General features: G+C 42.2%; 1 protein-coding gene across 1 annotated transcript; it reads right to left on the bottom strand.

Moving 5' to 3' along the window:
- Nucleotides 1–5,399: 5,399 nt before the first annotated feature.
- TTL (tubulin tyrosine ligase) lies at nt 5,400–46,265 on the bottom strand. Its single transcript, XM_060754470.2, has 7 exons — nt 45,596–46,265; nt 24,728–24,806; nt 22,051–22,283; nt 20,952–21,087; nt 20,564–20,833; nt 18,928–19,071; nt 5,400–17,374 (listed from the first exon to the last, which is right to left on the bottom strand). Exons 1-7 carry the CDS (start codon nt 45,750–45,752, stop codon nt 17,260–17,262), a joined length of 1,134 nt encoding a protein of 377 aa, XP_060610453.2. The 5' UTR covers nt 45,753–46,265; the 3' UTR covers nt 5,400–17,259.
- Nucleotides 46,266–64,655: the final 18,390 nt, after the last annotated feature.

Raw genomic sequence — 64,655 nt, 5'->3', positions numbered from 1 at the left:
TTCAAAGCTTCCAAAGAAGGAGCCTCTACCACACTCTGAGGCAGAGAGTTCTACTGCTGAACGGCTCTCACAGTCAGGAAGTTCTTCCTAATGTTCAGATGGAATCTCCTTTCTTGATGTTTGAACTTATTTACTTAGGCGATCCCTCATAGCCCGAGGATGATGGCCCTCCAAGTGTAGTGTCTTGTTGGTGGTTCCATAGGTGACCATGGAGCCCTATTCCTGATCCACATGTTCTCCCACAGTGAGGACATCGGTTTCGAGGGAAGGCGTTGACTTGAAGCACCTTCCTCTTGGTACGTTTTTCCCTTTCGCCCTCCATTTGTGCCTCTTTGAATTCCGCATTACTGATGGTCACAGCTGACCTCCAGTTAGAGCGCTCAAGGGCCAGGGCTTCCCAGTTCTCTGTGTCTATGCCACAGTTTTTAAGGTTGGCTTTAAGCCCATCTTTAAATCTCTTTTCCTGTTCACCAACATTATGTTTCCCTTCTTGAGTTGGGAGTAGAGTAACTGCTTTAGGAGACAGTGATCATTGAACATCAAGAAAACCAACGTGCTCTTAATAATAATAATAATAATTACGATTGTGTTAAAACACAAAGTATGGATTGTTGATGTTGCAATCCCAGGTGACAGCCAGATTGAAGAGAAACAACTGGAAAAGCTGACACAATATGAGGATTTAAAAATCGAACTGCAAAGACTCTGGCACAAGGCAGCCAAGGTGGTCCCAGTGGTGATCGGCACACTGGGTGCAGTATCTAAAGACCTTGGCACACTGGGTGCAGTGCCTATTGGCCTGTACTTAAACACAATCAGCGCTGACAAAATTACCAGCTGCCAGCTGCAGAAGACCACCTTACTGGGATCTGTTTACAGAAATGCTGATTGTTTGAGAAATCAGTGCTGCAAAGAGGAAGTTACTTTTCAAGGATAACAGTACATCCGGACAAAACCGACTAGCTGGTGGCTAGTTTGAACCCCCAAGTTTCCCAGTCGCTCTGGAGCCATGTTTGCAACAGACTAACAGATAAGACTGATTTATTAAGACAGTCATGTTCTGAGAACAATAGACTATAGTTGGGCCATTGTTAGGATCCCACGTGTGCTATAATGTCAATCAAAATCATAAACCACCAATGAGCAACTGTACAGCTAGCTTAGACCCATGACATTATTTGTCTTTGGGAACCAATTAGAATATGTATGCTAAAAATGATAAAAGCTCTACAGCCCCATTGGGGGTTGCAACAAACCCTTTGATTGCATTCCTGAATGCATGTTTTGTCATTATTGCTATAGCCAAGCAATAAATAGTTTGTTTTTGTTTTTTGCAGTTTAAAGATTCAGCTTTTGTGAAGTCCTTCCTCGTCCTCCCCATATATATATTTTTTGCCCCTACAATTCGTGCAGTTGCTTCCAATTCTTCATGACCTCATGGACCAGGCCAGAGCTTAATAATAATAATAAAACTTTATTTATATACCGCTCTATCTCCCCAAGGGGACTCAATGGATGCTTAATGCACAATATTTCCAGAGTCTGCAGCCTGTGCCATTGTAAGGGTCCAAGAATTCAGCACCCTGGAGAGTTCTCCTCAATGGCCTCACTTAGGGTGCATCTGCACTATACATGGGCCAACTTGGGCCCTTCAGGTGTTTTTGGATTTCAACTCCCACAATTCCTAACAGCTGGCGGTGAGAGAACCAGATGAATGAGTGAGTAATAGTGAGAGGGCTACCCAGAACCATCTAAATGGCTACAAAGCTGTCACAGATAATATCTGGCCCCACTCATCAAGCTGGACACACTCTTGACCTTGTTTTTGTGGCGGACAACGAAATGATCAGAGTGGAAGATCAAAACATCCTTCCAGTGTCATGGTCTGACCATCACCTGATCACATTTAGACTTACTGCGACCCTAAACCTCCGCAGGGGTGGAGGACAAATTAAGATGGTCCGCCCTAGGAGACTGATGGATCCGGACGGATTCCTGAGGAATCTTAGGGTTCTTCCTGCCTTGGAGTCTGGCGATTCTATCGACGCCTTGGTAACTCTCTATAATGGGGAGATGGCCAGGGCGTTAGATACGATCGCACCTGAACGCCCCATCTCGTTGCGTCGTGACAGGCCATCTCCTTGGTTCACCGAGGAGCTGGCTGTGATGAAGCATACGAGAAGGGGGCTAGAGCGCAAATGGAGGAAATCTCGAGATGTGTCTGATCGAACACGGGCTAGAGCCTCTCTTAAGGCATACTCCGTGGCTATACGGGTGGCCAGGAAATCATTCACGACCGCTCGTATAGCATCTGCAGCAAATAGATCATCGGAGCTGTTTCGGGTCGTGGGAGAACTCCTCCACCCACCTGCGGTGGAGGAGGTCGCTGATGACCCTGCAGCTCGGTGTCGCGATTTCGCACACCATTTTGCAGGTAAAGTCGCCCAGATACGTCTTGAGCTCGACTCCAATTCCATCGCAGTGCCAGGAGAGGTGACGGAGGCACCTGCTTGTCCAACCTTGTGGGATTCTTTTAGGCTTGTTCTTCCTGAAACCGTGGAGGAGATTCTTGGGGCTGTGAGAGCGACCACCTCATCTCTTGACCCATGCCCATCTTGGCTCATTAAATCAGCCAGAGGGGGGTTGCTTGACTGGTTTGTACCGATTATCAATGCATCGTTGGAGCAAGGAATTTTTCCATCTAATTTGAAGCAGGCCGTGGTTCGCCCACTTATCAAAAAAGCTTCCCTTGACTCCACGGTGCTGAATAACTACAGGCCGATCTCCAACCTCCCCTTTTTGGGTAAAGTGCTGGAGAGGGTGGTCGCCTCTCAGCTCCAGGGTTTCCTAGTCGATACCAACTACCTAGATCAGTCACAGTCTGGTTTCAGGCCTGGTCATGGCACTGAGACAGCCTTGGTCGCCTTGGTGGATGACCTCCGCAGAGAGCTGGACAGGGGGAGTGTGACTCTGCTGGTTCTCTTGGACATCTCAGCGGCTTTCGATACCATCGATCATGGTATCCTTCTGGGTCGTCTCTCCAGGATGGGCCTTGGGGGCACGGTTCTGTCGTGGCTCCAGTCCTTCCTGGAGGGACGTACCCAGATGGTGAAGCTGGGAGACGCCTGCTCTGACCCCTGGCCTTTGTCCTGTGGGGTCCCGCAAGGCTCTATTTTGTCTCCCATGCTTTTTAACATCTACATGAAACCGCTGGGAGAGGTCATCCGGAGTTTTGGAGTTGGGTGCCATCTCTACGCAGATGACACACAACTCTACTACTCCTTTCCACCTAATTCCAAGGAGGCTTCTCAGGTGCTAGACGAGTGCCTGGCCGCTGTGTCGATCTGGATGAGGAAGAACAGGCTGAAGATCAATCCCGACAAGACAGAGGTCCTCCTGGTCGACCGTAAACCGGATCGGGGTATAGGGTGGTCACCTGTGTTGGACGGGGTTACACTCCCCCTAAAGCCACAGGTCCGCAGTTTGGGTGTCCTCTTGGATTCTTCGCTTACACTTGAGGCTCAGGTGTCGGCGGTATCCGGGAGGGCCTTTGCGCAACTGAGACTTGTGCGCCAACTGCGACCATACCTCGTGAAGGCTGATCTGGCCGGGGTGGTCCACGCCTTGGTCACCTCTAGAATGGACTACTGCAATGCGCTCTACGTGGGGCTGCCCTTGAAGACGGCTCGGAAACTTCAATTGGTCCAGCGGGCAGCAGCCAGGATGCTAACCGGGGCTCATTATCAAGAGAGGTCTACCCCTCTGTTTAAGGAGCTCCACTGGCTGCCATTTATTTTCCGAGCCCAATTCAAGGTGCAGGTGCTTACCTACAAAGCCCTAAACGGTTTGGGACCACCCTACCTGCGTGACCGCATCTCCATCTACGAACCCACACGCTCGCTCCGGTCATCTGGGGAGGCCCTGCTCGTGATCCCACCCACATCGCAAGCGCGCTTGGTGGGGACACGGGACAGGGCCTTCTCTGTGGCGGCCCCCCGACTTTGGAACGCCCTTCCAAAAGATCTCCGACAGGCCCCTACTCTAGCTGTTTTCAGAAGGAATTTAAAAACTTGGCTGTTCCGTTGTGCCTTCTCTGACTAGGAATCCCCACCCCAAGTCCTAGTAGCACCTTAGCATAACGATTCGTCGCTGCACACCGCACTTTTAATCCTACGTGCCTCCTGCCATTCAGCACTTTTAACCTTGTACCCCATTGTGCCGGCCGAACCAGTTTTAATAATGTCTTGATGTATTGCCATTGTCGTTATTTTGCTTATTGTTTTGATTTGCTTTGCTATTGTTGTGTTATGTTTTCTATTGTATTGTGTTTTGAGGCTTCGGCCTGTGTAAACCGCATCGAGTCCTCCGGGAGATGCTAGCGGGGTACAAATAAAGTTAATAATAATAATAATAATAATAATAATAATAATAATAATAATAAAGCAGTTCCCTAATGGGTGTGGGGGGCTGTTGGACTAATTGGCCTGATTGACTGGGAATGCACCCACTGACTGTGTGTTAAGTGTTGTTATATTAATCTTATAATTTGTCTTTCGTTTGTCCCTGTATTTTTGTTTTTAATTCAATGCGGCTGGAAACTGGGGCAGTGATAGAAGTTGTGCAGGGCAGAGGTTATGACAGGGTCACACGTCCTCATAGGGCAGTGGTTCCCAACTCTTGGGCTTCTAGGTGTTTTGAATTGTATCTTCCACAGTTCCTAACAGCTGGTAAACTGTCTGGAATTTCTGGGAGTTGAAGTCCAAAACACACGGAGGCCCAAAGGTTGGGAATCACTGTCATAGAGGAAGGAGAGAAATATGTTTAATACCTCTCCCACCTTCCAGTCACCTGCCAGCCTGGCAGAACTTAGAGAGTCAGCTAGCCAACCCACCAAACATCACCTTGTTCTTAAATAATGCCAGGTCAGTCAAGAATAAAAGACATATCATTTATGATCTCCTTGAGGATGAAGGGGCTGGCCTGGTATGCTTAATTTAAACTTGGCTGGGAGACGATAGTGCTCCAACCTGGGCTCAGGCCTTCCCAGCTGGGTACTGTATCTGTGAGCAGATGAGAGAAAGAGGGTGGGTGGGGGTAGCTGTGGTCTACAAAGACCATCTTAACCTGACCAGAATGCCTATTAGGGAGCTGAATCACATTGAGTGTGTGTACCTGAGTCGGAAAATCAGGGATAGGCTGTGGATTCTGTTTGTGTATCGGCCACCCTGCTGCCTAACAGACTCCCTGGCTGAGCTCACAGAACTGCTCTCGGAGGTTTTGTTTCTGGGTGACTTCAACAATACCACTGGAGGCCAGTTTGTCAAGTTCATTAACCATTAAAAACATATATTCACCAATGTCTTTCTGTTAGATGCATTCACGTACACACAGCCAACATATAAAAGCAGCTTTTGTATTTTTTTATTTGTTTAAGAGAGGTTGGAATACAAAGGTCAGCAAAAAACCATGCACAGCTTACAGCCACATATTCCATCGGACACAAACATACAGAATCACACTACAATTTTTCTGGAGACAAACCAAAGGTCGTATGACCCAATTGAGACATGTATAATGTTGTGATGGTTTCAGACTTTGCAGTCTACAGCCCACTTTAGCCAACAACAACAACAATGCAGTTTCTGAGGTATCGTATGCACTATTTTTATTTTAATAAAGAACACTCAGAGAAGGAAACATGTGTGAGCCATTTGTATGCACTCAGCTTTGACATCCCTCAAATATTGTGCAATATCCAAGACATAATTGACATGTTTTGACTGCCAGGAACAATATTTATGTATTTGTAATGGTTTGCAGGGCAGCTGCAAAAACTATAGATAGGATGACATTTTGCTGTTTTTAAGCACAGTGGTCATAAACTTGGAACAGGATATGAGTTCAAACATATCCTACGACTTGAAACACTAATCTACCTGAAAAAGATGCAATAAAGATAAAAAATGTGTCTCATCAACAGTTATCCCATTGCCCAATAACCACCAAACATGTATATTCACTTGTTCCTTTAACCTTCTAAATTCATGCCTGTCAGAAACACCAAAAAGCTCTACTGCATCTTCTGTGTCCCATTTTTAATATGAAGAAAAGACTTCATGGAAAGAGATGGTGTGAAAATTATGGAAGAGGAGTTTCTGCTTCACCCAATACCTTGTCTATATTTGACTACAGCCCCTATGATCCCCAACAGCTGGTTATTCTGGATTTTGTAGTGCAAAAGAGGCTATGATTTTTCATTAGTTCCACAATGGGCAGGAATTCAAACATTCTGGAAAAAGCAACACATTCTTGTTTTCCTATTATGGATCTCCTGAATGTGTAAAGTCGCTATATTATGCTTCTCAAGGACCAATTTTTGCTGGAGAGGCCATTGTGTGACAACAAAAGGACCATTTCCATTGCAGAAGGGATGACTGGATATACTGTTTTAATGCTTGTATTTAAATTATGCAAATGTTTATATGTTTTTAGAACATTTACATTATTTTAAATATATTTTTGTCTTATCTCTTGTTTTCTCCCCAAATGATTTTATTACAATCTGCCCAGAGATATTACGACATGATCTTATGACTGCAACATCAATGCTTTATTTTATTTATCTATTGCTAAGAATATTTTTAACCTACTGCCATACTTAATTTTGAACAGTGCTTCTGTTTAAAAAGAAGAGCCATTTCAGTGCCAATAGCTTCCAGATCTCACATTGCAGGGATGTGACTTCCTTGGGTGGTTTCCAATGATGTCACTCCATCAGCACAAAGAAGACTCTTTGTTGGTGGACTCGATCCCTCCACTGATCTACTTCAGAGCAGATAGGATGAGAGATCTCACTACCTCTGAGGATGCTTGCCATAGATGCAGGTGAAACATCAGGAGATAATACCTCTAGAACAGTGGTTCTCAACCTGTGGGTTCCCAGATGTTTTGGCCTACAACTCCCAAAAATCCTGACAAGTTCACCAGCTGTTAGGATTTCTGGGAGTTGAAGGCCAAAACACCCAGGGACCCACAGGTTGAGAACCACTGCTCTAGAACATGGCCATATAGCCCGAAAAAACCTACAACCTCCCAGAGAGAGATCTGTTCATGGAACAATGGATTGAGGCCCTTTCCTCCAAAATGGAAAATCACACAAAAACACACTATAGGATATTCCATTACACAACAGGACAACAGCTGGATTTTTTTCAAACTCAAAATTCAACTTCAAATGTTATTATGCTGCTAGATCAGTTTTTTTATAGGGAATCTAGGCATTAAGCATAACGTAGCCCAATAAAACAAATTCTTTGTGTCTTAGTTTTTAGGCATATTCCTGGGGTTATTTGGGTCACTGATTCAGAAAGAGTTCCCTGAGGTCAAAAAACATCACTGTGCTCAAACATCATTCAGTAAGGAGAACTGTATCTAGGCAATTACGCAGGACCTCTGGTTGGTCTCAGGTCAAAATAGTGTGTGCTCAATAAGAAAAGCATTGAACTGTGGTCAGATTCCACCTGAGTGAGTTTTAAAACTTTCAAAACAGGTCTCCTCTGGAAGGAACAATGAACTCCAGCCTAAAACTTGGCAAACCAAAGTTATATTGGGTTGCTGTGAGTTTTCCGTGCTGTATGGCCATGTTCCAGAAGCATTCTCTATTTTATTATTTATTATTTATGATATTTATATACCACCCTTTTCAACCTCGAAGGAGACTCAGGGTGGTTCACAGTGTTGGCAACAATTCAATGCCAATGCCTCTCCTGACGTTTCGCCCACAACTATGGCAGGCATCCTCAGAGGTTGTAAAGTCTGTTGGAAACTAAGACAAGTTTATATGTCTGTGGAATGTGAGAAAGAACTCTCGTCTGATTGAGGCAAGTGTGAATGTTGCAATTGGCCACCTTGATTAGCATTGAATGTCCGCCTTAAGCAGATAAGGGTTGTTTAAATTGTGTTAGTATGGATGCATTGTTGTTGTATTCAGGCATTGAATGTTTGCCTTTTATGTTTGGAATCTGCCCTGAGTCCCTTCAGGGAGATAAAGCGGAATATAAATATATTATTATTATTATTATTATTATTATTATTATTATTATTATACATTCCACAGACCCCACTTGCCTAGTTTCCAACAGACTTTACAACCTCTGAGGATGTCTGCCATAGATGTGGGCGAAACATCAAGAGAGAATGCTTCTGAAACATCACTATACAGCCCAGAAAACTCACAGCAACCCAGTAATTCTGGCCATGAAAGCCTTCGCCAACACAAAGTTACATCAGCCATATTGTACAAAACTTCCCCACCATTTACAAATGTTAATAATGTTAATGCATCATTACTGGCTGCTTCTTGAGATCGTTGGGATTTTCATTCATTTCTTTTAAACATGGATGGACGTCTTCACCAAGACATGGACATGGGAACATCACATTTTGACTTTCATGGGTGGAAACAATGCTATAATTTCACATTTATCCACTCCTTCATTCATTCTGTATTTAAGAACATCTTTCTTGTCAGTATCTGCCACTCAACACTTCAAACATTATATGGAACTTCCATTATATGGAAGTCTGAGCGAAACAGATGGGTATATTTACACCGTAGCACTCAAATCCATTCTACAGTTATTGCTTTGAAGGTTTGTCCAGTACATAAGCGATTCCTCAGTGTTGTTAGATAGATCTGCTAACCAGTTGATTTTGACATCACAATAATTCCCAGTATCTGTGATTCCATCACATTATAAAGATCACACAGTATAGAAAATATGTATTCCAATATCAGAAGAGGCCATACATTTGTTTCATAGTGGAATACAGCCCTTTTGACATCTTAAAAAAATGTGCATGTGCTATATTGCCTTAAATAACAGCTTTCTTGCAACAGTGAACGAAAAAGCATGAGCATTCCTTAAAAAAAAAAAAAAACCAATAAAGGAGAGAACGGACTTGTAAGGTAAAAGTAAAGCTTTCCCCTGACATTAAGTCTAGTTGTGTCTGACTCCAGGAGGTGGTGCTCATCTCCATTTCTAAGTCGAAGAGCCAGCGTTGTCACTTCCAAGGCGATGTGGCCAGCATGACTGCATGAAGTGCTGTTACCTTCCTGCCAGAGCAGTACCTATTGATCTATTCACATTTGCATGTTTTTGAACTGCTAGGTTGTAGAAGCTGGGACTAACAGCGGGAGCTCACCCCGCTCTCTGGATTCGAACCACCAACCTTTCGGTCAGCAAGTTCAGCAGCTCAGTGGTTTAAACCCACTGTGCCATGAGGGGGGCCCTGAAAATATTTGTAATAGAGACAAATTAAATTAAACAAAATTAACATTTACAAGGAATCTCTATTCTGCCCTTACAAAGTTCTTTCCTAAAGTTCACTCATGTTTTCCTAGTTTCTCTCATATAATGTATGAATGTCAAGGACATTTCAGAGAGCTATTCAAGGACTAGTCAATCTTCCATCATCTTAATCTTTAGTATCTACTTCTCTTACTTTCATACATACATATGCAAACATAGTGTAAATGCAATGATGTAACATCCACCCATCTAAGTCTTCCCAATGGCAGATTATTATAATGGACTGGGAGTTTTAAAATTACATTGAATAAATTAGCTTGTACAGTAGAGACTTGGTTTTCCGACAAACGAGCCAGCAGAACGTGGGTGCGGCTAATAGAAATAGTAGATTAAAATATTTGGACACCTAAATGTTCCCCAATCTTGTTCACGGCAACACTTTTCAAATAGTGTGCTTTCCTTGCATGGCAGGGGGTTGAACTAAATGGTCCATGTGGTCTTTTCCAACTCTATTATTAGATGATGCTATGAAAAGTTACTTTTTATCACTTCTAGAATTCCACAATCATTATAGCCCCAGTGGTCTCTGCTGCAGCAAAAACACAAACAAAAAAACAACTTTAGATGACCGAAAAGACTATAAAGCTGGCCCTTTAGTAGCACTAAGGCAGGTATGAGCAAACTTCAGCCATCCAGGTGGTTTGGACTTCAACTCCCACAATTCCAAACAGCATCAGACCTTTCACTTTTCCCCCTCAGCCCCTTAAGTGGCTGGGGGGGAAAAGGAAGGGCCCTGAGGCTGTTAAGAAGTGTGGGAGTTGAAGTCCAAAACACCTGGAGGGCTGAAGTTTGCTCATACCTATCTTAAATCGCTTCTGGTGTGAGAGAATTGGCCGTCTGCAAGGACGCTGCCCAGGGGACGCCCAGATGATTTGATGTTTTTATCATCCTAGTGGGAGGCTTCTCTCATGTCCCCGTATAAGGAGCTGGAGCTGATAGAGGGAGCTCATCCGCCTCTCCCGGGATTCGAACCTGTGACCTGTCGGTCTTCAGTCCTGCCGGCACAGGGGTTTAACCCACTGCGCCACCGGGGACTCCAGTTTCTCAAGTCACTCCTGACATGACAAAAAAAACCAAAACCTATCTTAAACTCTGTTTTAGTCCTTGGCCATTGGCCTGCGCGTTGCCTCAGGGATTGGATGCAAAATTGGGGTGGAAGTGGGAAAACCTTAAACCTATTTCTCTACCTTTAGCCATATGTTGACTTGCAGAAACCAGTCATTTGTAGTCTGAAGCTGGGACGCACGTGGCCGATCAACCTCAGAATACAGTCAAGATGGTGAAAGTTATTAATTGTTCGTTAACACAAGCTTTTCCCTTTTACTTGAACCTATTGGGGAGGACAAGAGTCGTCTTCTCCTGTCTGGTGAGTAGAGGGCAAACTCCTTTTTGTGCTTTGAAGCAGAAGTAAGATGAGGACATAGAGGGAGAGAAGGAGAGATTGGATCATCTTAAAGGCAGATGCAAAAGTGGGATGACGATGCATTAATCAGGACTGCAGCTGCCAAACTGGGTATGAGATAAATTTGATCAAGGAATGACTTAAGAATAATAGAATAATGGAAGAGGCCTTGTGGGCCATCCAATCCAACCCCCTGCCAAGAAGCAAGAAAATCTCATTCAAAGCACCCCCAACAGATGGCCATCCAGCCTCTGCTTCAAAGCCTCCAAAGGAGCCTCCACCACACTACAGGACAGAGAGTTCCACTGCTGAACAGCTGTCACAGTCATGAAGTTCTTCCTCATGTTCAAGTGGAATCTCCTTTCCTGTAGTTTGAAGCCATTGTTCTGGGTCTTAGTCTCCAGGGCAGCAGAAAAAAAGCTTGCTCCCTCCTCCCCATGACTTCCCCTCACAGCTGAGTAAGAGTTGGCAACCTTAATCCCAGTTAAGACAAAGCATTTGCACTGAATTCCAATCAGAAATGCCCCGTTAAACTGAACACCCTGGCTGCATCCTTTTGCCATTAGAGAACTCGCACCTGTTGCCCTCAATAAAGACTTTTACTGAAGCTCATCAGGCAACTGAATGCCTGTCATAAGATATCAAAGGCATGCTTTTGCACTTGTTTTTTTTTTATGGGAGCCAAGAGTTAAAAGTTAACATCGGCACTGAATACAGTCTGCCAAAGCAAGAACTAGTTAACATTTGCTCAAAGAGTAGCATCACTGCCAAATCCAAAGGTTAAAGGGCCCGGTGCCCAAATAGCCATCATCTGCAAACATGTCTGTCCAATTTCTATTAGGCCAATAGTAATGGAGGCATATTTAGTGCAAGCATTAAAACTTGGCAGCCAGAACCCAAGGAATGCATTTTATGTAATAAGTACTTAAAACAAATCATTGTATGCAAATTATTCCCCATTCTTATTGCGGATAATCACACTTTTATCATCATGAGGGGTCCTTTTTCTGAGTTCTGTGGGACTTTGTGTCATGCAAATATGGACAGGAGAGTAGCAGTAAGACATAACCAGATGCAAGTTTATTCAGAAGTCAGTCTGAGGACAACAGTGCTTAGTCCTGGGTGAATATATTTGGGATTACTCTCCTGGAGTCCCAGTAAAGGTAAAGGTTTTCCCTTGACATTAAGTCTAATCGTGTCCAATTCTGGGGGGTGGTGCTCATCTCCATTACTAAGTCAAAGAGCCGGCATTGTCCATAGATGCCTCCTAGGTCATGCGGCTGGCATGACTGCATGGAGCATCATTACCTTCCCACTGGAGCAGTACCTATTAATCTATTCACATTTGCATGTTTTCAAACTGCTAGGTTGGGAGAAGCTGGGGCTAACAGTGGGAGCTCACCCCGCTGCCCAGATTCAAACCACTGAGCTTTCAGCCAGCAAGTTCAGCAGCTCAGCGCTTTAATCCGCTGTGCCACCGGGGAGTCTCAGAGATTAGGCTAAATCCTACAGTAGACAGTTGCAATTAGAGCTCCTTCCATTGGTGGAATGAAAAGAGATAATCTGCAGCATGCACTACCTCAAAATTGCCTTAGAGGGCTGGGAACTCCTCCAGAGCTGTTTTGGGGTTGTGTAAAGAATGTGAGGGGTTGTGCAATTGGGCCAACACTAAAGCTGGATCCTGGTCAGCTGAACAACTGTTTTCTCTCTTCCCACCTCATATTTTACAGTAACAAACATAATCAAGAAACAATGAACATGCACCCCAATTTGAAGCAGATCACACATTTTTATCCAGAACTATCCAGTTGATAAAATTACCAATTAACACAAGATTAAGAACCATAAAGTATATTTCCAAAAATCAACATGGGCAAGAGAATGGATTGCCATATTCATTCGCAAATTAGTAACTTTGTACCATGTTGTGTTGAATTTAGAGTGCTCTTGGTCATCTCAGTTAATTCTTCTATCATTTGAGATTGCTAAATAATTTTTTCAGGCTGTAACTCAGAGCTTTTATTGGCCAGATTTCCTGTGATGCACAATCTCTAAGCCAGTGGTTCTCAACCTGGGATCCCCAGATGTTTTTGGCCTACAACTCCCAGAAATCCCAGCCAGTTTACCAGCTGTTAGGATTTCTGAGAGTTGAAGGCCAAAAACATCTGGGGACCCCAGGTTGAGAACCACTGCTCTAAGTAATGTCTTGTCTACTCAGGAGAGAATGCTTCTGGAACATGGCCATACAGCTCGGAAAACTCACAACAACCCGCTTTTGTCTACTCTTTTATTTGTAAGATCATTCCCTTTTCATAATTTGAATGATCATCCAATACCTTTGAATGAGCCCCCAGTGATGAAATGGATAAAACCTTTGTGCCAGCAGGACTGCTGACTGAAAGCGGTTTGAATCCGGGGAATGAAGTGAGCTCCCATCTGTCAGCTCCAGCTTCTCATGCGGGGGACATGAGAGAAGCCTCCCACAGGATAATAAAACATCCAAGCGTCCCCTGGGCAATGTCCTTGCAGATGGCCAATTCTCTCACAGCAGAAGTTACTTTTTCCTGACACGAAAAAAACCCTTTGAACTAAACTATTTGGACGTGCAGCATACAATTATCTAGAAATGACCATGTCTCCATAATGCAAAATTGATTCTAGAATGCCCACCAGTCCTTTTATGCTCATAACATGTTCTGTGTAATCAGCTGAATCTTTTTCTAAGTAAATACTTATAGGATCAATGTAGAAGTACCTAGTCAACTATCTAGCCATACCACAATTGCAACATAGACTACTCTTGAGTTCAAAATGATCTAGCCTACCACTTGGAGTACCAACATTCCTCCCTTTAACAACTTCTAATGATTTATTCTCCTATTGCACTCTGCCTTCCTTGCAAATAAATATAGTTATCATTTCATCTAGAGTTCATAAAGGGAGCACACCAAACTCTTTGTACTTTAAGTTGAATACTAAAATAAAATTAATTTTTGATGGGATTTTCCCATTTTATAGCCATTTATGAAAATATAAAAAAATGTTTGAAACACAAATGATTGACATCCTACTTATCTTACAAAAATGTCAAAAGTGGTATTATTACAATCCCAGACATTGTAGAGATGGGAGGATCTCAATTTTTAGGGTGAAATATTATCCTCTATTTTACAACATCATTAAAGGATGGATATAACATTGGGACAGACTCCACTCAATGTATTGTAGAAGACCTCACAACTTCTGAGGATGCTTGCCACAGATGCAGGCAAAATGTCAGGAGAGAATGCTTCTAGAACATGGCCATCCAGCCCGAAAAACCTACGACAACCCAGAGACTTCACTCACTCCCAAAGTAGATTGTCAGCAAGTCTCCTCAAAGTAACTTTCTGTATAAACATCTTGTATCTAGGTTAGTAACAAGGCGTGAGGAGTAACCTATATTCTCAAGTTGAGCTGGGATTTCTAGTAGGTGCCAACATTTATTCTCCCTTGGTATCAGTAAACAATGGAAGAGAAACACAGGCCTATATTTAATGTCATGGTCAGACCATGAATGAGTCATTATAAAGGATCTTAGTTTCCTCCAAAATTTACTCTAATGTTTACATTGCATAGACTATGGTTACCTCCCAACCATGATCTGAACTGAGAGACCAATGGTGACTTGGAATCCAACAATGGCCATCTGATCCATTTGTACATAATGGCAATCTGGACTTCTTAAAATTTAATAATTTTCATACTTTTATAATTTTATCAGTGAGATTTTTATGTGCTGTTGATTATACTTATGTCATTGTATTTATACTTATGTATTGTTGCATATGGCACTTGGAGTGCTTCTGTGAGCTGTCCTGAGTCCCTTTGGGGAGATGGTGGTGGGGTACAAATCAAGATTTATTATTATTATAAGTGTTTGAAAGAGAGGAATTGAGGTGAAAGAACTGTAACTTATTCACAATGGGAAAACCATAGTTTGGCTATGACATCTAAATCAAGCATAGCACTTGTCAAATGCAGAAAGGATCAGTCACCTCTTAAAAGCATTTATTGTAGCCTTTTCCTATGTACTGATGTGGGACCTAAGATCTGCCAAGGAGGACCTTCTCTTGGTCCCACCTCTATCTCACATGCGGTTGGTAAGGATGAGAGAGAGGGCCTTCTCGGTGGTGGCCCCCCAAATAGGGAGATTGGGGAGCCTAATCTCCTCAAGAGATTAGGGTAGCCCCAACTTTTGCTCATGTTTAGGGATATTTGCGGACTTAGTGAGGGGTCATTGTTGCACTCTTTGATATTGTATATAGCCACTATTTTACAGTTGATGGGTTTTTTAGAATCTGTAATTGTTAGGGGTTTTATCGCTTTTTATGTGTAATTGGGTTAATTTTATTATCATTAATTTTACCTTTTTATATTTTGCTGTACTTGTATTGTGTTGCACTATTGAGTGCGTCCTGTGAGCCACCCCGAGTCCTTCTGGGGATATTGTGGCGATACAAATAAAATTATTATTATTATTACTGTATTGTCGAAGGCTTTCATGGCCAGAATCACTGGGTTGTTGTCTGCTTTCCAGGTGTATGGCCATGTTCCAGAAGCATTCGCCCCAGGCTACACAGAGAACCCATGAAATCCACAAACATGTGGACAATTTCAACAGAAAGGAAGAAACCATGAAAATGAACTAAATCTGGATACCAGTATTAAAAAAAACTCTAACATCATAACAGTAGATAAAGAACAACACTCAAGAACAGGGGAATTCCAGACAAGAAACAATCATGGCCAGCTAATCACAAAGAATTCCCCCAGGCAGGAAGCAGCAAGACCTTGACAACTGCTAGGCCATTCAATGCTAATCAAGGTGGCCAATTGCTACATTCACACCTATCTCAAACAGACAAAAGTTCTTTCTCCCACCCTGGACATTCCACAGATATATAAACCCAATTTCCTAGTTTCCAACAGACCTCACAACCTCTGAGGATGCCTGTCATAGATGCAGGCGAAATGTCAGGAGAGAATGCCTCTGGAACATGGCCATACAGCCCGGAAAATGCACAAAAACCAATTGTTATTGTTGTTATTGTTATTATTATTATTATTATTGTTGTTGTTGTTGTTTTAGAAACAGTACAATTAAGAGATATGCCAAGGGAGAAATTGAGTTTTTTAAAATGTCAATTACATCTGTCAGTGATTTGTTTCACTTAACCTCCTGTTTTAAGAATTAAGAATAAAGAGCAAGGGAAAGAATTAAAACAAAGCAGAAAGCAAAATGCCCACATGCAAAACAAACAAACAAACAAAACCAGTGAAGTAAGATCCGTAGCTAACGACATACAAAGCTGTGAAGTCCAAATGATGTGAATGTTTGAACAGAAAGTTGCATTCAGTCCCAATGGATAGACATGCTTTTTCTGCAAAAGCAGATGCTGAAGGAGAATGAATGCAAATAGTATTAAAAATGAATTACTGGATTCAAGCTGAACTATTTAAGCCCATCAAATACTTACAGACCTGACTTACGCATGCTCACTCTGAAATTAGTCCCACTTATATTAAACCGGTCTTACTCAGAATTAAGTACCCAAAAAGTCTTCTGTTTTAAACAACTTGCTCAGGTGTGCGGATGCAGAGAGATTGTCAACTGTTTGCCAAGGCGGAAGATCACAAGTAGTTGCTTTGTGGACTACAGCTCCCAGTATCGCCCAGCAAATAGGGCCATTGACTTATACTGGTTGTGGGCATTCAACCCAAAAGTAGTATATCTAAGGTCTGCATAGGATATTGTGAGAGGTTATGTTTGAATTGTTACGTCATAAGCCATAGCAGCACGTATGAGAAGGTAAACGAAGACAGCGGTATTTCATCCTTCAAGTTAATCTTCTACATTTAGAACTGTTAGATACTGACTTTCAGAGAACAAACACACACACATATAAAAACAAAAGTTTTGCAAGGAACAGTTAATACCCCACAGGACTGTTTTTTTAACTCTCTAAAGAACCAACCAAGAACAGAATTAGGTTAGTCATTAGGAAAAAAGCTAAGGCACTAGAACTGCAGCGGATAAAGAAATGAAAACAACCTTGCACACCGAGTTGACAAAACCTTCAAGCTATTATGTCCATGGAAGGGCATTGGTACTACCACCCATTTGCTAGAATAAATTATTAGATGAGGGAGAGGGATGGTGGGGAAAAGTCATATCCTTTCTGTTCCTTCAATTAAAAAAAAAATTACGCTGTTCTCCCAGAGAGTGCTGCTTCGGTTACGGAAACTGTTTCTATAGTAAACATTTCTACAGAATTGAGGGGACAGCTTTGGCTCATCTTGGACTTCCCTCTTTCTCTTCTGAAATCCTAAGATGATGCTAGTCTTTATCTCTCTTTTCCAGGCATGATCTGCAGGTGAAGCAATCAAATCCATATCTCTTCGTTGTCTCTAGAATCAACAGGTGTCTCTTTTTTTCAAGTAGCATCACAATTTAATAAATATCGGTTGCTGGCTCTGCTTTTGCACAGTCTCGCTAAGGGGAAAGACACTAGAGATAGCTACATCCACTATGCCTTGGCAAAGCTCTGGATACAGTTTCCTAAAAATCAAAACCAAGAAGAGAAGGATTAAAATGATAAATAAAACACAGTTTGAAAAACATTTCATGCACAAGCATAATAACCGTATCAGTTGTACAAAAGACACATGCTCTAATTCCAGAACATGCAACGTTTTGCTGAAACCTATGTTTTATTTCAGAACAAGGTTGTTGGTACTTCCAGCTGCTCCAAGAGGAAATTATATGATAATAAACCAGGCATGGGCAAACTTCAGCCCTCCAGGTGTTTTGAACTTCAACTCCCACAATTCCTAACAGTTTCAGGCCCCTTCCTCCCCCCCCCCCCCCGCAGGACTTAGGTCCTAGAGGACCCAAACTAGCCCATGGCCATGATGGACTGTATCATCTTGTTTGAAGGGGATATGGTGTCCCACAATCTCAGCTCTTGGGCAGTGGTATAGAGAGACATGCCTTCTATTATTATTATTATTATTATTATTATTATCTGATACATAACAAGATTAGTAAACAGCAAAACAAGATCACTATGCTGGCTTTTGTATTGGATCATACATCAGACACTTCCCAAGTGTCTAGGACTGTGTGAAGTATTGGTGAATAATGCATACAGATCCAAGTAGGGTGGCCTTTTGCAGCTGACAGATGGTAATTTTGTCAGCGTTGATTGTTTTTAAGTGCAGGCCAAGGTCTTTAGGCACTGCACCCAGTGTGGTGATCACCACTGGAACCACCTTTACTGGCTTGTGCCAGAGTCTTTGCAGTTCTATCATTATAATAATAATAAAAAACAATAAAACTTTATTTATATACCGCTCTATCTCCCCGAGGGGACTCAGAGCGGTTCTCAGGTAAAAAACACAGAACATACAAAGTAAAAACAACATAACCACAAGATTAACAAAACAAAATATGCATAAAAATTGTCGCCATAACACACACATATTAAAAGTAATCCTGCCTGTTCAAGGCAATTAAATTTTTTAAAAAAGGCCAGGCCAGTATTCGTGCATTAAAATAATAATAATAATAATAATAATAATAATAATTATTATTATTATTATTATTATTATTATTATTATTATCTTCTGTTCTCTCTTGATTGAGACCCAAGTTGGCTAGTATTCAGGTCCCATGCTGGTTAGTGCTTTAAATGTCATTATTGCACTTTGAATTTAGATCAGAAGCATACTGGCATGCCAGCTGTTAGGAATTGTGGGAGTTGAAGTCCAAAACACCTGGAGGGCCAAAGTTTGCCCATGTCTGTGTTACGTGATTTTAGTGTGATATCCACAAGGCTAGCCCCAAGTAAAATGCATTGCAGTACACTAATATGGAAATGACCTTATTGTGGGTCTAACTTTTAATTTCATTTCTTGTTCCCCAGTGCAGGAGTAATGACCACAAACAGGGAGAAAAGTCACTTCTGCATGTATAAAGTCTCCTTTCGAATAACGCCAATGGCAACCTTCAGAATTACACATTTGCTGTCTGACATTTAAATAAATATATTGTGGCATCCCTACGAAATTTTATTAACATGCAACAATATACGACAAGAGAAGGGTGCTTACTGGGCACACGCAGGGGCACCATTGACTTCAATTAGCCAGACCTTCAAGTCTTCATCCACCATGAAATCAAAGCCAAAGAGCTGGAAACTCTGGTAATGGAGGTGTTTGGTGCTGATTGCAGGTTCTATACACATAAGGCAACTTCTGTGAAAAAGTATGGAACACGGGTGAATCGGGATGTGAAGTTTTGTGAGGGAGAGAGCTTTAATGCTGGAGTTCAGGAAGTATACAAAACGATTTACAGTCCCTCCCCAAACAACACACCTCAGAATTCTTTAGAGTATTATTATTATTATTATTATTATTATTATTATTATTATATTTATATGCCACTTTATCTCCCCAAAGGGCACTCAAAGCAGCTTCACATAAAAGCATTAATTTTTAGCCCACCTTTCTTTTGATACAGAAGTCAAGGCGACTAGCAGCAAACACCAATTGCTATAGTGATTATTTCCTGCAGCAATGTTATGTAACTACAACTTGACTTTTATAGTTATGGATTAATTCAAATAGACTCTAGAGTAGTGGTTCTCAACCTGGGGTCCCCAGATGTCCCAGAAATCCCAGCCAGTTTAGCAGCTTTCTGGAGACCCCAGGTTGAGAACCACTACTCTAAAGCTTTCAAGATTCCCTTAAGAATTCCAGTCCCCCCCCCCCCCCAAAATTATAAAAGTCTATACGACAAACTCCTTTCTCTCAGTCTCAAAGGGACTACAAGACCCCTTTGTGTACTGATACATACTAACACAGCTATGTTTGACAGCAACTTCAGATAGGAAACTTATATTAAGAATGAGAACTCAACAATTTTAGAGCAGAAAACTGCATTCATATGACTCTGACTCAGATTTTGAAGTGAATTGCTTTAGTGTATCAGGTTAACCACCAACTGCAGTAAATCTTGCCAATCGAAAGGTTGACAGTTTGAAGCACAGGTTGGGGTAAGCTCCTGATCTTTAGCCTAGCTTCTGCCTACCTAGCAGTTCGAAAGCAAATGTGAGTAGACAAATAGATACTGCTTTATAAGGGGAAGGTATTTAACCCATAAGGAAATGCAGTCTCCAGGACAGCAGAAAGCAAGCTTTCTCCCTCCTCCCTATGACTTCCCCTCACATCTTTATATATGACCCTCATCATGTCTCCTCTCGGCCTTCCCTTTTGCAGGCTATACATGCCGCTCCTCATAGGACTTGTTCTCCAGACCCTTGATCATTTTAGTCGCCCTCCTCTGGACACATTCCAGCTTGCCAACATCACTTTTCAATTGCGGTGCCCAGAACTGGACACAATGTGATTCCAGGTGTGGTCTGACCAAGGCAGAATAGAGGGGTAGCATGACTTCCCTGGATCTAGACACTAGACTCCTATTGATGCAGGCCAAATCCCATTGGCTTTTTTAGCCGGTGCATGACATTGTTGGCTCATTTTTAACTTCTTGTTAAACAAGATCTTTTTCACACGTACTGCTGTCGAGCCAGGTGTTCCCCATTCTGTATCTTTGCATTTCATTTTTTCTGCCTAAGTGGAGTATCTTGCAGTTTAATTAAAATTGGAATAAAAATGAATAGGGTGAAGTAAATATGAAACAAATAACAGCACGCTTTGCCTCACTGTAGTTCTCATGCTGCATTACCTTATTATGTTTTTGACTTGTAATAAGATTGCATTTTCCAGATTAGTGTTCAAAGCACTCATGAGATACTGATTAAACTCCTCAAAGAACATTTCATTCCCTTCTTCATATCTCCCATAGTTTTTAGAATATTCCTTCTGTATGCAGTGATTGGTCAAATGGCAGGTTTTGTCCAGGAAATTAGCACTATTGTAAGCTTCGGAAGAGGTCCGTAGAACGCCTTCTCGGTAGAGGTAGATATTATAAAGGTGATCCACTAGCACCCAGCTTCTAAAAGTCAAAACAAAATAGAGATTGTGTTGTTGTTTTTGAAAATACATATACCAATGAAGGAAAATCAAACTGAACTGTGATTCAACCTTTAAAGATATCGATGCAGTAAAGTTACCGAATATCAAATTTGCGATGACCTGGTTCTAAGAGCAAAGGCTTCTCAAGGTATTTCTGAATCACATGTACTTGTCCTTGATTATCTATAAACTCCAGAAGTTCAGAGGCCTCTGAAGAGATAAGAATTCCTTCACCTAAACAAACAAAAACAAAAGAGCAACGTATATATTTCTACAACCAAAGTAGACGTAAGAGTTCTCATATTAAAATACAGAGTTTATATATATGGTAGGCCTTCTTGTTATGCACTCTCATTGAATGTGGGAATCTGTTTATCTGTTTGTTTGTTTTGCTCTGTTAGAAATGTAATACAATGTTCTGGTTGCGGATGACATGATAAAAAAATAAATAAATTGAATGTGGGTTTGCAAAGAACTTTGAATACCATAGAATTGCATTGGAAGACTACAGATTTCTCGAATTATGCTTTCTCTAATCCTTCAGTGCAATTCTAAGTCTGGAAGTTGAAGGCCTATAGAGAACACTTCTCCAGGTATCTATAGATCCTGCAATGCAATTCTATAGTATACTTTGGCCATGGCTATGTTTTCTGGCTATGTTTTTCTATTTATATATAGATACACAAAACTATGTATGTATGTATGTTTGTACCTTAAAGGCTTCTACACAGCTTGATGGATCTGGACCAAACTTGGTACACTTAGCTTTCATTATCCAACTTAAAATGCTGGTGGAGTTTTTAAAATTTCACCCCTTTTGATTGTTGTCTTATTTTTAAAACAACTTCTATTGGCAGCCTCATGCTGCAGTACTCAGATGCACCAACAAGAGGGCAGAATATAGATAAATAGGCTGTATTAGAGGAAGAGATGACAAATAGAGGAGGGCTAGAGCATCAGTAGGGAGACACTCTCAGAGAGCCAGGCAAAGATGGAAGCAAGCTGGAGAAAAGAGGAGGATGGTGGTCCTTCCAACCTGGCTTCCTTAGTTCTAGGGGAAGGGACAGGAGGTGGCAGCCTCTGAGGGACAGAAGAAGGCATACCCACTGATTGCCAGGAATACACACTAGTAAATGGTTTATTTTGAATATCTGCATGAGTACACAAGCAGTCCATTTAGTTTTGCCTGATGCTAACCTTTGGCACCTGCTGAAGATTTGGCTATCCACACAGTTCCTTCTCCGCTTTCTTTCCTCTTCTGATAGGACGCCAGGAAAACCTCCCTCTCATCCGTTCTTGTGTTGTTTACCAGGTGCTGAATCCCGTTCTGTGCTGGGGCCACTGGAGTCTTCAGGTCAGTTGGATAAATCACATAGGATTCCGGGAACCACGTGCAAGACTCCACCAATTCCGGGCTCGTCTTGATGAGCCTAAACAGAAAGAGAGATTTTGGGTGGTTTCCTCAACTTGTAAGTTGTAGCTTTATGTCCTCTTCCATATTCTCCGCTGCATTGCTAAAAGGTACTAATTCAATGGATCACTTTGCATTTGTGCAAGTGGGTATGAAAGCATGGAGTCCAACTGCCCTATTGCACATGGGACGTACATGTACAACTTATAACTATAAGGAAACTTACTTTTGGCAGCAGACATGCAGCAAAAGTAATATACAGTATTATTTCAATTAGCCTAACTTTATCTGGCAGTGTAGACTAATTTATTTATTTACAGTAATTATAGCTTCTCACCCTGAAGGAGATTTGGGGCGGATCACAGAACACATATACGGCAGACATTCAATGCTGATTATATAATGACAGGACAGAAAACAGATAGAGGTATATTTAGGCTTTTTCTCATCATTCAGCATTTTTGGAGGCTATGCTTGGTTCCAGCCACATCATTATTATTATTATTATTATTATTATTATTATCATCTTTATTTGTACCCCGCTAACATCTCCCGAAGGACTCAGTGTGGCTTCCAAAGGCCAAGGCCCTCAATAAAACAACAGCATAACAAATACAACACTAAAACTCATAAAACAAATCAATAAACATTAAAGCAGTAACAATAAAACATTAAAACAATACATACAGCCACAGGGGGTGCTGTTGCTCCATCTCCTTGCCGAAGAGCTTTTTTTGTAAAACACCGTGTGCCTAAAATATCTCCCCACTTAATGTGGTTCCTATTCATCTACTCACTGTTTTCGATCCGCTAGGTATTATTTATTTATTTACTATATTTGTATACCGCCCTTCTCATCCCACAGGTGACTCAAGGAGGTTTACAGAGGCAACAATTCAATGCCCAACAATACCATAAAACATTTAAAACATTTAAAAACATTAACTTATAATATAAAACCATATCAAGATCAATAAAACATAAATAATTTGCGTCTCCTATTTAAAACACTGTCCAATCTCATCATCCAGTCGTTCCATTTTCAAACGCTTGCTCAAACAGCCAAGTCTTGACTTTTTTCTGAATTTAAAAAATTACCCTGCCTTTCAAATCAAAATTGGATTTTTTGATAACTTCTGTGGGTGTTTTTGTTTGTTTTCTTGGCAATCTCACTGGCCCCTGAACTGTCCTTGAGGCGGAAAGTTGATTCCTGCATTTGTTATTACCCCAGTCACATCAGCAGACAAAATTGGGAGGAGAAAGGACCTCACTCATTAGCATACAATGTCATGAGTTCAAACTATTGGTTCCATATTGCCTAGTCTACCCAACAATAGACATGTTCTCCAGAGGCCCCAATCACTGATCCTCTATACCAGGTTTGGGCAAACTTTGGCAAAGTTTGCGGAAGCCTTCTCTATAAATTATACATGCTTTCTAGAGGGCCCTCTGAGGATACCCAAAATGAATGGATACTCAAGTCCCATTATATACAATGACATTGAAAAATGCTGGAGCTCAAGGGCAGGGAGACACTGTTATTTTATTATGGATTTCTCATTGACGATTCTAAATGGTCAGAGAGGAAAGAAGATCATTGCACACCATGTCAGCAGGGTGTGTGCTAAATCTGTCTCATACCACTCCCAAGTCTATTTTCTCATGTCTCAGAATTAGATTTCTAGATAAAATACATTATATAGTTGACCCCCTGTATCCATGGATTCAACATTCATGGATTTAGCCATCCACAGATTGGAATATTTTTTAAGAAAATCTAAAAAGCAAATCTTGATTTTGCCATTTTATATAAGGGATATCTTGGGGCTCCCAGTGGCACAGCGGGTTAAACTGCTGAGCTGCTGAATTTGCTAACTAAAAGGTCAGCAGTTCGAATCTGGGGAGTGGGGTGAGCTGCCGTTCTTAGCCCCAGCCTGTCAACCTAGCAGTTTGAAAACATGCAAGTGGGAGTAGATCAATAAGTACCACTTTGGCAGGAAAGTAATGGCACTCCACGCAGTCATGCCGGCCACATGACCTTGGAGGTGTCTACGGACAATGCCAGCTCTTTGGCTTAGAAATGGAAATGAGCACCAACCCCCAGGGTCAGACACAACTAGGGGAAACATTTACCTTTTAATAAGGAATATCATTTTGCAGCATCATTGAATCTAATAGGACTTGAGCATCTACAGATTTTGATATCCATGGGGAGTCTTGGAACCAAACTCCAATGGATACCAGTGGTCCACTCTATACAATATGGACCAGTTATTACAACCAAACCACATAATGTTGTTGTTTGTTTATTTTCAGAATAAAAGATTTCGAATGTTACATTTTCTTGTACTTGATCAAAACAATCACAGCATTTAAATAACAAAAGGAAAGGAGGATGTAACTCGAGGGGCTTTGACATTAAGCATCCCAGTGCACACATGCATACACACACACACATCTTACTTCACTAAAGAAGCTTTCCGACAGAGTTTATCAGCTCCTCTGTAGTAGTTCACCAGCTGTACAAGGCCAGGTTCATGCCCTACAAAAGAAAAAAAAAGCTTGTTTATTATACCTAAATTATTTGGATGTTGAAAATCTCTGTAAAACAAAACGAAGGAGGAAAACGGATTGTTTATACTGATAACACTGATATTAATATGTTTGTCTAGATATAAAAAATAAAATGTTCACAAGATCAAATTTAAAATTCCTGCAATATTTATTATGCATGTTTTTTACAAACCTATGCATACCACTGGTATTCCAAAACTCAGGTTAGCGGGAGAGTGGGTTGAGCTCCCTCTGTTAGCTTCAGCTCCCCATGCAGGGACATGAGATAAGCCTCCCACAAGAATGGTAAAACATCAGACACCCTTAGGGTGTCCCCTGGGCAATGTCCTTGCAGACGGTCAATTCTCTCACACCAGAAGCGACTTGCATTTTTTCAAGTTGCTCCTGACACGAGGGGAAAAAAGCAGTGTATATCCAACCAGTCTTAATAACATAGTTTTAAAGATGCTCTCTCTTCTTCTGTGAAGATATTGCCGAAAGGGGAGAACAAAGAGGTCTCTTTTTACAAAATGGCCACAATGGGGCACTGATGAAACTGAAGAGTTGGTGCTCAAACATGCAGAACAGAATTAATATGGCACTAGGTCAGACAGTATTTAGCCAAGTGCTTTTAATCACTGAAGGAGATGGCATTCATATAAGGGATGCCACTGTTATGCCTTTGAATTTAGCTCTGTATGAAACCAAATGTTAAGAGAGGTGATTAAAATTCTAAGTATAACCTAAACTTCACCAATTCACAAAGGAGCAAATCGCTGTAGATGATGTGGCAAGCAATTTGGAATAATCAAATCCAAAGGCAATGCTTCAGACTTTCAAGGGAATCTATCAAGTTACATAGGAGGGGGTTCTCTGTGGTTCGCAGAGTTCAAGCTAGGTGTAATTAAAATGGAAACAGATTAGAGGGAAAGGAAAGTTATTATTAATATAGTTAAGAGTTACTCCGCTACAGCAGGAGGTAAATGAGAAGGAACTTTGAGGACAGAACCCAATTGTTGGGAATTATAATCACCATTGTCAGACCTCCTGAGAAAACAACTCCATTAACATTTCCTCTTCCAGGGCATCCCCTGCCTAGCAGTCTTCCCACTAGGATGAGAAATTGAATCTAAGGGTTGCTTTGAGTTTTCCAGGCTGCATGGCCATGTTCCAGAAGCACCAGGTTGTGGTGCAGCTGGTTGGGAGTCAGCTGCCTTAAAATCACTAATGACCAAAAAGTCATGAGTTCGAAGTCAGCCTGGGTCAGAGTAAATTCCTGACCACTTGTCTAGCTTGCTGCCGACTTTTGCAGCCCAAAAGACAGTTGCATTTGTCAAGTAGGAAATTTAGGTACCGCTTATGCAGGGAGACTAATTTAACTAATTTATGACACCATAAAACTCTCCAGCAATGTGCAAAATAATGAGGAAGTACTCTATCGGTGTCAGAAGTAGACGGTGAAGTGACAGCTCCCCTGGTGGCCGGAATTCAAAAGCATACCCTCATGAAGCTGGAAAGTTAAATAGCCTCTGTGTGTCTGTCTTTATATGTTGTGTGTCTATGGCATTGAATGTTTGCCATGTATACGTGCATTGTGATCCGCCCTGAGTCCCCTGTGGGGTGAGAAGGGTGGAATATAAATACTGTAAATAAATAAATAAATAAATTCTCTCCTGGCATTTTATACCCACATCTATGGCAGAGGTTGTGAGGTCTGTTGGAAACTAGGCAAGTGGAGTTTATATATCTGTGGAATGTGCAGGGTGGGAGAAAGAACTCTTGTCTGTTTGAGGCATGTGTGGATGTTGCAATTGGCCAGCTTGATTAATTCATGATTTTTCACTTTCACTGGAGTCCTGTGCAGCTAAATCCAGTAAATATGGAGGAGTGTTGGCTGTACTTTGGTCAGAAGCATATACTAGCACAGGCATGGACAAACTTAGGCCTTCCTGGTGTTTTGGACTTCAACTCCCACAATTCCTAACAGCCTTAGGCCCCTTCTGCTTAAGCAGCTGAGGTGGAAATGAAAAGGCTGTTAGGAATTGTGGGAGTTGAAGTCCAAAACACTTGGAGGGCCCAAGCTTGCCCATGCCTTTGCTAGAATCACATCTGAAGAGCTAGAGACATCCAGAAGTAATTTGAGGGAATATTTTTTTTAAGTGTGGGTAAGTGAAAATAGATTTTAAATTTGTGGATAAGGGATCATAGACCTGTATGTCACAAGAAGTCCTGCTTCTTTAGGCAGAGTCCATTGGCAAGTAGTTCCCCCCCCCCCCCCCACCCCCAATCTCATTCTTCAAAATGCACTCAGGGACTCAATCGGTGATAAAATACGGTCTGAGCCATCCTCTGCAAGATGAAATTGCATAAATAAGCCTCAGACGCATCAGCTCGAGAAAGAACCAAACCATTAGCAAATAAAGGAAGGACGCAGAACAAAAGCCCCTTTTGCATAATACATAGCTAAGTATAAAACACTAAAGGGAAGAGGAGTTTGGCATCTCTGATGCTGTTGTATCGATCAGTATAATCCATCCTTGTGGGAAATACTTTGTAGATTGCACTAATGATACATGTCTCATATTGGAAAGAGTTTCAAAGAGGTTGGAAGTAAGATGCTACTTTTAGGTGTTATAACAATATAACAACACTCCTTTTATGAAGTAATGTAATGTAAATATAAGATTCTTTAAAATTTCAAGTCATATTAACTTTTGAACAATCATTTCAAATTATATAAATAACTAGCCGTTTCCTGCCACATGTTGCTATGGCCCACATGAGGGTTCTGTGTGGGAGGTTTGGCTCAATTCTATCATTGGTGGGGTTCAGAATGCTCTGTGATTGTAGGTGAACTATAAATCCCGGCATCTACAACTCCCAAATGTCAAGATTCCATTCTCCCCAAACTCCACCAGTGTTCACATTTGGGCATATTGAGTATTCTTGTAGAGTTTGGTCCAGATCCATCATTGTTTAGGTCCACAGTGTTCTCTGGATGTAGGTGAACTACAACTCCCAAACTCAAGGTCAATGCCCACCAAACCCTTCCAGTATTTTCTGTTGGTCATGGGAGTTCTGTGTGCCAAGTTTGGTTCAATTCCATCATTGATGGAGTTCAGAATGCTCTTTGATTGTAAGTGAACTATAAATCCCAGCAACTACAACTCCCAAATGACAAAATAATAATTTTTGAGTAATGGTCACTCCTTGTGTTGTGAGATGTATTATTACCAAATTTGGTGTGATTTTGTTCATTGGTTCTTTTGTTTTTAAGGTACTTATTAGGCACAAAGCGTTTTTATATATATAGAAGATGTGGGATTCATAATGTGGGATCCATGCACAAGACTTAAGTCAGAACTAACTTGCTTAATTAATTTCAAAGTGTCCTTAAACTTGCATCTTATGTTTAATCTCTATTTTGTGTATTTTAATATGTATTTTGTATGTTTTAATATGTGTATTTTAAAGAATGTTTTTAGAGGAACGTGTGTTTTACCAATGTTGTAACCTGCCTCGAGCTGTGAGGAGAGGCGGGCAAAAAATAAAAATTATTATGATTATGATTATTAATACAATTAATAAAGGCAATGGGGGCCCCTGGTGATGCAGCAGGTTAAACTGCTGAGCTGCTGAACTTGCTGACCGAAAGGTTGGTAGTTCGAACCTGGGGAGTGGGGTGAGCTCCTGCTGTTAATCCCAGCTTCTGCTAACCTAGCCGTTCGAAAAAATGCAAATAGGTACTGTTTCAGATGGAAGGTCACCTTGGCTCTTCATCTTAGATATGGAGATGAGCACCCCCCACCCCCAGAGTTGGACACAACTAGACTTAATGTCAGGGGAAATTTTTACCATTACCTAATAGAGACAATGCCACATCACCCCCCTCCCCCCAACACACACACACGCATACAGATCTCTTTCCATTTTTGGATTGTACAAAAGGAAACGAATTGTTGCAAACTACACATTTGGCCTAGCATTCAACTCTTCCCAAACTGAAACCACCCATATGTAGTCAAATTCCAATTATACCAAGTAAGGCGACACAAGAGGTCAACAGACTGGGGAAGGCTGTCTTCAAGGGTTACCACTCCTTTTTAAGTGTGTTTATTTTCCTAGCTTTAATCTTGTGAAGTCTATACTTCACCAACACTGACTTGCCCATCCTGCATAATTCTGTCCCTTTCTCTTCTTTTCCTATCCACACAAGGCTATGACTAGCACAAGAATGGACCTGGAAGCAATTGTCATTGTGCTGTCAAAGGCTTTCATGGAGGAATCACTGGGTTGCTGTGAGTTTTCCGGGCTGTCTGGCCATGTTCCAGAAGCATTCTCTCCTGACGTTTCACCCACATCTATGGCAGGCATCCTCAGAGGTTGTGAGTTCTGTTGGAAACACAATTGTCATTGTTTGCCTTCAATTCATTTCTGGTTTAGGCTAAGCCTAATTTGAACCTATCATGACATTGTATTGGCAGAATTTGTTCAGAGGGGGGTACTGTTGCATTTTTCTGAAGCCGAAAAAGTGTTGCTTGCCCAAAGTCACCCAGCAGGTTTCCATTGCTGAAAGGGGCTTGAACCTTGGTGTCTCAGTGGGAAAAGATGGACAACTGTTCAGAAAACTCCCAAGCCTAATAATAATCTTCTGCTTAGGACCTAATCAAAGCCAATGAGAATTTGTTCCCAAAATGTAGACATCAAGCTTCTGGTAATGCAGTCCATTAGCCCTTTGTGCAAGGACGCTATGCCTTAGTGCTGACTCATATCCCATTATCTTCAGCCCTAATTGCTTTGGTCTCCATATCTCCCATCCAGCCCTATGGCCCAGCCAGGAACCCTGACTCCACATTTTTGTTTATTAGATTTTATCTTATTTCTCTGCAGCTCCTTCATTCAGTTTACCAAGATTACTTTTGAATCTTGACACAAAAACATTAACAAGTTATCAGACCACAGGGGATAAAATGTTATTTCTTCCTTTATAGCATTCGTCATCACTATCATCTTATGCCATTGCTTCTTAAGCTATCAAATACGTGGGATTGACCATTTTTTTCCTGACGTGCCAGGAACTGTCATCCTATTTGTGAACATTGAAAACAACAGTTTATTCTTTCCTGGAAATTTGCCCCAGTCTAGCACTGGTCCAGGCCCCCTTTTAATTAATTTAGCTATATTACAGGTGAAATATTCATTACCCAGACCAAGAGTGCTTTAGATCTGGGATTTTTTTCAAGTTCTTGAATTCCTGTTTTTTTATTTTATATATATATATATATATATATATATAGAGAGAGAGAGAGAGAGAGAGAGAGAGAGAGAGAGAGGAAGGGAGATCTTGGAGATGACCCATACTTGTTTTTTCCCCCATGATCGTAAGGTCAGGAGTACTGTGCTCCAAAAATTTTGCAAGTCTGTATTCGGAAGTCCCAGAGTAGTTTGATGTGTTCATTTTCTGTAACTTTTTTCAACTTGTGATCCTACTAGTTTTTTGTCGCAGGCAGATAGAATTTGTGGCACAAGTTCCAATGAATCATCTGCATAAGAGGAGTATGCTTCTGCTTATAGTCCGTTTGCACAATATTATTATTATTATTATTATTATTATTATTATTATTATGTGTGTTGAACCATTCAGAAAACAAAGATGTCATGATTTCAGTGGCAAACTGCTTCTGGCCAAGCAGACCCTTTGATAGGGTCACATTAGGGTTGCCATAGGTCAGAAAAGACTCAAAGGTATTGAGGCCTGTGAAGCCTCTGAGGATGAGGATTTTCTGTTTGAGCCTGGTGTTTCTGTGGAGGAAAGTGAGTTTTTTGAGAAGGTGGGAATGTTTTGCGTAGATCAGTTGTTGGGGAAACAGGCCCTGATTTTCATAAGAATCAGCCAGGGATTGACTCTGAAAGGAATGTGGAGGAGAAATGAGGGTTACAAATAACCCAGTGTTTACAGCTCAGAAGGGATAGTGTGAAACAGGGACAAATTCATTGTTCCCAGTCTTTGGATTATGGTCATGTTCATGTTTTCAAGCTTTTAGATATAATTTTAGTTTAAGTGCAACAACCCTTGTATTACAGTTTCTTGTTTTTGCCTTTGGTGATTTTTGGAATTCATATTCAGAGTTGGTCATTGCTTTTTGTTAAGCTTCTAGAAATCTAGCTCATGGATGTAACTTTGAAACTGCTTTTGCATACTGGGTTTTGCTGGTACTTTGGTGAATGCTTAGTCTGCTTACTTTGAACACTATTTTGAAACTGCTTTTTATATTAGATACAGTGTTCCCTCGCTACTTCATGGTTTGCTTTTTGCGGACTCGCCATTTTGCGGGTTTTGGCCTCCCAGTTTATGAATGGTTGCCGTTGTCCAGAGTGTTGTTCCAATCCTGCCTCCTGGCAATGATGGAGCATGGAAGGGGGTTTCACCCTCCCCCTTGGATGAGGCAGCCAATCAAGAGAGATTGCAAAGCAAAGCAGAGACAGCTAGCAAAAAAAGTGCGCAGTGCCTTTAAATCTCTCCTCACTTCTGCCTCACCCTCAAGACTCGATGTACATACATAGCATCCCTACTTCGCGGATTTTCATTTTTCGCGGGTGGTCCTGGAACATAACACCCACGATAAGTGAGGGAATACTGTACTCTTTTCTTAATAAACTTATTGTTAGTGTTTATCTGCGTGGTGTTTAGATGAAAAAGGAATCGAGAAGGCCACTGGGCTGCAACAGAAGGCACACAACAACAACAGCAACAACTGAGTTGGAGGCAACCCAAGAATTCTTTGCCTCTAACTTTTCTCTCTGGGCTCTTTCACTTCAGATGTATTTTAGAAAGGATGTTCCTTAAAGACCGGAACTGTGCCTTCACTGTGACGCATACTGCATTATATACAATATGATTTCCAGAAGGGCAGATGCATTAGTACACTGCACCAAAAATAAAGAGTCTTGTGGTGACCTTAAAACTGACAAATTGCTTGTGGCATAAACTTTCATGGGTCAGAAATCATTTCACCAGATGCACAGAAATGATAATTCAGCCAACAGACTCCTATTTGGGATAGGATGGTGTTTATGTATAGAACGGTGAGGTCAAATGGATTGAAAAATGCAAAAAAAAAGTTGATAAATACTGATCGCATTTTCCATTCCAACTCACACTCATGAGCACCCCCACTTTCATCTTTACTGTAGTATGAATGCAGTTTGACACCACTTTCATTGCTATGGCCTAATGCTATAGAATCATAAGAGTTATAATTTTACAAGGTCTTTAGCCTAACCAAACAACAACTACTAGGATTCCATAGCATTGAGCCATGGCAGTTAAAGTAGTGTCAAATGCATTAATTCCATACTATAGATGCGCCCATGGAGAGCTAAAATAAATCCCAATCTCGTAAACCTCATGCAAATAGAATCTGTTCACTTAAAAATCAAGATACTAACTTTTAAACTCATATACTTTTACCCTGTACTTGGAAATGTTATTTGTTTTGGACCATAACTTCCACAGTACTCTATCAGAAGTACTCTATCAACTGGCCATGCTAGCAAGGGAAAGGAGATTCTGGGTATTATAGTCCAAAACTTCAAAGCTCTACTGGTACTCATTTGAAAATAATATGGCCTGTAAATAAGCATTTCACTTAAGTGAACCTATTTACTCCTTTAAGCACCCTGCTATGCTTTGTCACAGTAGCTAAAGGGATTTCCTCCCCAAGATCACGTTTAGAAAAGGAGATAATGGAAATTGTAGATGGCAGATCAGCTGGGAAGTGTACGGAAAACGAATATTGTGAGGCAGATGGAAGACAGCAGGAGGAGAAACCAGATGTCACTGAGGTTTTTTTTTAATGATACTTTCCTAAAAATTAAAATCAGTAAGCATTTATCAATGCTATTCAAGCTTGATAATTGCAACATTCACACTTGCTTTAAACAGTGGTTCTTAAACTATGGGCCACGGACTACCAGTGGGCTGGGATGAGGAAAAACTGGTCCTTGAGCCTCCTTCCTCTTTGTTTATTTATTTTATTTCTACTCCTTTCACTTTGCCGGCCACTCCTTCCCTGTTGCTGACCATGGCATATAGTCTGTATCAGAAACTAGAGCTGATGTGGTCTGTTCAATGGAATTTTCTGAATCAGCACCCCAAACTGAATCTAAAGTTAATCAAAAACTGATTTATAACTATTTTGGTACTAATGTTGGAGAGTGGTCCCTGGTCAAAAAAAGGTTGGGAACCATGGTTTTAAACAGGGTTCTTTCTCCCACCTTCGATAGATAGATAGATAGAGATAGATAGATAGATACCAACAGAACTTCTGAGGATACCAGCTACAGATGCAGGTGAAACATTAGGAGACAATGCTGCTGGAATATGGCCATACAGCCCCAAAACCTCACAGCAACCCAAAAAGCATTTCATGTTTCCCACTTAATAAATGGGGCAGTTTGGGACTTAAGGAGAGATTCAGCCTGACCATAACATTGTATAGAATATATGAAGTTGACAGTCAGTGTTGTGTTTGAGCATTGAACTGGAACTCTGAAGATCAGGGCTTTAATCCACATCCAGTAATAGAAACCCATTGGGAAACCTAGGGCAAGTCATATTCTCTCAGTCTCAGGTGGCAAAGACAACCTCCCTTTGAACAAATCTCACCAAAAAAACCCCTCACAATAGGGTTGCCTTCAGGGTTGAAACAACCTGAAGACACACAACAGCAAAAACAATATGAAGCTGCTTATGTGGAATCAATCCATTGGCTTGGATAAGATTCCAGCTGAGTAGTTCTCAGTCTTTGATCTTTCAGGTATTTTGCATTTTAATTTCCAGAAGTCCCAGCCAGGATGGTTGATAGTCTAGGTTTACGAGAAATGAAATCCCAAGCCTGTGGCAGACCAGTGACCAAGAAGCAGTGTTTTAGCTTAGTCATAGGAGCCCCTGGTAGCACAATGGGTTTAACCCTTGTGCTAGAAGGACTGCTGACCGCAAGGTCAGTGGTTCGAATTCAGGGAACGGTGTGAGCTCCTGTCTGTCAGCTCCAGCTTCTTATGTAAGGACATGAGAGAAGCCTTCCACAGGATGGTAAAATATCTGGGTGTCCCCTGGGCAACATCCTCTCATACCAGAAATGACTTGGAGTTTCTCAAGTCGCTCCTGACACAAAGAAAAAAAATCTTAGTGATTAGTCTGATTGGTTGGCTCTATAGACACTACGGCAGAGGTCTTTCTCTTCCTTGTTATCTGGCTTTTATAGATCGAGTTGCAAAGCAGGGACTTGCATGAACCTAAGACCTTCAGCATGCTACACATCTGTTCTGGGTGCAAAATACATAGTTGGATGCTAAGGAACCAAAGATGCAAACTCTTAAAGAACAATAGCTGATGCTTCTTGGCAGGGGGTTGGACTAGATGGCCCACGAGGTCTCTTCCAACTCAATGATTCTAAGATTCTATGGCCTTCAGCACAAGACAAGATACCTTCAAAGTCCTTGTTGAGACTACCATTCATATAGGAGCCCAGAGGCTTGAATCTACTTTATTGGGAAATTATCTTGCTTTGGGAAATGTGTGGCGCTTCTGTTTTGCTGAGCTGAAACTTCTATCTGACTGATTCAGAACAGCTAATGGTGAAGGATGATAGAAGTTGGGGACGGGCATGTTTACCATCCCTGATGCAACAGATACCCCTCACCATTCTATGATCAAGGACTCCCAGTGACCATTGTACAAGGAAGTAAACTGGTATTTGATTAAAAGTATGCAGTCAGCCCTTGAAGATGGGAATTTTCTTTTTTTTTTTCTTTGTCCCTAACCCAGGCACGGGCAAACTTCGGCCCTCCAGGTGTTTTGGACTTCAACTCCCACTATTCCTAACAGTTGGTGGGTTTTAGGAATTGTGGGAGTTCAAGTCCAAAACATCTGGAGGGTCAAAGTTTGCCCCTGCCAGTCCTAAGGTAAAGGTTTCCCCTTGACATTAAGTCTAGTTGTGTCCGACTCTGGGGTGGTGGTGCTCATCTCCAATTCTAAGCCGAAGAGCTGGCTTTGTCCATAGACACCTCCAAGGTCATGTGGCCAGCATAGAATCATAGAATCAAAGAATTGGAAGAGATCTCATGGGCCATCCAGTCCAACCCCCTGCCAAGAAGCAGGAATATTGCATTCAAATCACCCCTGACAGATGGCCATCCAGCCTCTGTTTAAAAGCTTCCAAAGAAGGAGCCTCCACCACACTCCGGGGCAGAGAGTTCCACTGCTGAACGGCTCTCACAGTCAGGAAGTTCTTCCTAATGTTCAGATGGAATCTCCTTTCTTGTAATTTGAAGCCATTGTTTCGTGTCCTAGTCTCCAGGGAAGCGGAAAACAAGCTTGCTCCCTCCTCCCTGTGGCTTCCTCTCACATATTTATACATGGCTATCATATCTCCTCTCAGCCTTCTCTTCTTCAGGCTAAACATGCCCAGCTCCTTAAGCCACTCCTCATAGGGCTTGTTCTCCAGACCCTTGATCATTTTAGTCGCCCTCCTCTGGACACATTCCAGCTTGTCAATACCTCTCTTGAATTGTGGTGCCCAGAATTGGACACAATATTCCAGGTGTGGTCTAACCAAAGCGGAATAGAGGGGTAGCATTACTTCCCTAGATCTAGACACTATGACTGCCTGAAGCACTGTTATCTTCCCACTGACGCGGTACCTACTGATCTACTCACATTTCCATGTTTTCAAACTGCTAGGTTGGCAGGAACTGGGGCTAACTGCGAGAGTGCACCCTACTCCCCAGATTCAAATTGCCCACCTTTCAGTCAGCAAGTTCACCAGCTCAGCAGTATGTAGTGCAGTCATAATGTATCCAATCAAGATATCTGGCAACATCATCCAGGAATACAAGATGTTTGTAGCATACTACTCAGCTTAACTTAAAAGCATGAGCTACTGAAATGTCTCCCTTACTTAAAACCAACAGCTGAGACTTATGTGGAGTGTAACACATAACACATGGTTGAGCTGGAAAAGCACAAAACATAACCTTGGGGGGAAAGGACTTCTGCATGCAAGGATCAACACATAGACCTTGCACATGGTCACAATGTCCAGAGGCTAATTTCCATGACATTGTTAGCCCTCTTAGTGGATGGAACACGTGGATTTATTTTGTTCGCCTAATCATGGTTATATTGACTTGAAAATTTAAAGCTACAGTTTTGCATTCACTCGACTCTGATTAAGTCCCTTCTGAGAAAATGCTTTTTTCTCAGAGAGACTTGAGAATCTGCAAGTCACTTCTGGTGTGAGAGAATTAGCTGTCTGAAAGGACGTTGCCCAGGGGACGCCTGGATGATTTGATGTTTTTATCATCCTTGTGGGAGGCTTCTCTCATGTCCCTGCATGAGGAGCTGGGGCTGGTAGAGGGAGCTCATCCGCCTCTCCCCAGATTCAAACCTGCGACCTGTCAGTCTTCAGTCCTGCCAGCACAGGGGTTTAACCCACTGCGCCGTCGGGGGCTCCATGCTGTAAATTCAGCATGAGAACATGCTGAATTTACAAGATTGCCCTCCTAATCAATTTTCTATCTGTTAGAAAAAGGTAATAGCGCTCCATGCAGTCATGCTGGCCACATGGACATTGGAAGTGTTTATGGGCAACACCGGCTCTTCAGCTTAGAAGTGGAGATGAGCACCAACCCCAGAATCGGACACGACAGGACATAATGTCAGGGAAAAACCTTTACCTTTACCTTAGAATATGCCAAGTGACTCAAGCTAGGATTCTGCATGTTATCACAGTTGTTCACTCATCTCAGAAAGAAACATATGGCTTGGTCAGAGTATGATTTCTTATGTTCATTCTCTTGTTATTTCTACTTCTTAGGAAAGCAGATGGGAATGCCTAGCATTGACTAGCTAAGTTTTCTCAGCAGCTTGAAACGTTTGAGATTCTTTCCATTACTGTTGCAAGCTACCAGTGATCCCAGTCCACACAATGCATTTACACAGGCTGATCTCAGTCTTGCTCTATCCTCACAGAAAAAATAAGTGGAAGAGACTAGTAACCGAACTCATTGCCCATATAGGAAATTTACTACTGCAGCAACCTGGATAATGGCAAGTCAGAGGTGCTTGAAGTCATCCAACAAATGGAAACTCCATACTTTTCAATGCAGTCCTTCCAATGTGCAAACAGGTTACACTGCCATGAGCAGACTGTGGACCACTTGAGACCCCAAGAACTGTTTTTGTGGGTCACATTCCAGGTTAATTTTTATTCCTTCCCACAATTAGAATAATAGAGTTGGAAGAGACCATGTGGACCATCTAGTCCAGAGGTCCTCAAACCAAGGCCTGGGGGCCTGATACGGCCCTCCAAGGTCATTTACTCGCCCCTCGCTTAGGGTCAACCTAAGTCTGAAACGATTTGAAAGCACACAACAGCAATAACAACAATAACAATCCTATGTCATCAGCCAAAAGCAGGCCCACACTTCCCATTGAAATACTAGTAAGTTTGTATTTGTTAAAATTATTCATCATTTTAATTATTGTATTGTTTTAAGTGTTTTTGCACTACAAATAAGATATGTACAGTGTGCATAAGAATTCAAATTATGTGTTGTTTTTGCTTTCAAATTATAATCCAACACTTTGAGGGACTGTGACCTGGCCCTCTGTTTAAAAAGTTTAAGGACCTCTGATCTAGTCCAACTCCCTGCCATGCAAGAAAAGCACAATCAAAGTGCCTCTGTTTAAAAGCTTCTAAGGAAGGAGATGCCACTACACTCTGAGGCAGAGAGTTCCACTGCTGAACAGCTCTTACAGTCAGGAAGTTCTTCCTAATGTTCAGGTGGAATCTCCTTTCCTGTAAGAAAACAAACCTGCTCCCTCTTCCTTATGGACTGTTGGACTTTGGATCTAGACACCAACATTAAATTCCCTGGTCAGCCATTGAAAGTCCCTAAGTGATGTTGGGCAAGTCACATTCTCAGCCTTAGAATCAAAGAGTTGGAAGAGACCTCATGGGCCATCCAGTCCAACCCCCTGCCAAGAAGCAGGAATATTGCATTCAAATCACCCCTGACAGATGGCCATCCAGCCTCTGTTTAAAAGCTTCCAAAGAAGGAGCCTCCACCACACTCCGGGGCAGAGAGTTCCACTGCTGAACGGCTCTCACAGTCAGGAAGTTCTTCCTAATGTTCAGATGGAATCTCCTTTCTTGTAATTTGAAGCCATTGTTTCGTGTCCTAGTCTCCAGGGAAGCGGAAAACAAGCTTGCTCCCTCCTCCCTGTGGCTTCCTCTCACATATTTATACATGGCTATCATATCTCCTCTCAGCCTTCTCTTCTTCAGGCTAAACATGCCCAGCTCCTTAAGCCACTCCTCATAGGGCTTGTTCTCCAGACCCTTGATCATTTTAGTCGCCCTCCTCTGGACACATTCCAGCTTGTCAATACCTCTCTTGAATTGTGGTGCCCAGAATTGGACACAATATTCCAGGTGTGGTCTAACCAAAGCGGAATAGAGGGGTAGCATTACTTCCCTAGATCTAGACACTATGACTGCCTGAAGCACTGTTATCTTCCCACTGACGCGGTACCTACTGATCTACTCACATTTCCATGTTTTCAAACTGCTAGGTTGGCAGGAACTGGGGCTAACTGCGAGAGTGCACCCTACTCCCCAGATTCAAATTGCCCACCTTTCAGTCAGCAAGTTCACCAGCTCAGCAGTATGTAGTGCAGTCATAATGTATCCAATCAAGATATCTGGCAACATCATCCAGGAATACAAGATGTTTGTAGCATACTACTCAGCTTAACTTAAAAGCATGAGCTACTGAAATGTCTCCCTTACTTAAAACCAACAGCTGAGACTTATGTGGAGTGTAACACATAACACATGGTTGAGCTGGAAAAGCACAAAACATAACCTTGGGGGGAAAGGACTTCTGCATGCAAGGATCAACACATAGACCTTGCACATGGTCACAATGTCCAGAGGCTAATTTCCATGACATTGTTAGCCCTCTTAGTGGATGGAACACGTGGATTTATTTTGTTCGCCTAATCATGGTTATATTGACTTGAAAATTTAAAGCTACAGTTTTGCATTCACTCGACTCTGATTAAGTCCCTTCTGAGAAAATGCTTTTTTCTCAGAGAGACTTGAGAATCTGCAAGTCACTTCTGGTGTGAGAGAATTAGCTGTCTGAAAGGACGTTGCCCAGGGGACGCCTGGATGATTTGATGTTTTTATCATCCTTGTGGGAGGCTTCTCTCATGTCCCTGCATGAGGAGCTGGGGCTGGTAGAGGGAGCTCATCCGCCTCTCCCCAGATTCAAACCTGCGACCTGTCAGTCTTCAGTCCTGCCAGCACAGGGGTTTAACCCACTGCGCCGTCGGGGGCTCCATGCTGTAAATTCAGCATGAGAACATGCTGAATTTACAAGATTGCCCTCCTAATCAATTTTCTATCTGTTAGAAAAAGGTAATAGCGCTCCATGCAGTCATGCTGGCCACATGGACATTGGAAGTGTTTATGGGCAACACCGGCTCTTCAGCTTAGAAGTGGAGATGAGCACCAACCCCAGAATCGGACACGACAGGACATAATGTCAGGGAAAAACCTTTACCTTTACCTTAGAATATGCCAAGTGACTCAAGCTAGGATTCTGCATGTTATCACAGTTGTTCACTCATCTCAGAAAGAAACATATGGCTTGGTCAGAGTATGATTTCTTATGTTCATTCTCTTGTTATTTCTACTTCTTAGGAAAGCAGATGGGAATGCCTAGCATTGACTAGCTAAGTTTTCTCAGCAGCTTGAAACGTTTGAGATTCTTTCCATTACTGTTGCAAGCTACCAGTGATCCCAGTCCACACAATGCATTTACACAGGCTGATCTCAGTCTTGCTCTATCCTCACAGAAAAAATAAGTGGAAGAGACTAGTAACCGAACTCATTGCCCATATAGGAAATTTACTACTGCAGCAACCTGGATAATGGCAAGTCAGAGGTGCTTGAAGTCATCCAACAAATGGAAACTCCATACTTTTCAATGCAGTCCTTCCAATGTGCAAACAGGTTACACTGCCATGAGCAGACTGTGGACCACTTGAGACCCCAAGAACTGTTTTTGTGGGTCACATTCCAGGTTAATTTTTATTCCTTCCCACAATTAGAATAATAGAGTTGGAAGAGACCATGTGGACCATCTAGTCCAGAGGTCCTCAAACCAAGGCCTGGGGGCCTGATACGGCCCTCCAAGGTCATTTACTCGCCCCTCGCTTAGGGTCAACCTAAGTCTGAAACGATTTGAAAGCACACAACAGCAATAACAACAATAACAATCCTATGTCATCAGCCAAAAGCAGGCCCACACTTCCCATTGAAATACTAGTAAGTTTGTATTTGTTAAAATTATTCATCATTTTAATTATTGTATTGTTTTAAGTGTTTTTGCACTACAAATAAGATATGTACAGTGTGCATAAGAATTCAAATTATGTGTTGTTTTTGCTTTCAAATTATAATCCAACACTTTGAGGGACTGTGACCTGGCCCTCTGTTTAAAAAGTTTAAGGACCTCTGATCTAGTCCAACTCCCTGCCATGCAAGAAAAGCACAATCAAAGTGCCTCTGTTTAAAAGCTTCTAAGGAAGGAGATGCCACTACACTCTGAGGCAGAGAGTTCCACTGCTGAACAGCTCTTACAGTCAGGAAGTTCTTCCTAATGTTCAGGTGGAATCTCCTTTCCTGTAAGAAAACAAACCTGCTCCCTCTTCCTTATGGACTGTTGGACTTTGGATCTAGACACCAACATTAAATTCCCTGGTCAGCCATTGAAAGTCCCTAAGTGATGTTGGGCAAGTCACATTCTCAGCCTTAGAATCAAAGAGTTGGAAGAGACCTCATGGGCCATCCAGTCCAACCCCCTGCCAAGATACAGGAATATTGCATTCAAAGCACCCCTGACAGATGGCTCTGTTTAAAAGCCTCCAAAGAAGGACCCTACACCATACTTCGGGGCAGAGAGTTCCATTGCTGAACAGCTCTCACAGTCAGGAAGCTCTTCCTAATGTTCAGATGGAATCTCCTTTCTTGTAGTTTGAAGCCATTGTTCCATTGCGTCCTAATCTCCAGGGCAGCAGAAAACAAGCTTCCTTGGAGGAAGGTAACAGCAAACCTCTTCTGAACTAATATTGCCAAGGAAATCCTCTGTTAGGTTTGCTTTAAGGTCACCATAAGTTGCAAATGACTTGAAGGAACACAACAATAATTTCAGACTAAAACAACGATGTCTCTGAATTGCACAAACTCTGAACATGTCAGACATAAGCCCTGCCTGAATTCAGTAGGAATTATTGGTATCTGTGTATGAGATGTGATTCGCTCACATCAATCTAAATTAGACTTGATTGGTATTCATTCCTATTGATAATTTAGAGCTATCCATTGTCACAGTAATTCAGCCCTTGGAGGAAGCAATGGCTCAAGGAAGCTGTGCTCTTTCATTCCACTTGGCTGACCGGCTCAAATGTCCATGAATAGAAATTAAAATAACCCCCTTGGAAACAAGTAAGGCTAATACATAAAATTAATTAAACACAAACTTTGCGGTGCACAAACCATTTATATTCACTTTCAAAGTAAGTGAGTGACCTAGGAACTGGGTTGCTGTGAGTTTTTCTGGGATGTATGAGCATATTCCAGAAGCATTTTCTCCTGACACCTATGGCAGGCATCCCCAGAGGTTGTGAGGTCTGTTGGAAACTAGTCAAGTGAGGTTTATATATCTGTGGAGGTTTATATATATAATGTCCAGGGTGGGAGAAAGAACTCTTTCCTGTTTGAATGCACCTTGATTAGCACTGAATGGCCTTGCAGCTTCAAAATCTGGCTGCTTCCTGTCTGGGGAATCCTTTGTTGATGTTAGCTGGCCCTGGTTGTTCCCTGTCTGGAATTAACCTGTTTTCTGAGTGTTGTTATTTATTTACTGTCCTGATTTTAGAGTTTTTAATACTAGTAGCCAGACTTGGTTCATCTTCATGGTTTCCTCCTTTCTGTTGACATTGTCCACATGCTTGTGGACCTAGGAACTATTTGAACTCAGATACACATCTGCAAAACAGCTACACACCTGTAATACAGCTCATTGGCCCATGAGCTCTATCTTCATGTTAAAACATATAGAATCATAGAATTGGAAGAGACCTCATGGGCCATCCAGTCCAACCCCCTGCCAAGAAGCAGGAATATTGCATTCAAAGCACCCCTGACAGATGGCCATCCAGCCTCTGTTTAAAAGAGGGAGCCTCCACCACACCCCAAGGCAGAGAGTTCCACTTTGAATTATTGCTATAATTTTAACCCAGTTTTTATCTCAACGCTTTTTCCTCCCTTGAGGAAATTACATATTTTCCTAATGTCATTTGAGCAAGGGAGACGTTTAAAACTTTTGGACTACAAAACATTCCTAACACCAGGTGTCAGCTACAGCCTAATAGATATCTATAGCACATATCTACAAGTGTCTCTCTGTATTCGTGGATTCTGTATCCATGGATTAAACTATCCACAGCTTGCAAATATTTTTTAAAAATCAAAAATCAAATCTTGATCTTGATCATTTTATATAAAGGATACCATTTTATTATGCTACTGTATATATTTTTTTGGCTATGGATTTTTTTTGTTGTGTCAGGAGCAACCGCTCGTGTTGTGAGAGAATTGGCTGTCTGCAAGGACGTTGCCCAGGGGATGCCTGGATGATTTTTTTGATGTTTTGTGGGAGGCTTCTCTCATGTCCCCGCATGAGGAGCTGGAGCTAATTGAGGGAGCTCATCCGCCTCTCCCTGGATTCGAACCTGCGACCTGTCGGTCTTCAGTCCTGCCGGCACAGTGCTTTAACCCACTGCGCCACCGGGGACTCCTGGACTATGGATGATGGGACTTACATTAACCTTTTTTTGGACTATGGATGATAGGACTTGCATTACCTTCACACACTTCCTGAGACCACTGCAACCCTCATCAACGATGGATCAAGATCAAACTTGGCACACAGTGCCCACATGACCCACACTACATCCTGGTGTGGTTTGGAAGAGTTTGGACCATAGATAATGGGAATTGCAGTATCTTCACTCGCTTCCTGAGATCATTGTGACCCACACCAGTGACCAATCAACTTGGCATACAGAGCCCCCATGACCCACTCTACATTCTGGTGCAGTTTGGAGGCAGATGGACCATGGACGATGGGACTTGCATATGGGAGTTGTAGTTCACACACACCCACTGAACTCAGCTGACATTAGATGTAGACTAAATTTGGAGCACAGATGAACAATGCCTTCCTCAAATAACCCAGGCACCATGTGGTCCCCAAGGTAGTAAGGGTTGTAAATACAAAAAAGGAGAGAAAATTTCAAACCCTCCGGCTGCTCACTTGCCAACAGCCGAGTCACTCCCTTGTCGCAGCAGACAACACCCAGATCTGGTATCTGCAGCAAGGATTGGGCAGATCGCTCTGCTTTACATCCAAATTGCTCACCTTCCCAATCCTCTCTCACACACACACAGAGATATACATTTGAACAGCCACATCTATCAACATAAGAAGCCTCCCTACAGGTTGGTATCCGCACTCAATGAGATACACAAACCCTGCGCTCATTCACACAAGCTGCCAAGAGGGCGTGTTTCTAGGAGAATCCACACTGTCGAATCAATGCGGTATGATTCTGGGTTGCTGTGAGTTTTCCGGGCTGTATGGCCATGTTCCAGAAGCATTCTCTCCTGACGTTTTGCCCCCATCTATGGTAAGCATCTTTGGAGATTGTGAGGTCTGTTGGAAACTCGGCAAGTGAGGTTTATATATCTGTGGAATGATGTCCAGGGTGGGAGAAAGAACTCTTGTCTGCTTGAGGCAAGTGTGAATGTTGCAACTGGCCACCTTGGTTAGCACTAAATGGCCTTGCAGCTTCAAAGCCTGGCTGGTTGCTGCCTGGGGGGTCCTTTATTGGGAGGTGTTCCAACAGACCTTACAACCTCTGAATATGCATTGAATGGCCTTGGTTAGCACTGAATGATCTTGCAGCTTGAAATCATGGCTGCTTCCTGCCTGGGGGAATCCTTTGTTGGGAGGTGTTAGCTGGCCCTGATTGTTTCCTGTCTGGAATTCCCTTGGTTTTTCTTTAGTTTTGCTCTTTATTTACTGTCCTGATTTTAGAGCCTACCGTATGGCATGAATCCACATAGGGACCACCAAGTGCCACGAATCAAAGAACATGAAAGGCACTGCAGACTTATTCAGCCAGAGAATTCAGCTATAGCAGAGCACCTGATGAATCAACCTGGACACGTCATATTATTTGAGAACACAGAAATGCTGGACCATTCTAACTTTCTCTATGTCAGGCTACACAGAGAAGCCATTGAAATACTACTCTCACAACCACCATGACTACACAGAAATCTATAAGCATGTGGACAATGTCAACAGAAAGGAGGAAACCATGAAAATGAACAAAATCTGGCTACCAGTATTAAAAAACTCAAAAATCAGGACAGGGAATAAAGAGCAACATTTAAAAAGCAGGGGAATTCCAGACAGGAAACAATTAGGGCCATAGAAACCCCCCCCCCCAAGTATCTCTCCAGGCAGGAAGCAGCCAGACTTTGAAGCTGCAAGGCCATTCAATGCTAATCAAGGTGTCCAATTGCAACAATCAAGGCCATATAACCCCCCCCCCCAAAGTATCCCTCCAAGCAGGAAGTAGCTAGGTTTTGAAGCTGCAAGGCCATTCAATGCTTTTTTTTTTTGTCGTGTCAGGAGCATCCTGTTGTGAGAGAATTGGCCGTGTGCAAGGACGTTGCCCAGGGGACGCCCGGATGATTTTGATGTTTTATCATCCTTGCGGGAGGCTTCTCTCATGTGCCCGCATGAGGAGCTGGAGTTGACAGAGGGAGCTCATCCGCCTCTCCCCGGATTCGAACCTGCGACCTGTCGGTCTTCAGTCCTGCTGGCACAGGGCTTTAACCCACTGTGCCACCGGGGGCTCATTCAATGCTAATCAAGGTGGCCAATTCCAACAATCAGGGCCATATTAACTCCCCTCCCCAAAGTATCCCTCCAGGCAGGAAGCAGCCAGGCTTTGAAACTGCAAGGCCATTCAGTGCTAATCAAGGTGGCCAATTGCAACACTCATAGAATCATAGAGTTGGAAGAGACCTGGTGAGCAATTCAGCCCAACCTCCTGCTAAAAAACAGAAAAACTGCATTCAAAGCAACAGACAAGAGTTTTAATGTATTGTCAAAGGCTTTCATGGCTGGAATCATTAGGTTCTTGTGGGCTTTTTCGGGCTATATGGCCATGTTCTGGAGGCATTTTCTCCTGACGTTTCGCCTGCATCTATGGCAAGCATCCTCAGAGGTAGTGAGGTCTGTTGGAGTTAGGACAAGACACGAGGTTTATCTCCCACCCTGGAGATGCCACCTCACTTGCCAAGTTTCCGACTGATCTCACAACCTCTGAGGATGCCTGGGTGAAATGTCAGGAGAGAATGCTTCCAGACAGCCCTGAAAACTCACAGCCATGAAAGCCTTCCACAAGACAGTTTGATTCTGCCTCAACTGCCATGGGATCCTGGAATGTGTAGTTTGGCAGACCATGTAAAGCAACTAGGGTGCCAGAGCATCCAGCCATGGCAGTTAAAGCGCTCTCAAACCGCATCAATCCTGCAGTGGAGAGGCCCCCTCGGTGCTGCTTACCCAGCCTCCCGAAAGGCAGCCTGTTCCTTTCTCCCAGCATGAGGTTGAACCGGGGGTTGTCTCTCTTCAGCCTTCTCCATTGTCCGGTGGAGAGGAGGATCTTGGAGACTTCGGCGTAGACGCTGCTGTTTTCGTCTCGGACCACAAAGGTATACATCTCTCTTGGAAAATCCGGGTTTAGGGAATGCGCAAAGCGAACCCGAGCCGGATCAGGGCCAGTGGAGGCAGGGAGCGCCCTCTCCAAGAGCAGGAGTCTCTCCGGCAGCTCCCCAAATCCAAAACAAACCAACACCAAACCAGGAAGGTTGAGTCAAAGCATCCCAAGAGACGGGAGGGACCTCTCCCTTGGAGGAGAGCAAGGTCTGGATCCAGAGAGGTGGGGAAGCACCAGTTGAAAAGGGTCCCACCTCCTCCTCCTCCTGCCTCTTCTTGGATGGAGGAAGAAGGCGTGCGCGCCTGGCTTAGCGGGGACTCTTGCCCATCCCTGCCTGGGAATCTCCCCTCCAAGGCGGAAAGACGGGGGTCTCCCTCGGCCTCAAGTCCCGGGCTGGGCCGCCTTCCTCTGTCCAGAGAAGGGACCCCCTTTTCCGCCCACAACCCGCGTGGGAAGCGAGTTTCTTCTTCTTCTTCTCCTTCTCCTCCTTCCCCGGTGGCTCCTCCTCCCCAGCCCGCCGTCATCTGCTTTCGCGCAGGTCATGGAGCAAGAGGCGGGCTTCAAGAGCCGGGGGGGGGGGGTCTGTTTGTGGACTCCAACTCCCAGAATCCCCTGCCCACACCGCCAGCGACCGTCGGAGTTTCTGACTAGCATGGAAATGGGGTGCACCTACACTGCAGAATGGATGCAGTCTGGCTCAAGGCTTGGGAATTATAGGAGTTGTGGTCTTACTAAGGTCTTTAGCAGACACAGGCAAAGTTGGGACTGCAAATTGTGGAGTGCAACTCCCACAATCCCTAAGAGCCCCAGGACCCTTTCTTTGCCCCTCAGCCCTCCAGATGTATTGGACTCAGGGGCGGCTCCTCCATTACGCGAAGTAAGCGGTCGCAGAACACTTTTATTTTGCCAGGGGCACAGAGGCGCCTCTGTAAATGCCCCTCGACCGCCACTTGAGGAGCGCCCCCTCAGCTCACAACAGCCCTAGCAGTCCGGGGGAGCCTCGGCTTTCTTGCCTCGCTGCCGGGCGATCCTCTTCCCAAAGGGGCCCTTGAGCCTCGCCTAGCCCCTCTTGTTCCTGCTCCACCCCGCCACTGGGTGCGCAAGCAGAGCCGGCGCTCAATCGTTCTTGGTTCCAATGGCTGAGGAGAAAGTCAGGAGAAGAGGTGACTTTTGGTGCACACGCCGGGGTCTTCAGGCACACCTCCGGACCCAAAGCGGGCCAAGGGAGCAAGTGTGGCAAGTTTAGTTACTGGGATGTATAGTTCACCTACAATCAAAGAGCATTCTGAACTCCACCAATGATGGAATAGAACCAAATATGGCACACAGAACTCCCACGACGAACAGAAAATATATATCAATGATTGGTTGGGGGGGGGGGGGGGCGCCAAAATACTGTTTGCTTACCGTTGAAAATTACCTAGGGCCGCCTCTGATTGGACTGCAACTCCCACAATTCCTAACAGCCCCAGGCCCCTTCCTTTGGCCCTTCAGCCCTCCAGAGGTTTGGACTACAACTCCCACAATTCCTAACAGCCTCAGGCCCTTCCCTTTTGCCCCTCAGCCCTCCAGGTGTTTTGGACTCCAACTCCCACCATTCCTAACAGCTTCAGGCTCTTTCCTTGCTGAGGGGGAAAAGGAAAGGGCCTGAGGCTGTTAGGAATGGTGGGAGTTGGAGTCCAAAACACCTGGAGGGCCCAAGTTGGCCCATGCCTGGTCTATAGCCTCATCTATACAGATGCATGATCTCTTTTGGTTAGATAAAAATCCTTGGTGACATTTTTGAAGGATTGGGAACTTCTGGCTGCAGAAGAATCCTTAGTAGGTTTGGTTGAGGAGATGTGTATGAATATGCTTTAGTTTGGAGAAGTCAGATTCTAGACCCGTGTTTCTCAAGTTTCCTAATGCTGCGATCCCTTAATACAATTCCTCATGTTGTGGTGACTCCCAAACATAACATAATTTTCGTTGCTACTTCATAACTCTAATTTTGCTACTGTTATGAATCGTTATGAAAATATCTGATAGGCAGGATGCATTTTCATTCACTGGACCAAATTTGGCACAAATACCCAATATGCCCAAATTTGAATATTGATGAGGTTGGGCATATCGGGTATTTGTGCCAAATTTGGTCCAGTGATTTATTCATTTGGGAGGTGAAGTTGCAAGGATTTATAATTCACTTACAATCAAAGAGCATTCTGAACTCCACCAGCTATGTAATTCAACCAAACTTATCACACAGGGCTCTCATGACCAACACAAAATACTGGAAGGGTCTGGTGGGCACCTTGAATTCTGGAGTTGTAGTTCATCTACATCCAGAGAGCACTGTGGACAATGATAGATCTGGATCAAACTTGGCATGAATACTCAATATGCCCAGATGGGAACACTGGTGGATTTAGGGGGAAATAGACCTTGATATTTGGGAGTTGTAGTTTCTGGGATTCATAGTTCACCTACAATCAAAGAGCATTCTGAACTCAATATATCTACATCAAACATGGCACACTATGTACATTGAATACTTGTGGGGTTGGGGGCGGGCGGGATCTTTTTGAATTCTGGGAGTTGTAGTTCACCAACACCAAAAAGGAAAAGAATGTCAGGCGGAGAGATCGTCAGCGTTCTCTCCCAAAGGGGTTCCTAAAGCCATCAGAAATATGTGTTTTCTGGTTGTCTTTGGCAACAACTCTGAAGCCCCTCATGACCCCCCCCCCAGGGGTTCTGACCCCCAGGTTGAGTATCACTGTACTAGGGTCTTTAACGGCCATGGGCAAACTTGGGCCCTCCTGGTGTTTTGGACGTCAACTCCCACTATTCCTAATAGCCTCAGGCCCTTTTCTTTCCCCCTTCATCCGCTTAACCCTGGAGGACCCAAGTTTGCCCATGCCTGGTTTATAGCCTTGTCTGCCAAAGAATGCTAACAGTTGAAGTGGTGTCAGACTGCATTAATTCTCCAGCACCCTTGGAGACAGATCAGGCACTGCTGTCAGGAAAGGTCCTGCTGAAATGGACGCATGATCTGTTTTGATCAGAGAAACATCCTTGGTGACAGTTCTGAATGATTGGGAACCTTTGGCCACAGAAGAATGAGAATAATATGCTCTGGGTTTACATCCTTAGTAGGTTTGGTTGAGGAGATGCATATAAATATGCTTTAGTTTGGAGAAGTCAGATTCTAGACCAGTGTTTCTCAACTTTCCTAATGCCTCAACCCCTCAATACAGTTCCTCGTTGCCACTTCATAATTGTAATTCTGCTACTGTTCTGAATCGTAATGTAAATATCTGATATGCAGAATGTATTTTCATTCATTGGACCACATTTGGCACAAATACCTGATATGCCCAAATTTGAATGCTGGTGGGGTTGGGGTGGGGGATTGATATTGTTATTTGGGAGTTATAGTTGCTGGGATTTATAGTTCACCTGCAATCAAAGAGCATTCTGAACCCCACCATCCACAGAGCACTGTGAACCCAAACACTGATGGATCTGGAGCAAACTAGGCACACATGCCTGACATGCCGAAATTTGATTACTAGAGGGGTTGAGGGAGAACTGATCTTCTTTTCTGGGAGTTCTAGTTCACCCACAACCAGAGAAACTGTGACCTCCACCAATTTATTTATTTATTTATTTATTATTCGAACTTATATGCCGCCACTCCCCTGGGGCTCGGAGCGGCTTACAAGTATGGCTAAAATCTAACACAATTTAAAAACAATTTAAAACGATTTAAAAACAGGAATATAAAAAATCAAAGGCCTGTTGAAACAGGTATGTCTTACATGCCCTGTGGAAAGCTGATAAGTCCCGCAAGGCACGGACTTCAGGTGGCAGAGTATTCCAGAGTGATGGTGCCACCGCTGTAAAGGCTCTGCGTCTGGTTGCTGTTAGATGCAAGGTCTTGACACTGGGAATTTCCAATAGATCTTGGTCCTCAGAACGGAGGGATCTCTGGGGTTGGTAGGGGGTGAGGCAGTTCCTCAGGTACATGTGGGCCAGACTTGTCACACCGAACCTCATTACTTACTCCACTTACTGGAGGGGTTTGAGGGGACTAAATCACCATAGTGGGAGCTGTAGTTTACACTACAGTCAGAGAGCACACTGAACCCCACTGATGATGCATCCAGAGCAAACTTGCCCAACGTAACAAACAGTTTTTTGGGGTTAACCTGTCATTATGTGAATTGTAGTTCATCCACAACTTTATGCATTTTGTACAATAAAACACTGACTTTTTCAAATAACCCAAGCAATGCCGGGAACCCAAGGATAGACAGACAGACAGACAGACAGACAGACAGACAGACAGACAGATAGAGTTCCCATTTAATCGTACATTATTTCTTTGGTTTTCCCCTAATTCTAGTTTCAGTTTTAAAATATGTATTTTCCCATGATATATTGAGTGTGACAACAGTTCAGGCTTGAGACAATGTTTTGATTGTTGTTCATTGATGGTGAAATCATTTTGGCCCACAAACTGCTTCTTTGTTGCAGTGATAGAAGTTTTGGCAGGATTCGACTGCAGCACAGCCTTGGAAGAAGTTTCTTTGGATATTAACAAATAGGCATTCCTTTCCTCCGTAGAAAACTTCCTGTTAAGTTTGGGAACAATTAACAGGGCGATAACTAAGGGTGTCTCAGCAGTTTTGACACCACTTTACTTTCCCTGTCTCAATACTGCAGAATCCTGGAAATTGAAGTTTGACAAGGTATTTATCAAAATAAATAAATATTTAGCCTTTTCTGCCAAAGAGTGCTGACAGCCTACAAAACTATAAATCCCAGGATTCCATGGCATTGAACCAGGGCAGTGAAAGTGGTATCAATCTGCATTAATTCTACAGAACTGGTAAGATTTAAAAAAAAAATAGTACAGCCACACATCCATGCCCTTCTCTCCCCAACTTTATAGAGGAAAGGATAAATTAATTTTGTGTGTTCCTCATTCTGACACTCTCTGGTTTCATTTTAATTTGCTGGTAAAGCCCATCGATTCTACTCCTATGAGTAAAGAGCAAGTGCTTTTGTTCAGCTGATTCGTCCAATCCTATCCCCTGCATCTCCTCCATATTCAAGCCCTGGATCTTTTAGCAGGGAAAGACACAGCCAATAGGAAAATAAGGATGCTCTCCAAAAAGCAGAGTAGAGGGAGAACAAAAATACTGATTCCTGGCTTTGCTCTGGTGCAGCAACCTCATGAAAATTAAAAATAAAAAGGTGGGGAGCGTATCTCTTTAAGAGGCCAAATAGGTAAGGTAATGGACTTTTGGCTTATGATAAAGGTGTGTAGACCAGGCATGGACAAACTTTGGCCCTCCAGGTGTTTTGGACTTCAACTCCTACAATTCCTAACAGACAGTAGGAGTTGAAGTCCAAGACAACTGGATGGCCAAAGTTTGCCAATACCTGGTGTAGAGCATGAGTAATAGTTGCTTGCAAAGAAATTCCTTTCCTCTTACGGTGTGTTGTAATTGCAATACCACAGAAGAGAGCTGTCAAAACATTTCATACTGTTGATTGATACACTTTTTAAACATGTATCATTTTGTGACACAGTAATTCAGTTTTTCTAGCAAACTGGAGGTCAAACAAACCCCTTATGAGAGATACAAACACATACATAAATTGTGATAATGAAATATATGGAGACACAACATATTTCATGAAAACCTTTAATTTCTCATTTTTTAAATATATGATTTGTAAGATAATAACCTATATTTCCAAGATGTGTATCTTTTCTCATTGTATGAGAGAAATCCTTGAAACAACAGAGCAGTTGTCAAAGACATGACTTCATGGCTTTGTGGTCCTTAAAGGGTCAGAGCAGGCAACACTGCATTACAGTATATTCCTTTGTCTTGTTCAAGGTTTGATTCTATGTTTAACTTCCTTGGGAAGGTTTTGTGCTCATGTTCATGGATTCATGTTTTGAAAGAAGTTCCTTTCTGTTGAAATTGTCCCCATGCTTGTGGATTTCAATGGCTTCTCTGTATAGTCTGAAATGGTGGTTGTGAGAGTGGTCCAGCATTTCTGTGTTCTCAAATAATATGCTGTGTCCAGCTTGGTTCATCAGGTGCTCTGCTATGGCTGATTTTTCTGGTTGAAGTAGTCTGCGGTGCCTTTGATATTCCTTGATTCGTGTTTGGGCGATGCTGTGTTTGGTGGTCCCTATGTAGACTTGTCCACAGCTGCATGGTATACGGTAGACTCCTGCAGAAGTGAGAGGATCCCTCTTATTTCTCATGTTTCTGGTTATGGATTTATGATGATGTTTTGATTCCTGATTTTCCGTGTACCTTGTTACTTTTGAACAGAACTCTAATGTTTGGAATATTGCTTTTAATTAGCCTTTTTCCCTATTGCTTTTTTGGGACATTGCTTTTTGCATTACTTTTTGCCTTTTGCCTTTTTATATTTGTTTTCTTCAATAAACTGTTTAGTTAGTAATATTGGACTCTTGTGTGGTGCAAAGATGAATCTAGGCCAGAGTGCAACACATTCTGCCTCAAAACCACACAAAATCCCATTGATTCCAGCCATGAAAGCCTATGACAATACATAGACTAAGCCAAATAACTAACAGGCCCACTTTTCTATTGTAAAATGACATTCATCAACTTTGGTTTTGATTCTTAACCTGAGCTCTGCCTGATGGTTAGCCCCATGGCACATCCGCCGACATTAAATTTCCGATCAGCGAACTGCCTGTTGCCATGAGACACCTTTGCCGTTGTCCAAGGGCTCCTGTTACCCGTAAGCCCACAAACCAATATAAATTATTTATAAAGCTGCCATCTCTTTCTTACATGAATGAGAGGCGAGAGTCAGGAAATGGAAAAAGGGCTCCCTCGGCAGAAAAGTAAGTTATCATCCATCTTTTCTGTCTTCTAGACATGTCCCTTGAGGTATGTGTACTTGAATGATTTTCAAGAAAAAAAGGGCATTAATAATATCCATCCTATCATTTTTAACCTTCCATTCCTGAAAAAAATGTCATTTTAGCCATGTGAACTCCTCACCACCAAATCTATTACAGCATCCCAATATTTCTACTTAAATATATATTTAGACTAGATGTGGTGAACCTTAGAAAGAATTGTGGTAATTTGGACGCAAAATGTAAAAGCATTTTAATTGCTTTTGCACTAGGTTATGAAAGAATCAATGTCAATCAATCCCTTTATTTATACAGCATTTCCCCAAAGACTGAAACATGCTACTAAAGAGACTTCGGCCTTTTAAAACAATAGCAATACTAAAGTTATTCTCTGTGCATCAGCCTTCAAGCAGCTTGAATGTCACTGTTTTTTCTTAGGGTAGAAATACGGTACTGAAAGGCGATTTGCTATTTCTTTCCTCACTGTCTATTCTATCAGTCTATTTCTATTGGACATGACTTGTTCTACCCTAACAGGGCATTTCTCCTCTGGTTTATTGCCTTGATACACTGCAGAATTAATACAGTTTGACACTACTTTAACTGCCATGTCCCAAGGTTATGGAATCACGAGAGTTGTAGTTTTACAAGGTCTTTAGCCTTCTATACTAAAGAGTTTTGGTGCTTCACCAAATTACAATTCATATATGTGAAGTTACACAACTTAACAGATCATGTAAGATTCTGAATTCCTAGGGAAGGGTTATCTCTAAGAATATCTAGGTTTTCGAGTGATTCCATAGCATTGAGCAATGGCACCTAAGTGGTATCAAACTGCATGAATTCTACAGTCTAGATCAGCGGTTCTCTCAACCTGGGAGTCAGAACCTCTGGGAGGATCACGAGGGGGGTTTCAGATTGGTTACCAAATACCATCAGAAAACACATATTTCTGATGGTCTTAGGAACCCCTGTGGCAGAGTAGGTTGAAGATTTCTCCGCCTGTCCTTCTCTTCCTTTTTGGAAACAGATGGCGAATCTTCCCACCAAAAGCCCTCCTCCTGCTGCGATTATAGGTGAACTATAAATCCCAGCAACTACAACTTCCAAATGTCAAGGTCTGTTTTCCCCAAACTCCACCAGTGTTCACATTCGGGCAAATTGAGTATTTATGCCAAGTTTGATCCAGATCCATCATTGTTTGAGTCCACAGTGCTGTTTGGATGTAGGTGAACTACAACCCTAACCCTAACCCTAACCCTAACCCTAACCCAAAACTCAAGGTCAGTGCCCACCAAACCCTTCCAGTATTGGTCATAGGAGTTCTGTGTGCCAAGTTTGGTTTAATTACATAGTTGGAGTTCAGAATGCTCTTTGATTGTAATTGAACTATAAATCCCAGCAACTACAACTCCCAAATGACAAAATCAATCCCCTCCACAACCCCACCAATATTCAGGTTTGGGCGTATCGGGTATTTGTGGCAAATGTGGTCCAGTGAATGAAAATAACCCTGCATATCAGATATTTACATTACGATCCATAACAGTAGTAAAAGTAGCAACAAAATAATTTTATGGTTGGGATTCACCACCACATGAGGTTGTGGCATTAGTAAGGTTAAGAAACACTGACTTAACAGCTTATACGAGTATATTATTCTCAATTCCTAGGAAAGTGTTATCTCTAGGAATATCTAGGTTCTCCAGTGAATCCAAAGCACCGAGTCATGGCACCTAAGTGATGTCAATTTGCATTAATTCTACAATCTAGAGGCACACTGAGAGAACTCATCACATTGACTCCATGATTTTTAGGGTGTTGTCATGGCCATTGTGCAATAAATGTGTGACGTGAAAGGGCTTTTAGACCGCTAGATCCAAACCCTTACATTGCAGAGATGGCTCAGATAATTGTGACTTTTCTATTTCCAGCGCAGAAACAATGGAAGTCTTTTCTCTCCACGACGTCTGTGACATCTGTGCGGTTGTTTATACCAAATCTACTGAGAGAATTATTTCACCCATGGTTGCTGAACTTTACCATTTAATTTTAGCAACGGAACTAGGAGAAGTGAACCATGAAAGGTTGTCTGGTTTAGAAAAGACTGCAGAAGAATTAGCTGGGGCTACAGAAGAGCTGGCTTGTACTGCAAAGAGGTAACATTGGTTTTTAAAAGGTGGAAAACATCATAGTGAGAGTTGGGTTCAAGCTAATCAATCGATGGACTCTTTTATTTACTTGTCTGCCAGTTCATTAGCACAAGGAAAGATATCACATCTCAAGTAGATTTGCTGGACTTTGGAGATCTTTGCAAATGATACTATACTAAATCTAGTTGGCCCTTCAAAAGTGAGCTGCAGATTATCATGGTTCGTTAAAAAGGTTTTCTATTGAGACAAACACATGGGTTTTAGAGGTTATTTTTGAATCCCTCTGTTCAAACACCAGAATCTAATACATTCTGCTTAAAAACATTCCAGCATAAATAAAAACCCCAACAACAACAACAACAACAACTGCAACAAAACAAAACCCTCACAACCACCCAAAATCCATCTTCTGGTGATACCTTTATTCAATTATTGAAAAGGCATAGAATTAGAGTGTTGGAAAGGACCATAAGGACTATCTAGTCCAGCCCCATTCTGCCATTCAGGAACACACAATCACAGTACTCTCGGCAGATGGCCATGAAATGGCAGGGTGAAGGTTTGAGGAAAAAGAGACAAAAGAGAGTTCCTGAAGTCTGTAAAAGCACGGTTTATTCTCGGTTGCCGCCAACCAGATATGGACCCTGCTGGTATTCCGGAAAACAGGTTGCTGAACAAAAGAATTGCCTTGGTTTATATACCCTTTAAAATAACATGCATGCATTATACAAGCATCATAATGTGCGTCATAAAATTCCACTTTTACATTGTCTTCAATAGCATAGTTTTTAAACTTCAACACCTTTAATCTTCCATTAAGCATCTTTATCTAAAGAGCTGCTATTAGTGGACCAGTGTCTACTGAAAGCAAGAACTTCCATCCATCTTAAGATAAGCCCTTTCCTGGTACGAGGGCTTCTTCATAGCAAGGCTACATCATTAATCTTACGATAAGCCCTGCTTAATACAAGATGACATTGCTGTGGCGTAATGTAAACTAACCACGTGTCATTCACATTTGGTCAGCCAACACACTGTTTTGCCAAAGAGCTGGTGTTGTCCAAGAGCTGGTGTTGTCCATAGAGACCTCTAAGGTCATGTGGCCAGCATGACTGCATGGTGCACTGTTTTCTTCCCACAGTAGCAGTACTTACTTATCTATTCACATTTGCATGTTTTCGAACTGCTGGCTGGCAGAAGTATTTGATGTAAATTTGAAAGAAAGAAAATATGCCACACAGGTGAACAGTAAATAACAAGTAAATTACTCTTCTTAGTTCAGAACAACATACGTACAATATGATCAGTTGCACCAACTCACATAATGTCCTTTTATGAGAGATTTAAAATAGTCTTTCTTTTGTCCATGTAAACTTCTTTAGCAGCTCATAAAGTGAGAGCACACTCCAAACATGTCTCTCTTCTTTTCTCTCTGCACCTTCATAGCTCAAGCCTGAACAAAAATGTAACAGTATCCAAAAGTCCCAGGCTCAGCTATCTCCCCGGGCATTGCCTAACCAATCAGCTGAATGCATCTTATTTTACAGTTGACACAAACACACACTCACTGATTCCTTGCATGCTCTAACAATTTATTCGTTGGTGTCTTCTGAGATTAGCTTCAAATCCTTACTGTAAGGGCAGGTCATTCAGTGTATATTTTGGGTGCCAGGTCAAACTGTCAAAGGCCTTGCAATTTCAGGACCAAAATCTGAGAATTAAGGATGAATCCTTGTGATATTGCAAGAGTGATGCTGCAAAAGACAGCTCCTGGTGACATGTTTAAGCATGATACATTGTCAGCAATAATTACAACGAGTATGTAAATCAAACAAAGTAACACAATGCCTAGCAATTGACTCACTTTTCAAGATGACTCCCTTGCCCTGAGATTTCTCCCTATCTACCAACCTGCTCTGAGATTCAGGGCTATAACATGAAATCAAGTAACGACAGTATATATAGATTTTCCCAGCACAATTATCTGATATAATATTTTGATGCAAAGTAAAAGGTAAAGCTTTCCCCTGACATTAAGTTTAGTTGTGCCTGACTTTGGGGTGTGGTGCTCATCTCAATTTCTAAGCTGAAGAGCCGGCGTTGTCCATATATACCTCTAAGGTCGTGTGGCCAGCATGACTGCATGGTACACTGTTATCTTCCCACAGTAGCGGTACCTACTGATCTACTCACATTTGCATGTTTTCAAACTGCTAGGTTGGCAGAAGTATTTGAGATAAATTTGATCATGCAGTTGAGATTCATTAGCTCTGCAAAAGAAGTGTTACTGGCAGATATGAAAAACATTGGATTTGTTTTGTTGATATGAAATAAAATTGCCTGAATTCTTGAACCATATTTGATGGCCATGTGGAATTGTCTTGAGTATCAGACTTTACCACTGCATACTGAGCCACATGGAGCATAATAATCTCAGCTCCAGAAGGGTACTTTTTGGACTGCAGATCCGATATTCCTTCAACCATTGTGACCATTTTGAAAAATTACGAAAATCTGAAAGTTTTTCAAACTCTTAATAACACAATCTGGATGATCTCAAGGGCAGGTTGATCATTGATCTTTTCTTGGATTCTAGGATGGCTGAGGAATCGAAAGATGAGGTATTTCAGCAGGAAATGATCCCAGCGGCTGAATCTCTTCTGATATCTGGGAAAAACATCCTTCTAGTGGCACAGAAACTCCAGATTCAACCTTCCACTGATAACTGTATTGGGGAATTGGCTGGAGCCACGAAAAGGATTCTTTTGGAAACCATAAAAGTACAGTAAATGTATTATATACAAATATGTATGTTTCCCCATCAGGGACTTGCAGAGAAGTAACAAGTGAATCTGAAAGTCTCTTGTGGTATATTTAGTAAGGCCCTTGTGTGGCTCTTGAAAAACAAACTAAATCAAATTAGTTGTCGAAGGTATGTTGTCAAAGCCTTTAATGGCTGGAATCACTGGGTTGCTGTGACGTTTCTCTCCTGACGTTTCACGCATGTCTGTAGCAGGCATCCTCAGAGGTGGTGAGGTCTGTTAGAAACTAGGCAAGTGAGGTTTATATATCTGTGGAATAATGTCCAGGGTGGGAGAAAGAGCTCTTGTCTGCTTGAAGCAAGTGTGAATGTTGCAATTGGTCACCTTGGTTAGCACTAAATGGCCTTGCAGCTTCAAAGCCTGGCTGGTTGCTGTCTGGGGGGGGGTCCTTTGTTGGGAAGTGTTTCAACAGACCTTACAACCTCTGAGTATGCCTGCCATAGATGTGGGTGAAACAGCAGGAGAGAATGTTTATGGAACATGGCCACAGAGCCCAGAAAACTCACATCAACCCAGTAAATCCAATTCACTCTCACCTTCAGATAAACTATTTCCAGTTCACTCTAACCTCCTTGCTCATATCTACCATTAAAATGAACAGTTATGGTTGGCTAGTGCAAGTGGCAAAATCTGTGAACTCTGTCAGTCTCTGTCAGAGACTTTTTGATTTCTCTAAATATTTGTGAACAATACCTGCCTCTCCATTAAGTGCTGCTAAAACTAATGTAGATTGTGATCCTAAATGTAATATTGTCACAGAGTTTGGATTTACAAGGATATACATACAGTATATTTTAAAAACTGTCTTTGGAATAGAATGCATTGTTGTTACCCCATCAACAGAGAAGCTGCACATTTTGCTACAAAGTATAAGTAAAAAAGAAAGGATAGAAAGTAAAAATAATTGATACATGAATTTTGCAAAACTGACATAAAAATGAACTTTCTAACATTTTATATGTAACAACATAATAAAAGTTAAAGGTAAAGCTTTCCCTTTGACATTAAGTCTACTTGTATCTGACTCTGGGGTGTGGTGCTCATCTCCATTTCTAAGCTGAAGAGCCATCGTTGTCCATAGACACCTCCAAGGTCATGTGGCCGGCATGACTACATGGAGTGCCGATACCTTCCTGCCTTCTATTGATCTATTCACATTTGCATGTTTTCAAAATGCTAGGTTGGCAGAAGCTGGGCCTAACAACAGGAGCTCACCTCACTCCCCAGATTTGAACCACCAACCTTTTGGTTATCAATGGCAGCAGCTCAGCACTTTAACCTGCTGTGCCACTGGGGTGGGGTGGGGGTGGGGGGTCCAGCAACATAATATAATATTTACTGGTAATTTATTACCAGCAACATAATATTTACCAGTAATATTTACTGGTAATTTATTAAAGCTGGTTATTTATAGTTTTTGTGTTATTTTATTCTTGTGTGAGGGTAGGGATCATTCGCCCCTTCAGATGTTGGGACTACAACACCCAGAACTCCTCAGCTTTATTTATGATGGCTAGGGCTACTGGGACTTGCTGTCAAAAATCAAGGGTAAGGCAACACAATTTCAACTATATTCTAATGTGGTCAGATTATGGAAAAGTTACATATTTTTTTACTGGAGCTTTCAGTACAGCTTGTCTTCTGGAGAGACCAGCTAGGGAATTCTGCAAATCGTAATCTGCCAAAATCTGCCCAGCAAGCAACATACTAACATTTTATATTAGTACAATATTTTATCCTGGTTTAATACGATGGTCCTTGGGAAATGTTTATTTTTCTTAACGATTAATTCCCCAGGTCCTCCAAACAAAAGACAATGCGGCAGTCAGGAAGATAATCCAAACTGCCTCTTGGTTCTTGGACTGCTTGGTCATGCTTGAGTCGGCTGAAGATACATCGGCAATGCTGGCTGCTTTCCACACTTTTTCAGAGGCTTCCTTGTTGCTCACGGATTTGACAGAAAAATTCCTCTGGGATCTTAAAGAATCTGCTCATCAGGAGCATGTGGCTCAGTGCCTGCAAATACTTAAAAACTGCACTGCTATGCTACACACAGCAAAACTCAATAACCTAAAGTACCCTGGGGATCATCAAGTGAAGCTATCCAAAAGTTATGTTTTTGATTTGGCAAAAAACACAGTCGAGGAGCTGATCTCCCTGCTGAGGAATAATGTGGGGACCAAAAGGCTAAATAAAAGAAATGGCCTATTTTCCCAGCATTTGCATGAGCTTTTGAGCCTCCTATCCAGCCCACAGCCTGTTGATTTGCAGGAGGGAAATGTCCACATAGAAGCACTGGTTTCCTACTGCATGCTGTTAGCAGATTCATCAAGAGCGGCTCAAAAGCTGAAGTTGATCAGACTCTGCCATCATCTCCTGAAATCCAGAAAGGCCATTGAGGTGGGCAAGACTGATGGGTTCCCAATGGAAAACCAGACAGAAGAGAAGGATTTTACCTTGAAAGCTATTCTAGAAAATCTTGATCAAGCTGTGCATACGGCTGTTCTTTATCAGATATTGGACAATTTTGCCGATACGAATGGGCCACTGCAGAGGTTGATAGAAGCTGCTCTAGAATCACATTCTTCTGGGAATGGGGGGCTTCTAAGAAAACTGAAGCCTCTCATTACTGAATTCTTCAGTCATTCCCATCAGATGCTCAAAGGAGCTCATTTTGTCCTTGCCACATGCACTGAAATAGAAACCATACAGGACATTGAAGATTGTGTTGGCCTTTTGGGCAAACTTCTTGCCAAAGTGCCTACTCTACTCAGTGAAATGAGCCAGCATCCTGGCCATGAGAGAATGGCTGAAAAGTTAGACTTCTTACGTCGATCGTGGTCTACCACAACAGAAAGTTTACTAATGTGTTTTGAGAAAGTGATTGACCTACGTGAATTTATCGACCTAGGAATTCAAGAAATGATGGAACACAAAAAGAAAAGTGAGAAAGCTTTAGCAAATCAGCACTCTGGAGAATTCTCTTGCCATGCTGCCCATCTTTCCAAACAAGCGACACAAGTAGTTGAGTTTGTTATCAGGCATGTGGATAGAGCCAGGGACCCCATTTTCCGGAATGGGCTGCTTGTTTTAGTGAAGCAACTGGAAAGGACCATATTGCAGTTGAAAGTTGCCATACGTCTGTGTAGTACAAGAAATTGTAGTCAGGAAGCCAAAAATGAATATTCGAAGAAGGCAGAAGAAGTGATTGAATCGATGTATAATGTCAGAATGGGACTAGATGAATGTAACCAGCCAGATATCCTCAGCCCTCTTCGTTTAGGTATAAGAAAACTCAACATTTCCAGAGACTCTTCCTGTAGCTCCTCTGTACAGGATTTGGCAGAGGATGACGAACATGACAGTATTAAACAAAATAGTTCAAACAATTCAGAATTCATGGCAGAGTTGTCAGACAAATCTCTTCCAGCCTCTTGTCCTTCACAGGGAATCTCTACAAGCAGTATTTCATTCTGTCAAAGTACAATTGGAAAAGTGGATTTGCATCCTCTGATCACTGAGCTTCTCACAACAAGTGAAGCACACAATACCACACGGCTGAACAGTGTTTGTTGTGATTTATTGGAGTTTTTCAACTGTTGTGTTGATGCATCTAAAGAGGCCTTAAAAGTTGCCAAGTCGCCTGAGTCAGAAAAACTCCTGCATTACAGAGAGATTGTGGCATTAATACCTAGTCTAATCAACTTAGCCAAAGACGTAGATCCAAACCATTCTCCTGACTCAGAGAAACTTCTGCAAACAGCAGCTTTGCTCTCAGAGAGATTTGACGAAGCGAAGCGATGCCTGATGATTGTTGCAAGCTCTTGGTACCCTTTTGCTAAGCAGCTATTTTGCAATATCTCTGCATCTGATCTTGTGGTCAGCAAATAACATTTTGATGAGATAATTGAGACTTTAGGGAATATTGTTCAGCTGGCTGGCAAAGCTGCCGATACAGATTGTAAAAACGAGCCGGCAGAGTTTCCCAGAAACCATGAATGTTTTCTGCGTCTTCAAGATACATTCACCTGTCTGCAAGCCAGAACAAAACACTTGCTTGACAAGGCTTCCATGGTTAATAAGGCTCACTCTGACACAAATCAGCTGGAAAACTTTGATACAAGCTGCATTCTTTGGTCTGTCACAATCCAAGCTTTCCTGAACTATTTGGATCAATTTATCGGAAGGGATGCATTGGCCTTAAGTGAGGGACACCAACTTTCTTTGCAGAGCACCATGGCAGTGCTATCAGAGACTACTCTGAGAATACAAGAAGCCACCAGATTGTCACTTCTGTCTTGTGCTGGACATGAGAATCAGAATGAAATTATAGTGCTAAGGGAGCAGATGAAAACATTGCTGGCATCTCTGCTTCAAGTTGGAAATGCTCTTTCTGCCTCTCCATTGCCTTCCCCAGTTTTGTCAGTCCGTTTTCAGCTTCTCCAAAGGCAACTGGCCATAGCCACCAAAGTCCTTCTGCTTCAGCTCAATGTGGTCAATGGAGAATTCCTTAGCAGCATCCAGAACTTCATCCAACAAGCCCAAGTTGTGCCTTGTGACAGTGACAGTGACTCTGGTGTAATCAACAAGGAGGACTTGGAAAAAGATGCAGGGCTGTTTGTGGAAAATATTCAGATGGTCAAAGATATAATCAGAGATGCTCCAGAAAACCCTTCTTCCTCAAAGGTGAAAGAGAGTTTACTTTCTACTGTTGAGCATCTCCTGCTCCTCACTGATGAGGTGATAAGAAGGACTAGGAGACTTCAAAGTCAGGTAGACAAGGAACATCTCCTGGCGGACAGTATTCTACATGAGTGGTCTGCTAAAGCTGCTTATCTTGTGAGGCAACTTCAGTCCACAAAAAGCATCAGCGAAGGGGCCTTTGAACATGTTAGGAGATGCTTGCAAAATAGTAAGGAATATATTCATTCAAGTCAAGCTTTCTGTGAAACACAGTCTCTCCTCCAAGAGGACAGGGATAGTAGGATGCATCAAGACCTTGAAACTTCAACACACAAGGATACTCAAAGCAACCAAGAAGTTTTGTTTGCCAAGGACACTGACGAAATGGTAACATTACTTTGTCTTTTCGAGTTGTTTAGTAGGAGATATTACTGTCTTAAGTATGTGCTTTGGTCATGAGGCTTGTTTATATTTCTTTGTTGTTAGTTTATATTTAGATGGCAATTGAGGAAGAGATCCTTTGTATAAAATCTCACTTTGGATGCTGCACTCTGGCATACAGATTGACATTCTACTCTTTCATAAGCAAAGCAAATTTGTATACAAACTTGCTCTTAGTATACAGGTTGAGTATCTGGAATTCTGAAATCCCAAACTGTCCATATGCGTAGCTGAGATAAAAACACATTTGCTTTCTGAGGGTTCAATGTCATAATAATAATAATAATAATAATAATAATAATAATAACAAAAACAACAACACTTTATTTATATTCCACCCTTCTCACCCTGAAGGAGACTCAGGGCAGATCACAGTACACATACACGACAAACATTCAATGCTGCTTTGTATAGACAATACACAGACAGACAGAGCAGAAAGGAGGTGTGTTATTTCGACTGAGTATCCAGCTGTTTTGGTGCCATGGAAGGTTGGGCTTGAGTCCAGCCACAGGGGGTACTGTCGCTCCATCCTTTATGATGAAGAGCTGTCAGGACTTACTCCTCCCTTTGGGTCACCCAGCATTTTCTGATCTTCCCCACTTTTAGCGGTACATAATTTCTCTAATTATAGCTGAAGCTGTTTTTCACTGCTTAGGTCAACAGTGAGCAGGGCTGACAGCAGCTCATGCTGACCCGGGGCTTCGAACTTGCAACCTTTTGGTTGACAGATCTTATAGCTGCTGGTGATTTATCAGCTGTGCTAAACACAAACATATTTCATGTACACAGTAATTTAAAACATTTTATACAAATTTATCTTCAAGCTATATGTGTACATTGTGTATGAAACATGAACTATTGTCATGTTTAGTTTTGAACCCCATCTCCAAGATAGCTCCTTCTTTACAAATGTCTCCAAAATTCTAAAAAAATCTGAAATCCCACACATTTCTGGTCTGAGCACTTGAGTTGAAGGATACTCAACCTATACTGAAAATACAAGGAAGTCATCTTGACTCATATTTGAATGGAGAATAAACTGGGGACAGTACCAACTTTCAAGGTTTAATAACTGAGACTGAGCCAAAAAAAGAAAAAAAAGAAATACCATTCCAAAAATTAATAAAGGGTTAAAAGGCCATTTTAACTCCTGAAATCTTTTTTTAACAATATGATCTTTAGTGCCTCTTTCTTTCCTGAACTTTCTCTTTCTCACTAAATGGTAGAATCATTGTTGAATTCTGAGCATCACTTTGCTTGCATGGAAAATTAATGCAATGGCCTTATGGTTACTGTGGTTTTTGAAGTCCCCTTTCTTGGAAACTGGATCAAACATTTCCAATCTGTGGCCATTGCTTTATTTCCCATATATTGTTGACAGATGTGAGCTCCAAGACATGCTGAACTTAACTACTCCTGGATTTAATTGATCGGTTCCAGTTTATATAATCAGTTGAACAAATTGCATGACACTCTTTTGCATAAATCCTTTTGCTAACTCCGGCTAAAATGAACCCATTGAATTGACTGGATTTACCTATATGTTAGTCACCATGCAGGGACATGAGAGAAGCCTCCCACAGGATAGTAATACATCTGGGTGTCACCTGGGCAACATCTCTACAGACAGTCAATTCTCTCATACCAGTAGCGACTTGCAGTTTCTCAAGTTGCTTCTGACATGATTTTTTTTAAAGTAACCAATAACAATTCAGTGAATGAATTTACTCTGTTGTTCATTCGTTCAGTCGTTTCTGACTCATCGTGACCTCATGGACAAGCCTACACCAGAGCTGCCTGTCGGTCGTCACCTCCCCCAGCTCCTTCAGAGTCAAGCCAGTCACTTAAAGGATGCCATCCATCCATCTGCCCTTGATCAGCCCCTCTAACTTGGCAAAAA

Source organism: Anolis sagrei, chromosome 1, assembly GCF_037176765.1.
Source record: "Anolis sagrei isolate rAnoSag1 chromosome 1, rAnoSag1.mat, whole genome shotgun sequence".
Taxonomy (NCBI): domain Eukaryota; kingdom Metazoa; phylum Chordata; class Lepidosauria; order Squamata; family Dactyloidae; genus Anolis; species Anolis sagrei.
This window is presented reverse-complemented; position numbering and strand designations above follow the sequence as displayed.

Excerpts from the sequence above, each read along its gene's own strand:
- TTL (XM_060754470.2), bottom strand. The coding sequence starts at position 45,752 with ATGTATACCTTTGTGGTCCGAGACGAAAACAGCAGCGTCTACGCCGAA. Across the intron at positions 24,807-45,595 it reads GCTGCCTTTCGGGAGGCTGG|GGCATGAACCTGGCCTTGTA; the intron begins GTAAGCAGCACC and ends TTTCTTTTGTAG. Across the intron at positions 22,284-24,727 it reads CGGAAAGCTTCTTTAGTGAA|GCTCATCAAGACGAGCCCGG; the intron begins GTAAGATGTGTG and ends CTTTCTGTTTAG.